The following is a 72,089-nucleotide window of genomic DNA, read 5'->3' on the forward strand; positions in this document are numbered from 1 at the left end:
GCTAGCGTTGGTCCTCTGTGAGCTGGGAACTGGAGCCAGCTCTGACAGTAAGCTCCATCTCTGTTTTGCACCAGAAACCTCGCAACGTGAGTGGACGCAGCGAGGGGCGAAGATTGGTGCTTCGCGAGCTCACAAAAGTCAGGCAAGATGACTACCGAACAGCAAATAGCAGCCCTACAAAATGCAGTGACACAACTCAACGCGGAGATACTCGCATCCAGGAAAAGGGAAGACGAAGCGGCTGCCGCCTGCAGGGATCTCCAAGCCAGGTTGGAAGTGCTTACTAAGCAGGGGCAACCGGGACCCAAATCAGAGGGGATTGGGCTGGGGAAAAGAGGAGGCAGCCTTGTATCTCATTTCGATGGGAATTTACAGCAGTACCCTAACTTCCGAGCAGACGTGCTGTTTGCGCTGCAACTGCTGGATAAAGACTTTAGAGATGAGCAAGAGAAGGTGGGGTTTATCTTATCCCATTTGCATGGAGAAGCTAAAGCGTGGCTGCGCAATCTGTGGAGAGATAAGGATCCGGCGCTCCGAAGTGCGGATGCATTCATTAAAGCGATGGATTCGTGTTTTTTATCAAATATAGACATTGATATCGCCAGAAAAGACATACATGGGCTGAAACAAGGGAGAGCCAGTGTAAGGCAGTATCATTCCCGCTTTTTTGCATTGGTCAATGCGCTGGGGTGGGAGAAAGATTCTGTTCCAGTCAGAGACCTTTTTTGGGAAGGCTTGAATGCAAATGTGAAAGACGAAATTGCAAGGGGGGAGAGACCCCAGAGCACTCAGGAAATTGTCCAGAGGGCGCTGACGATTGGGGTGCGCCTGGAAGAACGTCCATGGAGCAGAGAAGAAGGGCGTTGGGGACGCACGCCAGCGAGAGCACCTCCCCTCTTTCCCAAGGATGCAGCGCGTGCGCAATCCACGCCTCCGCAGGGAGGGGGAGAGGAACCGATGGAGATTGGAGGCGCCAGGGCTCAGTCAGCTACCAGAGCCCTAACACCGGGAGCAGTCAAAGCGAAGCCTCCTAGAGGGAACAGGAAGTGCTACATCTGCGACAGTGCTCAGCACATGGCGAAAGAGTGTCCCCAGAGGCTCCACAAGCACACTGCAGCCTCCGCAACAGTAACAGAAGCAACTCAGCAGAGAGAACCACAGCAGGGAAACGACGGAGTCTGGCTGGAGGAAGAGGCACTGGGGCCCAGCCAGACGAGTCAGTGAAGCAGTCCCCAGAAATTTTGCAGCCCACAGACCCCCTCCCGCCCAAACCAGTGGTGCAGCTCACCGCATCGCTCCAGCTACCCAATGGACTCACTATGGAAGTGCCAATTACCATTGACTCTGGCAGTAACGCAGACTTTATAGGACTGGATTTCATTCAACAACACAGCATAGCGCTACTGCCAGCCACGCTGCCCCTGAAGGTTGTCACGGTGGATGGCAGGGAATTGCTGGGGGGGCAGGTGGTGAAGCAAACGCCTCCGATGGTGATGCAAATTGGGAATCACCGAGAAGTCATCAGCTTCAATGTCACCCAACTGTCGGACACGCCTGTAGTATTAGGCATGAGTTGGCTACACAGGCACAGCCCAGCATTGGCTTGGTACCAGCGCCAACTGACTTTCGGCTCCTCTTACTGTGCGGAACATTGCATTCTGCCTAGCACGGAAGGGGAAGAGGATGACCCGCAGCTACAATTAGGCACACTGCAAGCAGTGCCCATCAAGTACGCAGCGTTTTTGGAGGTTTTCTGCGAGAAGGAAGCGGACAAGCTACCTCCCCACAGGTCCTATGACTGCAATATTGACCTCCTGCCGGGGGCGACGCTGCCGACTGGGAAACTGTATTCCATGTCTGAAGACGAACTGCAGGAACTCAGGGAGTTCATAGATCACAACTTGAAGCGCGGTTTCATTCGGGAGTCGAAGGCAGTGGGGGGCAGTCCCGTATTGGCGGCGCAAGCACTTGCAGCGGCTCGGCACTCCGAAGACCGGTATTCAGTGATTTGTGTTTTATTTTTATTTGTGAACTTATTGCTGCTATGGACTGTGAATACTCAGGCACAAGTAATTTATAGTCGTCAAGAGCTCTTAAGTATCGGCAGAGGAGAAGGTTGCAGCCAGGAGGTCTCAACCTATAACATTCCAGCTGAGCTTATCAGAGAGCCTCCATAACTTGTACATTCTTGGGATACTCCCCTTGCTCTCCTTGCCAGAAAGAAAAGAAAACGGAGAGGGCGCAAGCAGAAGAGGGGTTGCAGGGCTGGACTACGAGTGAGGCTAAGTAAAAATCCCCACAAGCCTGCATTGCCAAGTCTCCTTGTATCAAATGTGAGATCCTTACCCAACAAGGTAGAGGAGTTGGAACTTATTACCTCTCGGCAGAAAAGTATCCGGGACTGCTGTGTTATGGTCCTTCTAGAGACGTGGCTGGATCCCTCCTTTCCACAGGGACTTCTGCAGCTAGAAGGACGCTCAGTAATTAGAGCGGATAGAACCGCCGAATCCGGGAAGAGCAGAGGAGGAGGAATTTGCGTTTATATAAATAACAACTGGAGCTCGGACATTAAACAAATGGACACGCATTGCTCTCCTGACTTGGAGTACCTAGTAGTGAAGTGCCGCCCTTTTTATTTGCCACGTGAGTTTAATGTTGTTATAATAACAGCGGTGTATATACCTCCCGATGCAAATACTACTACAGCTATGGGCCACCTGCTAACTGCTATTAGCAGACAGCAGCGGGCCCACCCGGATGGAGCATTTGTGGTTGCTGGTGATTTTAACCGAGCCGATTTAAGGACTGTGCTCCCTAAGTTCCACCAGTATGTTGATTGTCCCACTAGGGGGGGAAATACCCTGGACCGAGTATATAGTAACATCATGCATGGATACAAGACCAAGCCCTTGCCCAATTTGGGGCAGTCAGACCACATATCTTTACTTATGATACCATCATATAGACCTCTCGTACGCAGAATTAGACCATCAACTAGAGAGATACGAGTGTGGCCAGTAGGTGCATCTGAGCAACTTCAAGATTGCTTTCAGAGCACCGAGTGGTCGCTTTTTGTGGAGAATAATGTGGACACATACGCTTCAACAGTACTGTTCTACGTTAAAAGCTGCATTGATGTTGTCACTACCACCAAACAAATACGGGTGTTCCCTAACAACAAGCCCTGGCTAAACAGGGATGTGTATCTTCTGTTAAAGGCAAGAAATGCTGCTTTTCACTCTGGTGATGCGCAACAGTATAGAGAAGCCAGAGCCAAATTGAAAAAGGGCATTACGAACGCCAAAGCTATGTACTGCCGGAGGATCGAAAAACATTTTGAGAGCTCCGACCCTCGTCGAGTATGGCAAGGCCTGCGACAAATTACAGGGCAAAATATTAAAAACGAACTGGCTAGCAGCAGTGCGCACCTGGCTGATCAACTGAATCAATTTTTTAGTCGCTTTGAGGAGGGAACTGGAACTACCGTCACTACAGCATTGGCTACCAGCACATCATCAGAAACTACTACTGATAGACAACCATTTTTATTACAGACCTGTGACGTACAACGTGCCTTTCGGAGCATTAACATTAGGAAGGCAGCTGGACCGGATGGAATCATGGGACGGGTTATTAGGGACTGCGCTGCAGAATTAGCTGGTGTATTTACGGACATTTTTAACCTATCCCTGTTGCAGGGTTCTGTCCCTACCTGCCTGAAGACATCGATTATAGTGCCAGTCCCCAAGCAGTCAGTGGTGGTATCTCTCAATGACTATAGACCAATAGCCCTAACATCTGTCGTTATGAAATGTTTTGAGAGATTGGTGCTAGATCATATTAAGGCTGGTCTTCCATCCACTCTGACCCGTTCCAGTTTGCATACAGAAGAAACAGATCTACTGATGATGCTATTTCCATCGCTGTCCATACTGTACTGAGTCATCTAGAACGACAGGGAACCTACGCAAGGCTGTTGTTTGTGGACTACAGTTCTGCCTTCAATACAATTCTGCCAGACAGGTTATTTCTTAAAATGACCAATTTGGGTATACATCAGAAGATCTGTCTGTGGGTAAGGAATTTCCTGACTGATAGGCCGCAGACAGTGAGAATGGGACCTTACTATTCTTCTACTCTAGTATTAAGCACAGGAGCCCCTCAGGGATGTGTGCTAAGTCCCTTTCTCTATTCCCTGTACACATTTGATTGCACCCCACTGTATAAGTCCAACACAATCATCAAATTTGCGGATGATACAACAGTGGTGGGGCTCATTAGTGAGAACGATGAGACTGCTTATAGGAAAGAAGTACAGGGGTTAATTCAATGGTGTAAAGAAAACAATCTTATGCTTAACACCAAAAAAACCAAAGAACTCATAATTGACTTTAGGAGAAAGAAAAGTGTATTTTTACCATTGCACATAAATGGCGAGGAGGTGGAGAGGGTTGGTAGTTTTAAATACCTGGGCATTTATATCTCTGAGGACCTCTCATGGACTGCAAATATTAATATGGTTGTGAGGAAGGTGCAGGGGAGGTTGTATTTCCTGAGAATGCTCAGGGGACTGAATCTATCTCAGCACCTACTTCTGTCCTATTATCACAGTACCATCGAGAGTGTCTTAACCTATAGTATATTATCGTGGTATGGGAGCAGCTCTGAAACGGATAAAAAAGCTTTACAGAGAATAATTAAAATTGCCCAGAATGTTATTGGGCTCCAACTACCAACCCTGGATGAGATCTTCACGTCTCGCACTTTGAAGAAGTCACACAATATCCTGAGAGATCCCACCCATCCTGCTCACAACTTCTTTGAACTGTTGCCTTCGGGCAGAAGATATAGGACAATGAAAACACGAACCACACGCCTTCTGAATAGTTTCTATCCAAGAGCTCTGATTGCACTAAATAATGATCTCAGGGCCAGTTGCAAGAAATAGCAAGCAGGGAGTAGGAAGGAATGAGATAGGTTTTAGGTTATGTTATGCCTTTAATAGGTTATGTTATATTCTGGATTATGTTATGTTTTTATAGATTATGTCTGAATAGGATGAGAGTGTTGGAGATACGTGCAAATGTGTATGTGAACCCGGTCTTTGGGTGGGTGTTTGATTTTCGTTGTTGTGTATACTGTGTATATACGGACAATGACAATAAATTTATCTATCTATCTATCTATCTATCTATATATTCTTTGTGAAGAAAAAGGACACGCCCCAAAAAAGGCTTGTGGTGGACTATCGAATTTTGAACTCGAAAATCAAGCCCACAGCCTTCCCCATGCCCAAGATCGACGACCTGCTCGCGACGGTGAGAAAAGGACGCGTTTTCACCAAGTTGGATCTGCGAGGAGCGTACAACCTGATTCGCATACGGGAGGGCGACGAGTGGAAGACGGCCATGTTCACGCCCCTGGGCACCTATGAATACAGAGTTATGCCCTTTGGATTACAAAATGGCTCCCACTGTTTTCAAGCCTTCATGCATCACGTGTTAGCGGGACTCCTCTACAAGAAGTGCGTCTGCTTCCTGGACGACATCCTGATATTTTCAGAATCGCAGGAGGCTCACAAGAGAGACGTCAAGGAAGTTCTGCAGAGACTGCAGGAGCACAGACTGTACGCCAAGCTGGAAAAGTGCCAGTTCGACATGACGGAGGTGGATTTCCTGGGCTACAAATTGTCGGACAAGGGGCTCGCCATGGACAGCGCCAAGGTTCGCTCAGTGTTGGACTGGAAGAGCCCGCGCAATCGGAAGGAGGTCCAGCGGTTTGTTGGCTTTGCTAACTTTTACCGCAAGTTCATCAAGGGGTTCGCTATGCAGACGGCGGCCATTACCGACACGCTCAGCTCCAAGAAGAAGAAGTTCATCTGGACGGAGCAAGCGGAGCAGTCCTTTCAGAAACTCAAGTGTCTCTTCTCATCCGAAGAGCAGCTACTGCATGTGAATCCCAGCAGACCGATGAGGGTTGAAACGGACGCCTCAGACAGGGCCGTGGGAGCAGTCCTGTTGCAGCAAGACCCGCATGGGGACTGGAGACCGTGCGCCTTCTACTCCAGGAAGCTCAGCAAGTCAGAGCAGAACTACTCCATCTGGGACAGGGAGTTGCTAGCCATTCATGCAGCATTCAAGGCATGGTGGCACTTCCTTATCGGAGCCAAACACACAGTGCAGGTCTGCACAGACCATAAGAACCTGGAGTACTGGCGCACGGCAAGGTTCCTGAACCAGAGGCACATACGATGGGCGGAGTTCTTTGCGGACATCGACTTCAGGATAGAGTACATCCCAGGCGACAACAACGTCATGGCGGATGCACTGTCCAGGAAGCCGCAATACCTCGAGGAGGCGGCACCAGCGGCGGCCAAGCACATTTTCGCACCGAAAGCGTGGGCGTGCGCTTCGGCAACCGTGGACCTGGATGCTGTACGTCGAGCGCTGCAGGAGGACCCCTTCGCACAAGCCAAGATGGAGGAGGTGCACAGGGGCACGGCGAAGGACGACGAGTTCCAGATACGCGACGGATTGCTCATCCGCAAAGGGGCCCTCTACGTACCGGGAGACGACCTCCGCGCGAAGGTACTGCAGCAGTTGCACGACGCACCCACCGCCGGGCACTTTGGCAAAGAGAAGACTGTAGAATTAGTAGCCAGAGACTTTTGGTGGCCCAAGATGCGGGGGGAAGTCGCGGATTAGGTTTCGAGGTGCGACACCTGCCAAAGGGCCAAGTCAGTGCACAAACCGCCGGCGGCACTGCTGGAACCGCTGCAGACACCGCTCGAACCATGGGAGAGGGTGGCCCTGGACTTTGTCACGGATCTGCCCAGCTCGAGGGGCAAGACAGCAGTGCTAGTGGTGGTGGACATGTTCACCAAAATGGCCCACTTCATTCCGTGCGCGAAGGTGGCCACGGCGGAACAGACCGCCAAACTGTTCATAGACCACGTGTTCAGGGTTCACGGTCTACCACGGTCTATCCTGTCCAACCGGGGGCGACAGTTCATCTCGAACTTCTGGCAGAAGCTGATGGGCTTCCTGAACGTCAAGATCAACCTAGCGTCGGCGAGACACCCGCAGACCAACGGACAGGCGGAGCGGGTCAACGCCATCATGCAGCAGTACCTGAGATGCTACGCAAATCAGCAGCCCGCAACATGGGTGGACTACCTGCCGCTCGCCGAGTTCGCCTACAACAACACGAAGCACGTGTCCACGGGGGTGACACCGTTCTTCGCCAACAACGGGAGGCATCCCAGAACCTTCCCGGGATTAGAGAAAGTGGGGGAGGGGGAGCCACAGGCAGCGGAAGCCTTAGCATCAGAGTTGCAGGAGGTCCACGAACAGCTTCGGAGGCAGTTATTGTTAGAATATTTCCGTTCCACCTTAAAAGGGAGCAGGCTGTGAGTCACAGAGTCTGCGTATTTCCTGTTCACAGGATGTTTATGTTTGCTATTGCTTTCGTTTTCTCTGTCTGTGCTTGAACGCTAAAGCAGACGGTCATGTCTTCTGTTTGCTCTGACCAACGTTGAATAAAATGTAAATATGCTCTCCTGCTGTGCAACTTCTGCTGTGTGAATTCTGCTGAAAGAGTGTGCACCAGCCTAGGAATGTGGATCCAAAGGCTTCGTGCCGCTAATTGCTGATACTGTGTGACTGCGTGACTACGGGAGGTCAATGGATGGATCGTCTGGCAGCCGGCTTGGGGGCTCAGATGGACGTTATCTCCCTGGCAGTATCCCAACAACAAGGTTTCGGGCCAAGATTCACGGCACTTACAGGAGAGTAAGACAACTGCATCAGACTGCTGAGGTATGTGTTGGAAAAGCGAAAGCAGAGGCTTTTCCGTGGGCCCCGGCAAGAGCTTTTGATGTCCGGCAAGGCTTAATTGGCCTGGGAGCCGAGCCAAGAAGGCTTCGTGATTAATGGGGGCCAGGATAAGGAGTCTTTCAAGGCATAAAGGCTCACGGCTCAAGTAAAAAGCTGGAATGGAGTTTTTCCACGCTTTTGAAGCTTCTGAAGCTGCTGAGTGCCCAAAGTTAAATCGGCACAATTATCAGACCTGGGCAAAATGGTGTGAGAGTTTGCTGCATCAGTATGGAGTCTGGCATACTGTGTCTCAAGCCCCCCCAGATCCCCTGACAGAGAAATGGGAGGCCCAGAATTCGAGGGCCATTGACGTAATAGTCTTATCCGTCTCTCTGGAGGAAATTGCTACGCTTGCTGGCAACGTGACGGCACGTGAGATGTGGAATGCTTTGAAAGCTGCCCATCTGCCAGTCATCCCAGCTCAGAGTCTGAATGCCCAGAGTGTGAATGCATCGGAGGTCCTGGCTGTTTCCCAGAATGCGAATGAATGCAGGGATGCTGAGGGCACCGGTTGCAAGCTGCAGGGGGAGCAGACTGTGATGTCATCCCAGGCAGCATTCCAGTCTCCAGGGGGAACAAGGAGTCGGCAGCTGAGAGCTCTGTTTCTCGTGGGAACCAAGGTCATCGCCTTTGCAGAGGCCGGAAGGCCAGAGGTAAACAGAGCAAGATGCCTGCAGATGGCCCGAAGCAGAAGGGGGGTGAAGAGCCCACGCCAGTGGAAAACAAGGCTTTGTTAGCTGGCATTGCTTCACCAAAGGCAAGTCTCATGGCCAGGAGCAGGGGGGCAAGCTGCAAAAGCCCACGCTGGTGGAAAACAAGGTTTTGCTTGCTGCAAAGACTGCTCCAAAGGCTAAAGCCAGGTTTATTGTGGACTCTGGTGCGAGCCGCCATTTATCAAAGGATAAGCACCTGTTTATCTCCTTCACACCTCAAGAAGGAGAGATCCACCTGGCTGATGGAAGGACATTGCAAATTGCAGGAGAAGGGACTGTGAAACTTGCAAGTTTGCATACAACCATCAGTAATGTACTGTATGTTCCAGGAGCTGCGGACAATTTGCTGAGCGTCCCACAGCTGACTGGGCGTGGTTTTGAGATATCCTTCAAGAGGAGCGTCTGTGTCATCAGAAAAGGCAAAGAGGACATTTTGCATGCAAAGTTTATAGATGGTTTATTCTGTATAACTTATGATGACAATGCTGTTGTGTCTAATGCTGATTCTTGTTGTGTTGCACAAACTAACAAGGTTCTTCATGCAGGATGCATTCACGATGCACATCGAAGATTTTGTCACATGTCTTGGCAAGCGCTGGCCAAGATGCCTGGATTGGTTGAAGGTTTGAACATCAAACCTTGTAAATTTCACATGAAATGTGTATCTTGTGCAGAGAACAAGGTGAAGGTTGCTCCAAAAGGCAAGGAGTGTAGCAGGCAGGCTTCCAAACCCTACCAGCTAGTGCACGCAGACCTGGTTGGTCCTCTTGCGCCCTCTTTGGGTGGAGCAAGGTACTTCATGGTTCTAATTGATTCTTTTTCCAGGTACATTCATGTGTTTATGCTCGAGCAGAAATCGCAAGCATTTCCTAGGTTCAAAGCATTCTGTGCTTGGCTGGAGAATGCTCACGGTAAACGTATCAGCTGTCTGTTTGCCGATCGCGGTGGAGAGTTCACTTCTCAGCAGTTTGAAGCTTTCCTGACTGAGAAGGGAATCCAGCATGACATGTCAACGCCTAGATCGCCATGGATGAATGGGCTTGCGGAGCGAGCAAATCAAACGTTGCTGCAAGGAATGAAAACCTTGTTGCATGATGCCAACCTCCCTGATAAGTTTTGGGGGGAAGCTCTGTCAACGGTAGTTTATACCGTTAATCGCAGACTGTCATCACCTATTGGTTGTACTCCGTACGAGAAGATGTTTGGAAAAAAACCGAACATCAAGCACATGAGAATCTTTGGTTCTGACATGTGGATACACACCCAACAAAGCAACAAGCTTGGGAAGCGTGGGGCACATGGTTTGTTCATGGGGTACGAAAAGGGTGCATACAGGGTATGGATGACTGACTCTAAATCCATAAAGTTCACAAGGAGTGTTGAGTACAATCCTAAGTGGGGGGGAAATGTGGGAATTTTCCAAAGTTACCCAGAGGAGGATGAAGGTGATGTGAAGAAAGCAGATCATGCTGAGAAAGCTGAGGAAACTGAGGATGAGGATGATGATGATGATGATGATGATGATCAGAGTTCGGATTCCAGTTCAGTGGGCGGCGCTGCTGCTGGTGTCAGTGACAGTGATGACACTGCAGACTACAAGAGCGCAAAGGCCTCAGTCAGACCATCTGATGCGTCTGACAATGAACTGGAAGAACCACTGTTCACCATTGGTCACTTTTCTCCTAAGAAGGAGGAGATGAGTCCAGAAGACTTGCGTCTGGTTCGCAGGTCTGAAAGGGCGACCAAAGGCAGACCAAAGGCTGCTCTGGTTTGCCACAAGTGGCTTAGTCGTGCTGGCCACATGACCCGGAAGCTGTACGCCGGCTCCCTTGGCCAGTAAAGCGAGATGAGCACCGCAACCCCGAGTCGGTCACGACTGGACCTAATGGTCAGGGGTCCCTTTACCCTTTACCTTTAAGCTTCATATGCTAGAAACCCCTCATAACTATGTACCCTTGTTTCTCTTATTGTTCATTATATTTTTGTATGTTTATATGACACTACCAATAAAAATATTGTTCAGAAATGATTTCTGTCATTCATAACCTGCCCTTTTGTATAAAGATACAAGAATCATATAACACTGGTCCTATCTCTAGTGGCTCCCAGTACATTTCTGAGCACAATTCAACATGTTGGTGCTGACCTTTAATCCTCTAAATGGCCTCAGCCTTGTATACCTAAAGGAGCATCTCCAGCCCCATAGTCCAGCCTGGAGGTCCAGCTCCAAGGGTCTTCTTCTGGCTCCCTCACTGTGAGAAGTGAGGTTGCAGCGAAACAGGCAGAGGGCCTTCTTGTGGAACACCCTTCCATCAGATGTCAAGGAGATTAAGAACTACACAACTTTTAGAAGACATCTGAAGGCAGCCCTGTATCGGGAAGTTTTTAACACCAGAAGCTGAGAGACCAGTAGATTCAGAGGCTGCTCAATTGGGGGAAGAGCTGGACATTTTTGAGATAGTAGCTAGGCAACCAGGAGGGAGGGAGCCTTTAGGAGATTCTTCAGTCGAGAGTGGTGGGGAAGTCCCTCCCTCCCCTAGAACTCGGATGACTGAAAGAGTCCAGGAACAACAGAAGGCTTGTTACTTCTTATTGGAAACTACCGGAGGGAGAGGGAAACTCCCTTGCCAGCCAGTGTACTTGACATCCCCTGAAACAGGTCTTGCATTCTCCAGTGTCCATTGTATGCTGAATCAAGTTAAATATACCACATACAAATCACCACTCAAATGAGAAAAAACACACAGAAAGCAGATGGAGAACCAAGAAAGAAAAAGAGAGAAGTAAACCAGGCTCCCTCTGGCCTGTTATTAAAAGGCACCATGACCTTGGGCAAAAGATTACAGGACCAGTTCATTCTTGCTTAAACCAGCTTAACCCAAAACAGCACCTGCTCTCAGCAGAATGGAAACTTACTTGTCAGTTAAAATGTTCCAGGTTGCACTAGCTAGAAAAGGCACCAACTTACAGCTTTTGTCACACAGAGAAAATACCAGAACCTTCTACTTGAATCAATAGGTAAGAAATGATCTCTACACTTAGATTAAGGCTTTATGTACCTCAAAAATGCAAGCTATCACACTGTGAGCTTTGAGTGATGTTTGAGTGAAGCGCATTATAGAAATTTAACAACAAGAAAACAAATAAAATGGCTACTAGGATCTAGGGGTCTAAGGAGACCACAAGCTTACCATGAGTCAAGAGTGTGATGCAGCAGGGGGACGGGGAACTAATGCTCTTCTAGGCTGCAGCAACAGAAGTCTAGTGTCCCATTCAAGGGCAGTAATAGTACCACTCTACTTTGCCTAGGTCAGACCACACCTGGAGTGCTGTGTCCCATTTTGGGCACCACGATTTAAGAAGGATGTTGACAAGCTGGAAGGCGTGCAGGAGAGGGCAACCAAGATGATCAAGGGGCTGGAAATCTGTCATGGAGGCTTGAGTTTGAGATTCCTGCATTGCACATTGCAGAGGGTTGGACTAGATGACCCTCTGAGTGCCTTCCAACTCTACAATCCTATGATTCTTTGAGTCTAACTATCAAGCAAGTGGTAAAGAAACATGACAGGATGGAATCCCAACAGAAGTTCTGAAAGCCAGCTTCAGATCTTCCTTCATGAAACACCTCCACGACCTCCTCTCTCAGAGTTAGGAACAAGGATCCATGGCATAATAATAATAATAATAAATTTTATTTGTTTCCCGCTCTCCCCAGCCAAAGCCAGGCTCAGAGCAGCTAACATCATATAAATAAGACAATATGCATAATACAATATACAATATGCAAATAAATTAACATTCAACATTCATTAAAATAATATAGAATAAAATTAAATATCAGCATTTCAAAATTAAACAGAAATCCACTTAACAGTTACAATAAGTAATTTCTAAACTCCAATCAATAAAACAACAGCAAACCACAGTGCACAACATAATACAGTACAAAATGAGAAGCAGAGACTGGAGGGTGGGGCAAGGCAGATGGAAAGAGGTCTTGCCTGATGAAGTCTCTCCCCTCACAGTTCTTCCTCCCGGCACAGCTTCCTTATGAGGAGACCCAGGGCCGGAGGGTGGGCAAGGCAGGTGGAAGGAGGCCTTGCCTGATGAAGTCTCTCCCCTCACAGTTCTTCCTCCCGGCACAGCTTCCTTATGAGGAGACCCAGGGCCGGAGGGTGGGCAAGGCAGGTGGAAAGAGGCCTTGCCTGATGAAGTCTCTCCCCTCACAGTTCTTCCTCCCGGCACAGCTTCCTTATGAGGAGACCCAGGGCCGGAGGGTGGGGCAAGGCAGGTGGAAAGAGGCCTTGCCTGATGAAGTCTCTCCCCTCACCTAAGAGGCATAAGAAACAAGTATCATACATACCACCAAGTTGATATCTTTTTGTCAATAAATGTCAAGAGTGGAGAACCCTCTCCTCTCCTGGTAGCATCAAAGACAAGAAGAACAAGCAAGTTTATATTTATGTTTTTTATTCAGTCATCTGGTTGCAAGACAAAGAATCCAGGTCTCCACAAAAAGGAGACGTTGCCTACTCTGAAGATCACCTCTTCCATCCCCAACAACATCCTGAGTACTTACAGAAAATCCCAGGAATCACACTCCTTTGCATTATTTGCACCTGAATGCAGAGTGAGTGATGAGCCCTTGGAGAAGAAGAATCTCCCAAACTTACCAGGGAGATCTCTGCAGTCTGCTCTCTCACTCCCCCCTCCTCCACCACTACCTTCAGCTATAATTCAGTTCTGCCTTCTTCTCCTCTTGAAACTGCTGGAGATAAGGGGGCGAACCTTCCCACTCTCCCTCCTTTTCTGAGAGGAGCAGAACAGACTGAGTGGACACTTCCGAGTTTTCCTGTTCAGTTCATTCCCTGACAATAAAGAATTAAAAATATCAGTTCTCCTTGGCTGGGTATACAGGACAGATTGAAGCAACTACAACCACTTCTAGCCATCAATCATGCAAGATGTGGCAGGAGAGGTCCCCGGCTAGACTCCTGGGGTGCTAGTCCTCAACACAGACCAAGCTATTATTCACACCTTGTAAAGGTCTGATTCAGGACAGCAGAGTCTAGTTGGTTACTTAACTCAGTTGACGGGCACTGTGCATTAGAACCAACTTCAAGAGGTAGAGGCCCCAATAAAATATTTTAGGGGGCCGCCATTGCCATTCAAATGATGTGTGTGCACTGTCTTGTGATCGATTATGCAGGGGGGAGCTTGCCTGCTCCACCCCCAATATTTTATTCAAGTTGCCACCCCTGCTACCATGAATGCCATGAAAGGAGCAGCACATGCTGCCAGTGCTGTGCCCACACTGGTGTGGACCCCAGTCATGCCCCCTGCCAAGTTCTGAAGAAATCAAAACAGTTCACTGTGTTTGTTGCCCAATGTTAGCTCTGTATGAGAGTAAGGGCACTGGAATTTCCCAGTGATAAACCCAAAATTGTATTTGTGATTAAGCCACTTCCACCCTGCAGAGGAGGTGGGATTGCGGGCCTGATGGCCCCACCACGTGCACAGGGCTGGAGCCCTGCACAATTGGGGGAATCCCAGGCCGCAGATAAAGGACTTGGGACAATGGAAGACCGAAGCATTTAAGGGGTATATTCGTAAGACCTTATGACTGATCACATCATACCTGACCTGGGGTTTGTTGCATTCTTCTCCTTTCAGGCATGCATTTGGATTATAGGCCACAGCATTGTCCACTGGGCTAGAAACCGTGCCATCAACTGTGGCCTGGAGAGCAGGCTGGATCTAGCCGCCAAAGTAAAATTCCCTGGATCTCACGGAGGGGGATGCGCTGGGCGGAATTTATGCGTGCTGTGAAAGCCAGAGCCACTTTGGAAGGTCCACCAGATGCCCTGGTCATTCAGCTGGGATAAAATGATTTGGCCTATTGAAAAGGCGTGGACTTGATGTGGAACATTTACAACGACTTCTATGATTTGATTGCCTCATTTCCAAATTTAACCCTAATTTGGTCATCACTGCTGGAGAGGCATGTATGAAGGGACTGTCGGTGCCCTATTGCAATAAACAAAGCTAGAAGGATTTTGGAACATTCGGTGGCGCATAGAGTGGCAGCACTGGGGGGGGGGTCGGGTCATTGACCACCCCAATATCCAGTTCAGCAAAGTGGCCCTCTACCAAGAGGATGGCGTCCATCTTTCTGACGCGGGAAATGATGTTTGGTTGGCTGATATAACTTCTGGGATTAGGGATTGGTTGCAGGTCTGAGGGTACTGGCCGCGAGCTTCTGTTCGAGTGGTGGTTAGGCATTGGTATGGGTATTGTTTTGCAGATGGAAGAGGGGAGGAAGCGCCATCACCTGCCCCACATATTGAAGGGTAGTCCAATAAAGGATTCTGGGGGGCGTGGCCTGTCCGAAGACTATGGAGGTGAGGGCCTAAGGCACGCCCCCGAGCGGTGACCCCGGGGGAGTTCCCAGTTGATGTGCATCAGCAGTACTCCCACTACCGTTGGTTAACCCTTCCCGGACTTCAAGCGGACGGGCTGAAGCAGGATATAGTCGGATAGGACCAATGCCTAAGCCAATACCATTCATCACCTGTAACCAGTGTGATGTAAAGTTGTGGCCTTATTTAGACCATGAACCTTAATAATTGTGTCATGTGTTTTTATTTCCACTGGGGGGGGCAGGAACTCGCCACGCAAGTCTGCTAGAAGGGGACATCAGGCGCTGGGTGGCCTCCATTCTCATTGCCTGGCATGCAGGGTTGTACTTATGTGCCTTGTAAGGTAGTGGCGATGGAGATCAGAAGGGGCAATGGGGCATCAAACACACAGAGTAAGGAAACAAATATTGGTATGCATTGCAAATAAATACATTAAACAGAAAACAGGCTATAACTGGACCCTTCCATTCTTTATTTTTGTAGCCATCTACATCTTAGCTTGCAGAATAAGGTCTTTTCAAGGTGTTTTTGAGGGCTGATGCCAGAGAGTCATATAATCTAGATGGCAGAGTGTGAATTGTGCATTAAAACAGCAGGGTGGGGTGATCTCTTGATTTTGTTTTTGTGTAGTGATCATGAGATCCAGTTTCGTTCATCTTCTTAGAGCCAAGCATCATCAGGCACCTTCTTACAAATGTACCCTAAGCGTTCTTCACATTTTAATGCTATCCAGCAATACATTCTGCAATCAAGGCCTATTGCAGCACAGTGGTTTCGCCGTGGCTGTTTAGGCTCACCTTTTTTCCAGTACCTGAAAAGAAAAGAGCAGCACTGATCAATCAAGATTGGATATCTACTTCCTCACGCGCTCCCTGTGCCTTCTACCATTAAAAAGATGTCCAGCTCTTTCTCTCTTAACATCCACCCACAATTGGGATGGGTTTTTCTCCCCAGATTTTAGAATTCTAACCATGTAAGGAAAACAACAACAACAACTGTGGGTCAAGACTGCCTCTTTTCTTTTCACATGAAGTGATTTCTCATAGGAAACTACAAAAAGTGAGGGTGTCACTTTGGAATGCTCAGTGGTACACACAAGAACTGTCAGTCAATTTAGTTTAGGCAGTATCCAATGCAGTACTTCTGCTATTGCCAGGATTTCCATTTCTGCAACAGAACTGTCCCTTTCTCCTTTCCATATGCACCCACATCCTCCTCAGATCTGCTCTGGACAGTTGTGGGTGTTGAGAGATCCTTATTCTCTAATAGCAGAGTTAGCACAGTAGTGATTGTTCTGAGCATATTAAAACCATGTTAGATTTGCATCCGCCTTCATCCACCTCATCTCACATCCATCACCCACCCCATGCATGAGGAGAGCAATGACACTATACAAAAACAAAAATGGCTATGTCCTCAGATGAATTACAAAATATAATCTATAACCACAAAGCCATTATAGGGTTGATTGAAATGATATCTCTCTCACATATATATCTTATCTAAATCTAACATGATGGTTCTAAATTTAGTCAATTATCCATAGTTGACAAAGGTATCACCCAAGCCTCACTCTTATTGTCACTTGCATTCTCCAGTGTCCATTGTATCCTGAATCAAGTCCCACTACACAGCACTAAAATTCTGTGATAAATGTATTCTATAACTCCCTCATTTTTAGCTCTCTATGAATCTATTAAATTGATATTACTAGTAATGGTGTAGTAGGTGGATTTTTTTACTCCCATGAGATGTTCGGGTGAGACCTGTCCTTTGATCAAGTCTAAGATCACATACAGTAGTGGCTCCCAATTGGTGGTCCACGGACCACCCACCCTGGGGCTCCATGGTGTCATTCACATAACAAAAACTGCCACGGAGATATCAAAATGTTCAAAGGTAGGGTGGCCCATGGTGTGGCTTTTGAAAAACAAGGGGTCTGCAGTACTTAGCTAACTGGGAACTGCTGGCATACAGGGTTTAATTTCCCAGCTAGTATTATACAACCCCACGGCCAGTTTGTAAAGTTTACTCAATACCTCTGCCAAAAAGGATTCGTGGTTGGTATTGGGTGCATCAATGAAGATGAATGTCATTGGATTTTGTTCCAGGAGACCTTGCAAAATTGAAAGCAGCCCTCTGTTAATGCAGCCTTGTTAATAAATGCCAGTCCAGTTCTCTGTTCTACTACCAAGCTGTGGATGAGTGAGATCTTACTCTGACCTTGTACATCCATCAACACAAGCTGAAAAGAGTTGTTAGATACTTAAAGGGAACCATGAAGTGTCTTAAACTGCCAGCTGGCAGTGTTGCTCAGCTTTAGGTTCCCGCAAGTCCTTTTGAAGCTGAACTAATCAGCACAAACCATTTAAAAGCATGCCTTCATCCTCTTCCGAATTACCACATTCATTAGGTTAGAGAAGCAGGAAGAGTAGCCTTCCTGCCTCTCCAACCTAGTGAGAAGCAGCAGCCGCTCATCTGGGCAATGATGTGGAGGAGTACATATGTAGGTCTTTGGTAGTAGAGAATAATGCATGGCAAAATATATTTGGAAAGGGAAAAAATCAATTATGTAAAGAGAATCTGCAACTTTTTGGAATGTATGCTATTAACATATGTTTCTGCAGAAACTTACGTGACTAAAGCCTCTACTCCTGACAGCCATCTCCATTTCGCTTTGTTGTCTTTAAAGACTCCAAACCAAAAAAACTTCTCACGATTTTGTACTTGCCTGTTTATAAAATGCTAGGGTAGGGGTGTTGAGAAAGAACAAATAAAATCTTTTAAGACAATGTCCCTTTCTCTGGGAGACTATAGCCCTTTACAGAAATTCAAGAGGCATAAAGCAAACACATTTTAAAAGCAGTGATCAAAACTATACATTGTATTCCCATCACCAATAATAATTTTGTACAGTGGATGTGGTATTGTCCCCCTGATCAAAATTATGATGCTGATGGTGATGATGATGATGAATGACGAAGATGATGGTGATGGAATCAAGGAAGAATCCCAAAGAGGAAATATTGTAGTGAAGGGGAACTTCACCTGCCCTCACCGAGACTGGCTACATATGCCTTCCAGTCATGACACAGAGTTATAATTTCCAGATACTGTAAATGACGGTGCCAGAGAACAGTTGGTCTTGGAACCACCTAGCAGGACAGTGACCTGTGTGTCAAATACTCCAATTTCTGCATCCATGTTTGATGGTTGGTTCCAGAGACACTGGAATCAGTCCAGTTGTGGTATGCTTGATGGCATGACGATGGGGTCTCACCCATGTCTGTGCCCTGCAGCACCCCAGTAGCCCCTGTGCCAGGGCTAAGGGGCTGGGAGAGGGATATACCTTGCAAGCTCCTCTAGAGTCATCTCCATGATACTCTCCTGCCAGAAGGTTAGCATGGTGAGGGTAGCCTTCCCCTCCCCCCCCAACAACTGAATACATCACAAAGAACAGAGGAAGAATTTACAGAGAAGCCAAGTGATAGATGCCTCTGAAGTATCTACTCCTCCTCCTCCTTGAAAATCTCTATCCTGACTGCCAGCTTCATTCTATTAGAGCTCAGCAGTTCCAAGAAACCTTATTGAGTCCCAGATGGTAGCAGCTCTCCCTGCCCCTCCCACCCCTTGGCTTGACTGATGGAGTTGCTGTCTTGGCTGCGTACAGGTACATGTAACCTTCCTAAATGGATAGTGATGATAGGAGCCCTTTGGCTCAAGAAGATCCCCTGCCTTTCCTATACTTAGCTTTGATGCTCACCTGTTCTTGAAATGTTTCCATAGAAAGGAGCTTGGCGCCTTCCCTCTCACACTTTTTTTGGGAATTCGCCCATGAATCTTGGTCACGAGACAACAAATACATTGTTCTTTGATATATAATCCAACCTTCATTCAAGTTTCCAATAAGGAGGTCTTTGAGTCAAGCCAGATATGGAGGAAGAAGAGAAAAAGAAAACAAGATAGGGAATTTAATGGGAACCACCTTATATGTCTGTGCAGATTTCAATTGTTTTTGTTAAGTTCATTTCTCTCGCCACATGATAACATATATTCATCTAGGAAGCTCAGAAATCATAAAACAAGAACAACATTAACTCTTCAACCCATGTTGATGCTGCAGTAAATACCTGGGTGGGCATAGCTGGAACAGGGAGCACAGAAGAACCTCACCTACTTGTTTCCACCTGGATACTTAGGGCAGCATCAGGGCAGACTTGAAGGTTGGGAAGGGGGAGTAGTTTATCAAAATTCTCTTTCTCTCTACAAGCTCTCTGTTCAGTTGCAGAGGGGGCAGGAATCTAGTGTGTTGCTGGCATTGGGCAACTGGGACAGATGAGGGATTCTGCTGGTTTACCACCTGGTTTGCTGCCAAGCAGTCTCCCTGCCTGAGCTGACAGGATGGATCCAGTGGGCTTCCAAATCCAGTGGGCTTCCAAATGGCTCTGGGGGATTTTCCAGCTGATCTGACAGGTGCTCCTGCTGAGCTTTGGCTGATTTCTGGACATCCGAATAATAATAATAATAATAATAATAATAATAATAATAATAATATGCTGCCCATCTGACTGGGTTTCCCCCAACCACTCTGGGCTACTTCCAAAAAATTAAAACACAATTGAACACCAACCATTTAAAACTTCCCTGACCAGGGCTGATGAGACAAGGTTCAAGAATGTGGACAAGGTCCTTGGATCGGTCAGGACAACCACTTGTACACTGGACCCTGCCCCTTGTGGCTGATACAAACTAGTAGGGAAGGGACAGCTGGCTGGACTAGAAAGGTGATTAATGCCTCTTTATAAGAGGGGCTGGTCCCAACCTGCTTGAAGGCAGGAGTGGTAAAACCACTCCTAAAGAAATCTTCCCTGTGCTCAGAAAATCTAAGTAACTGCCTGCCGGTTGCTAATCTCCCCTTCCTGTGCAAGGTTCTTGAGTGGGTGGTTATGGACCAGATCCAGGTGCTCTTGGAGAAAACTGATTTTCTAGATCCTTGTCAATCAGGATTTAGACCTGGTTTTGGAACAATGTCTTTAAAGGCAGTCATATTTCTAAAGGTCAAAGAGAAAGAGGGAAATGGCATTATACAACTCTCACAAAATGTGTGCTTTGGTGCTGAACATCTTTAGCTTGCTTTTTATGTACAATTGACGTAATATGCGTCTAAGAGGTGTGTGCTGCCAAGCCGGCATAGATAAAAACTCCAGGCTCGCTGCCAGTTACAATCTCTTTGATTTATTTACAAAGTTCAAAGGAACATCTCCAGTGCTTCAGAGCATGTCCGACCCTGTCGGCAAAGATGCCGTGTCTGGTTTCTTTTTACTTTTTCTTGCCCAACATGCAAGTCTGTGGAAACCACGCCTCTGATTTCCTCTGTTTACAGAATGACTAGTTCCGGGCTCATCCTACCCCCTCCCTGCCTCCTCTTCGCTGTCAGACGACAGACTACTAATGATCTCTTTCAGCTCTCTATAAGTGCTGGTCTCTCCCCTTAGCTCTTTCCCCGTTTGCCTCTCCCTGACATCCACCCCCTCCTCAAAGGCCCCCTCCCACTCAGGAGGCCCGACTGTACCCATATCTCTTTCCTCTGGGGTGGTAGGGGAGAAGCCAGCAATACTACCCTCTTCTTTATCCGTCTCTTCGAACACCCCCCTCCAACCCCCAATTCCTGGTGTTCCCCAGTCTACGCCTTCATCTTCTTCCTCCTCCTCGTCCGATGCTGGGAAACCTTCGAATTCCTCTTCATCGTCTGTTGTTTCGAACACCTGTTGAAAGAACCTACCCCTGGTTTTTGGTTTGTCAGGGGAAAAACTGTGGAACCCCTCCACCAGGCCCTTGTCGGTGATACTGTCTTCCGGGACCCAGGTATTCTCTGATGTCGGGGCCCCTTCCCACGCCACCAAATATTCCAAATTCCCCCCTCTCCAACGAGAGTCCAGTATTTCCGTTACCTTGTTGCACTGCTCCCTTTCCTCCATTTCGGGTGGTGGGCTTTCCCCTTCCCCACTACCCTGCCTCCTCCCCCCCTCCCTGTAGTGGAACAGCAGTGACCTGTGGAACACCGGATGGATTCTCATGCTCTCTGGCAACCTAAGCTTAAACGCCACCGGATTTATTTGTTGGATATCCTCAAAAGGCCCCACCTTCCGGGGCTTGAGCTTTTTGCAGCCCCCTCTCCAAGGCAACCCTTGCGTGGACAACCACACCTTGTCCCCAACCCTGATGACCTCCCCCGGCCGCCGATGTTTGTCGGCTTCCTTCTTGTATAACTCCTTAACCCTATCCAAATTCAACTGCAGCTGTCTGTGGATCGCCTCCATCTCCTCGACAAAGTGTTCGGCTGCGGGAACACTCCACGACTCCCCCCCCCTTCCGGGGAAAGCCCTGGGATGACGCCCGTGATTGGCAAAGAAGGGAGTCATCCCAGTGGATACATTCTCCGCGTTATTGTAAGCAAACTCTGCCAGGGCTAGTTTGTCCACCCAATCGTTCTGTTTTTGACTTACATAACACCGCTAATACTGTTGTAAAACAGCATTCGCCCTCTCCGCTTGCCCATTGGTCTCGGGGTGCCTAGCCGTAGTGAAACTCACTTCCACCTGGAGCAACCCCATGAGTTTGCACCAAAAACATGAGGTGAATTGAGCCCCCCGGTCTGAAACCACCCATGCAGGTACCCCATGTAACCTAAACGCATGCTCTACGAACAGCTTGGCTGTTTCTTCCGCCGTCACGGTGTGCGAACAGGGCACGAAATGGCACATTTTGGTCAGGAGATCCACCACCAACATGATAGTGGTCTGACCCTTACATCTGGGCAGATCAGTGATAAAATCCACCCCTACCACCTTCCATGGCTTTCCGGGTGTCGGCAACGGTTTCAGCAACCCCGCTGGTGCCGCCCTTTCCCCTTTGGCCCTCTGGCATGTGTCGCACCCTCGCACATATTCCTTTACATCCTCTCTCACCCTTGGCCACCAAAATTCCCGTGTGACCAGTAGCATGGTCTTATGCTGTCCAAAATGCCCTGTCGTGCAGCTGTCGTGCAGTTGCTTGAGAATTCTGCCCCGAAGGTTTTCTCCTGGAAAGTACAAGGCCCCCCTATGGTACAGAAGCCCCCCTTTCATTTCAAAACCCCCCTCGGCACCCCCTTTTTCTCTTAACTCCCCCATCTTTTGTCTGGCAAAGTCATAATCTCCGAGCAGTTGCATTAGTTCGTCGTCCTTGACTAACGTCCCCCCACACATCCATTTGCTCTCGAGGAACATCAGTCTTGCCACCGGAGGTCCTTCCCCCATCATATACTCGGGTTTCCGGGAGAGCGCATCCGCCCTCGCATTCTGCTCTCCCGGCACATATTGGATCTTAAAGTTGAAGTTGGCAAAGAACTCTGCCCATCTTATCTGTCTCTGGCACAATACCCGTGCCGTACGCCAGTACTCCAAATTTTTGTGGTCAGTGCACACCAAAATTTGGTGCTTTGCCCCAGTCAGGAAGTGCCTCCATTGTTTGAAAGCAGCGACGATCGAAAGCAATTCCTTATCATAGATGGTGCAGTTCTGCTCTGATTTGTTCAGTTTCTGCGAAAAAAAGCACACAGCCGCCACTCCCCCTTTCGATCTGGCTGCAGCAGCACCACCCCTATAGCCTGATCCGATGAATCTGTCTCCACCCGTAGTGGTTGAGCAGGGTCGACGTGGATCAGTTGCTCCTCTGAAGCGATAGCCCTCTTAAGCTTCTCAAACCCCTTTTGGGCCGCCTGCGTCCACTGAAACCTCTTCTTGACACTGAGACAGTCCGTTATGGGCACCGTCAGTTTTGCGAAATCTTTGATGAATTTCCTGTAGAAATTGCTGAAACCCAGGAAACGCTGAACATCTTTCCTGGTCTTGGGACTCTCCCATTCCACCACCGCCTTCACTTTCTCCGGATCCATGGCCAAACCCTGGTCCGACAGCCGGTACCCCAGGAATTTGACTTCCATTGCGTGGAACTGACATTTCTACAGCTTGACCCACAAGCGATGCTCCTTAAGTTTGCTCAGGACCTGACGTACGTCCTTCACGTGCTGTTTCTCGTCTTTGGAGTACACGAGCAAGTCGTCCAAAAAGCAAACACAGTTCTTGTACAGCAAAGGTCCTAGTACGTGGTGCATGAAGGCTTGGAAACAGTGACTTCCGCACTGCAAACCGAAGGGCATGACTAGATACTCAAACGCCCCCATCAGGGTGAACATGGTGGTCTTCCACTCATCCCCCTCTTGTACTCGGATGAGGTTGTATGCCCCCCGGAGGTCCAGTTTGGTGAAAATCTTCCCTTTCCGCACCCGGGCCAGAACATCGTCAATCCTCGGCATTGGGAAAGCCACCGGTTCCGTCAGGCTGTTCAGGATTCTAAAGTCCACTACACGCCTCCTTTCTTTAGTCGATTTCTTGTCCATGAAGAACACGGGGCTCCCTCTGCTGCCTTCGATTCCCTGATGAACCCCCTTCTTAGATTTTTCTCAATAAACTCCTTTAGGTTCTTGAGCTCTCCCTCCGACATGGAATAGGTCTTTCCCACCGGCAACGTGGCCCCCGGGACCAGGTTGATCGGACAATCATATGGTCGATGCGACGGCAACACGTCAGCCTCTTTCTCGCTGAACACCTCCTGTAGATCCCTGTAAAACGACGGGATCTCGGTCGTCCTCGCTTTGCATGCTGCTGCCCTCCTGCCCTCCCTTTGTTGAGGTTACCCTTGAGCCAGGCAGTTCTCCACGCAGTGCGTCGAACCGAACGTCAGGGACCGTTGGTGCCAGGAAACCACCGGATCGTGCAAAGCCAACCAGCTCATGCCCAATATGACAGGCAGACCCGCCAGTGTAGCCATGTGAAAGGCGATGACTTCGGAGTGGGTAGCCACCCACATTCGCATTGGAGGTGTTCGATGCGTCACTTCACCTCCCAGCAGTTCTCTTCCATCAATTGTGGTCATTTGCAGCAGAAAATCCAAAGGCCTCAGGTTTAGTTGGTGCTGCGCTGCAAATTCCTTGCTAAAAAAGGATGCTGAAGCACCAGAATCAACTAGCACCAACTCCTCCACCGCCTGGCCATTTGGGAGTTCTAGGACCACCTTCAACACTATGCTTGCTTTGGGATGCCCAAGCCGAGGACCTTCTGTGTTGCTCCCACCTGGCTGTTGCCCCGGTCCATCACCAGCCAGGCTTCTTCATTTCCCAAAGGCTGGGCTTCCTCTACCTCTGCCTGTTGGGTGGCCCCCACCATTCCCTGCCAGTTACGACACTCTGGACACACTCTGGCAAAGTGCCCAGTTTTCTGACACACAAAACATCTTTTTGCCGCTTGCCAGTCTTTTTTCTCCTTCCCGCCCGACCAGTGGGCTTTCAAACTCTCCTGCGCCCATGGGCTCCTGCTCTTGTTGACGTTCTGAGGCAGCTGCAGGCATCTCAAGAATGCGGTCACCATGGAAACTCCGCTCTCTGCCTTGCTTCCTTTCCCGCCATCTGGCTTCCTGTCTCAAACCCACCGCAAGAGCAGCCTTCGTTAATTCATCCATATTTTTGCCCCTTGCAAGCTCGTCCTTAATTTCTGGGTTAAGTCCATTTTTAAACAAAGCTTGTACAGGGTCTGCCTCTAAATCGCAACCCAGTTTCTGCACGAGCATAGCAAATTCTGACCATTAACTGTGTACCGTGGATCTGCCTTGTTTCAAAGCCAAAAGCTCCTCCTGCGTCTTGTCAATTAAACTTTGATCTGCATAGATAAAGTCCATAGCTTGCCAAAACATGGCCACATTTCTGAGAGCTTCATTATTCGAGGCTATTAACAGACGGATCCAACTTCTAGCCCCTCCAGCCAGGTGTCTAATTATGTGAGCAACTTTCTGGGCATCGTTCCCTAACTTGGCCTATTCAAGCTCTAAAAAATATCGCATCTCGGTTTTGAAATCCAAGTAACTTTCCGGGTCACCATGGAACCGTTCCACCCACACTGACTTGCCCCATCTGCCGATAGCCCACCTGTGGGTTCTCTCTGAGCAGCTCTGGCTTCTTCCAGACGGGCCTGCAAGTCGGACAATCTCTGTTCCAAAGCGACATTTCGCTTTCTCAGTTCCAAGACCTCCTTCTCCATTCTGAGGCTTATTCCTTATTCCACCAGCTTTCCAGCAGCAAATTGGGGACACGGCATGCTGTAAGAGGTGTGTGCTGCCAAGCTGGCGTAGATAAAAACTCCAGGCTCACTGCCAGTTACAATCTCTTTGATTTATTTACAAAGTTCAAAGGAACATCTCCAGTGCTTCAGAGCATGTCCGACCCTGTCGGCCAAGATGCCGCGTCTGGTTTCTTTTTACTTTTTCTTGCCCAACATGCAAGTCTGTGGAAACCACGCCTCTGATTTCCACTGTTTGCAGAATGACTAGTTCCGGGCTCATCCTCCCCCCCTCCCTGCCTCCTCTTCGCTGTCAGACGACAGACTACTAATGATCTCTTTCGGCTCTCTATAAGTGCTGGTCTTTCCCCTTAGCTCTTTCCCCATTTGCCTCTCCCTGACAATGCGTTCATTCCCATTCTTTGCTCTCGCATCTAAAGCTTTATAGACAATTTTATAATCACTTTACCTATTATGTGTTCAGTGGCCAAGGGGTCAATTCACTATGTGAGTGCGCTTGAGGGTTTCTGTCTGATGATGGGTTTGTGAAACAGGAGAGAGATTTTGCTGTTGCACCAACCACCCCACTGCCCAGCAGTCTCTCTGACCAAGTTGGCGGAAGTTGCCTTTGAAGTGCTGCTCATGAATCTCTTTCAGTTGACCTCTTTTGATTGTCTCTGCAGAGGCAGGGCTCTCATGGGTGAAAATAATAAAGGACAGGTCTTTTACCTTACCTGTTTTGATTGTCTCTGTTATAGCAAAGAATGGAAAAGTCTTTTCTTTCCTAACCATAGAGGCTAAGTCAATTCAAAGGTTCAGGAGATCTGAACTAAATATCTCTGATGTTTCTCTAGGGTGGCCCCATGCAAAGGAGCGCAGCACTCTGCTCTGGCTCTAAGAGTTTTCAGCTAGAGGAGGGGCTTTCAGCTGGCGCAGACTCAGGGCAGGTTCCCACTGCACTACAATTCTTCAGCATCGTAGGGTAGCTTACCAATTTCTTTTTGCAGTTCATCATTTTTGTTGGCAAGATACAGCAATTCGTCTGATACGTTTTGAGCTACAGCGAGTATTCCGAAGTCTAAAAGATTTGAAATAGTTTAAGGCAAAAGAGTATCTGAAATAACAATCTGTAAATATTAAGAAACCATTTTCAAACATTTTAAAACATTTTAAGACCCATGCAATCCACTATCCTATTCTCATATTAAAAGTGGCTCATGAAGTATCTCTAATGTTCCCCTCCTATGTTCTCATTTTCTGCAGGGAATCACAGGGTCAAAAACCAATTCCCCACTGAGTCACACAGTAAAGCCAAATACAGTGGTGCCTCGCAAGACAAAATTAATCCGTTCCGTGAGTCTCTTCGTCTTACGGTTTTTTCGTCTTGTGAAGCACGGCTATTAGCGGCTTAGCGGCTATTAACGGCTTAGTGGCTTAGCGGCTTTAAGAAAAATGAAACAAACTCGCAAGAACTCGCAAGACGTTTCGTCTTGTGAAGCAAGCCCATAGGGAAATTCGTCTTGCAGAACGACTCAAAAAACGGAAAAGCCTTTCGTCTAGCGAGTTTTTTGTCTTGCGAGGCATTCGTCTTGTGGGGCACCACTGTATACAAAGATTACTTTGCAGTTTTCTATTATGCTTTGTCCCCTTCATGGATCAGTGCCTTGCTGTGGCGAAGGGGCTTGAATAACTCAGAGAAGCTGTGAGCTATGCCATGCATGGCCACCCTGATGGACAGGTCATAGTGGAGTGTTTTGACAAAACACGATCCACCTGGAGCAGGAACCGGCAAGCCACTCTAGTATCCCTGCCAAGAAAACCCCATGGAAAAAGACAATAGGCATATAAAAGTTATGACGCTGGAAGATGAGCCCCTCAGGTCAGAAGGTGTCCAACATGCTACTGAGGAAGAGCGGAGGACAAGTACAAGTAGAGCGGAGGACAAGTACAAGTAGATTCAGAGCTGATGAAGTGCTGGGCCAAAGCCAAAAGGTCGCTCCGTTGTGGATATGCCTGCAAGCGAAGGGAGAGTCCAATGTTGTAAATAAAAATATTGCATAGGAACATGAAATGTAAGAACCATGAACCCTGGTAAGCTGGATGTGGTCAAAAATGGGATGGCAAGAATAAATATTGACATCCTGGCATCAGTGAACTAAAATGGATGGGAATGGGCAAATTCAGTTTTGATGACCATTATATCTACTACTATGGGCAAGAATCCCATAAAAGAAATGGAGTGGCCCTCATAGTCAACAAAAGAGTGGTGAAAGCTGTACTGGGATGCAATCTCAAAAATGATAGAATGATCTCAATACGAAGCCAAGGTAGACCTTTTAACATCACAGTAATCCAAGTTTATGCACTAACTACTGCTGCTGAAGAAACTGAAATTGATCGATTCTATGAAGACTTACAACACCTGCTAGAAATGACACCAAAGAAGGATGTTCTTCTCATTATAGGGGGTTGGAATGCTAAAGGAGGGTGTCAAGAGCTAAAAGGAAAAACTGGCAAGTTTGGCCTTGGAGTTCAAAATGAAGCAGGGCAAAGGCTAATAGAGTTCTGCCAAGAGAATAAGCTGGTCATCACAAACACTCTTTTCCAACAACACAAGAGACGACTCTACACAGGGACATCACCAGATGGGCAGCATCGAAATCAGATTGATTATATTCTCTGTAGCCAAAGATGGAGAAGCTCTATACACTCCGCAAAAACAAGACCTGGAGCTGACTGTGGCTCAGATCATCAGCTTCTTGTAGCAAAATTCAAGCTTAAACTGAAGAAAGTAGGAAAAACCATTGGGCCGGTAAGATACAATCTAAATCAAATCCCTTATGAATACATAGTGGAAGTGAGGAACAGGTTTAAGGATTGAGATTTGGTGGACAGAGTGCCTGAAGAACTATGGATGGAGGCTCATAACATTATACAGGAGGCAGCAACGAAAACCATCCCAATGAAAAGGAAATGCAAGAAAGCAAAGTGGCTGTCCAACGAGGCCTTACAAATAGCGGGGGAGAGAAGGCAAGCAAAATGCAAGGGAGATAGTGAAAGATACAGGAAATTGAATGCAGATTTCAAAAAAAATAGCAAGGAGAGAAAAGAAGGCCTTCTTAAATGACCAATGCAAAGAAATAGAGGGAAACAATAAAGGTAAAGGTAAAGGTACCCCTGCCCGTACGGGCCAGTCTTGACAGACTCTGGGGTTGTGTGCCCATCTCACTCAAGAGGCCGGGGGCCAGCGCTGTCCGGAGACACTTCCGGGTCACGTGGCCAGCGTGACAAAGCTGCATCTGGCGAGCCAGCGCAGCACACGGAACGCCGTTTACCTTCCCGCTGGTAAGCGGTCCCTATTTATCTACTTGCACCCAGGGGTGCTTTCAAACTGCTAGGTTGGCAGGCGCTGGGACCGAGCAGTGGGAGCGCACCCCGCCGCGGGGATTCAAACTGCCGACCTTTCGATCGGCAAGCCTTAGGCGCTGAGGCTTTTACCCACAGCGCCACCCGCGTCCCTCAGAGGGAAACAATAGAATGGGAAAAACCAGAGATCTGTTCAAGAAAATTGGAGATATGAAAGGAACATTTCATACAAAGATGACCATAATAAAGGACAAAAGTGGTAAGGACCTAACAGAAGCAGAAGACATCAAGAAGAGGTGGCAAGAATACACAAAGGAATTATACCAGAAAGATATGGATGTCTCGTACACCCCAGGTAGTGTGGTTGCTGACCTTGAGCCAGACATCCTGGAGAGTGAAGTCAAATGGGCCTTAGAAAGCACTGCTAATAATAAGGCCAGTGGAAGTGATGGTATTCCAGCTGAACTATTTAAAATTTTAAAAGATGATGCTGTTAAGGTGCTACACTCAATATGCCAGCAAGATTGGAAAACTCAGCAGTGGCCAGAGGATTGGAGAAGATCAGTCTACATCCCAATCCCAAAGAAGGGCAGTGCCAAAGAATGCTCCAAGTACCGCACAATTGCACTCATTTCACACGCTAGCAAGGTTATGCTTAAAATTCTACAAGGCAGGCTTAAGCTGTATGTGGACCGAGAACTCCCAGAATTGCAAGCTGGATTTCGAAGGGGCAGAGGAACCAGATACCAAATTGCACACATGTGCTGGATTATGGAGAAAGCTAGAGAGTTCCAGAAAGACATCTACTTCTGCTTCATTGACTATGCAAAAGCCTTTGACTGTGTCGACCACAGCAAACTATGGCAAGTTCTTAAAGAAATGGGAGTGCCTGATCACCTCATCTGTCTCCTGAGAAATCTCTATGTGGGACAAGAAGCTACATTTAGAACTGGATATGGAACAACTGATTGGTTCAAAATTGGGAAAGGAGTACGACAAGGCTGTATTTTGTCTCCCTGCTTATTTAATTTATATGCATCATGCGAAAGGCTGGGCTGGATGAATCCCAAACTGGAATTAAGATTGCCGGAAGAAATATCAACAACCTCAGATATGCAGATGACACAACCTTGATGGCAGAAAGTGAGGAGGAATTAAAGAACCTTTTAATGAGGGTGAAAGAGGAGAGTGCAAAATATGGTCTGAAGCTCAACATCAAAAAAACAAAGATCATGGCCACTGGGCCCATCACCTCCTGGCAAATAGAAGGGGAAGAAATGGAAGCAGTGAGAGATTTTACTTTCTTGGGCTCCATGATCACTGCAGATGGTGACAGCAGTCACGAAATTAAAAGAGGCCTGCTTCTTGGGAGAAAAGCAATGACAAACCTAGACAGCATCTTAAAAAGCAGAGACATCACCTTGCCAATAAAGGTCCGTATAGTAAAAGCTATGGTTTTCCCAGTAGTGATGTATGGAAGTGAGAGCTGGACCATAAAGAAGGCTGATCGCCGAAGACTCTTGAGAGTCCCATGGACTGCAAGAAGATCAAACCAATCCATTCTGAAGGAAATCAGCCCTGAGTGCTCACTTGAAGGACAGATCCTGAGGCTGAGACTCCAATACTTTGGCCACCTCATGAGAAGAGAAGACTCCCTGGAAAAGACCCTGATGTTGGGAAAGATGGAGGGCACAAGGAGAAGGGGACGACAGTGGACGAGATGGCTGGACAGTGTTCTTGAAGCTACAAACATGAGTTTGACCAAACTGCGGGAGGCAGTGGAAGACAGGAGTGCCTGGCGTGTTCTGGTCCATGAGGTCATGAAGATTCAGACATGACTAAATGACTAAACAACAACAACAACATTATGCTTTGTGAGATCTAAGAAAATAGAGGCGCCAGAACTCTTTTTCTGATGAATATTGTGTTGCATTCCACATAATTCTAAGGATGACATTATGTCCGTGCAGGAATTTCTCCTTGTGCAATGCAATCTTCAGCCCCTTTCCCTCCAATCTGTTCTGAAGTTTCCCCCACCCTCCAGAGCAGCTTTGGTGATGGCATGCAGGGAGAAGTGGGGGCAAAGTTCCCTTGTGCCAGTGCTAAAAGCTTGCAGTAGCACAAATCTTGCAATAGCACAAACATTGTTTGATGGGAGGAGGACAGCATTTCTAGTGGGAAAATCACAACCATCTGCTTTTCTTCCTGCTGAGCAATGAAACTGTGATAAACTCTATTGGGTGATGAGTTTCATTGAATAAATGTATTGCTTACACAATATGAATCCCAAAGTGAACTACAGGAATTGAAGCCTGTTTAAATTAAACAAGGTCTAGCAAAAGTGAGGATGTGCATAAAAAAATGCTAGTGGGGGGATGTGAGAATCACAACCATCTGCTTTTCTTCCTGCTGAGCAATGAAACAGTGATAAAAAAAGGCTTACCATCCTTGTCTTCATGGATTGTATCAAGCCCAACAACAAAGGTCCGAATGATATCCATTGCCATTTGAAACTCCATCCTTCTTTTTAGTTCCTTTTGATCTAAGGATGAAGTAGGTAGAAAAGAAATGATTAAATTGTCTGATTAACTGGGGGAGGGGATACTTGGTTTCAAACTGCTTTTAATATTGAATTTAAATTGCTGACTTGTAACGCAGATGAGATATCAAATCAACAAAACCATGGCTATGACTTTTATTAATATTTTCTGCTCTCAGCCCTTGATAGCGGTTGCCCTGCTGATCTGAAGTCCTGTTTCCATTTGGCCTGTTACTTCTGTCATTAGATGGTTTGGCCTTCCTTTGAGAGCTTTGGATTTTTGGTTGTCTATAGACCTGTCCTCTTTGTCCTACAGTCTTCATTTGCCAGGCTGCCTCATGCTCTGCCACATGCTTAAAATATGCAAATTCTTGGATCATTTGATCCCCCCCCCCCCGAGCTTTGCTTACTTTCAAGTGCCCTTTAAAAATGAATTAGGTGTTCAAATAGGTCAAGGGCTCATCTATCCAGTGCTATTTTTCTGCAAAAATAGGTGCTGGAACTCAGCATGAATGCCTCCCTTCTTCTCTTAAAATGGCCACAACGCCCACCTGAGAGGGGCCAGAACAGAGTCCAGATCAATTTCAGCTGAAAAAAGCCCTGCATATATTTCGATATTTAGGTAGGCTCTGGACCCACCCAATAGGCCATGCCCTTTTCCTTTGCAGCCTGTTTTCCCCAAGCACTTTCCTTCAAGGGACTGGAGCCCTAGCAGAGGGCAGGCTGGCGAGGATCAGGAATGGAGCCTGCGGCGACGCAATGGCACTCTTTCTCCCCCTGGCACCGCTGTGCCACCCTCAGTTTCCCTTCCCTCAGGTGAATTCCCCCAATGGAGAATGAATCACGAGCAACTGTGGCTTCGACTTTTGGGGAAACAGGTTGCAAACAAACTTTATTACAACAGATGTAAACAAGGAATTTTGGTTCTTCGTCCACAGAAATGTAACAAACAGTGAGGTTATTAACTTTGTGATGCTGATGTTTTTTTATTAAAACATATACTGTTTCAAGTTCTAGGCTGTATGCTGTGCAGGCTTAAGGTTACTTCCTTTTACACATCTTTCATAGACCAGACTTCTCCACGCTCATTTCAGGAACTTAGGATTTTAACTGGAATGTTTCCTTACAGACCCTCAAATCCTCCTTGGCCTTGGAATCACTATTGCCTTTTCCAGTCAGAGTATCCCCTCTGAGGACCCTTTTTTCCTGTAAGCAGCTTGTGGGACTGTGTCTTGTCTATTTTAACAGAGTTCTGCGATTCAGAACCTTAGCGCATATACTGAGAGTTCTCAGCTCTCTTCAGCTCTACCACCTGTCAGAACAAACTCTCCTAACAGAATCCAACTCACAGACCAAATTCCTCTCTCCCACTCCCTCACTCCACTCCAATTGCCTCCCTTGGAATGCTGGCCAATCAGGCGCTGTTGTTAGTTAAGTGTTTGCTGGCAGGGGTGGGATGGGGGGGGGACACTAGATGACTCAACCTGCTCAGAAAAGAAACGTTTCCATCACAGGGCTTTCCCACAAGCAAATGAGGATTAGTTGGGAAAGGGAATTGTCCAGGGTGTTCCAGGGACTTGTGTCAGCCTGTGCTTCTGTTTCAAGAGCTGGAAGTCACTTATTCACGGGGAACAAAACAGTGCCATTGCTCTCAGTGGGTTACAGCTGTAACTCACCCCCAGAAATCAAAGAGAGATGAAAGGGGTAAATGGAAGGTGGATCCAGCCATCTCTTTTTGGAAATGCTATTGACATTTAAGCAAAGCACATGACATTAGTTGAAAGTATGCTTAATATCTAGGGACGCGGGTGGCACTGTGGGTTAAACCACAGAGCCTAGGACTTGCTGATCAGAAAGTCGGCGGTTCGAATCCCCGCGACGGAGTGAGCTCCCGTTGCTCGGTCCCTGCTCCTGCCAACCTAGCAGTTCAAAAGCACGTCAAAGTGCAAGTAGCTAAATAGGTACCGCTCCAGCGGGAAGGTAAACAACGTTTCCGTGCGCTGCTCTGCTTTGCCAGAAGTGGCTTAGTCATGCTGGCCACTTGACTTGGAAGCTGTGCACCGGCTCCCTCGGCCAGTAAAGCGAGATGAGTGCCGCAACCCCAGAGTCGGGCACGACTGGACCTAATGGTCAGGGGTCCCCTTACCTTTACTTTATGCTTAATATCTATATGAAGCCGCTGGGAGAGATAATCAGGGGGTTTGGGCTGGGTGTTCATCAGTATGCAGATGACACCCAGCTCTACCTCTCCTTTAAATCAGAACCAGTGAAGGCGGTGAAGGTCCTGTGTGAGTGCCTGGAGGTGGTTGGAGGATGGATGGCGGCTAACAGATTGAGGTTGAATCCTGACAAGACAGAAGTACTTGGGGGACAGGGGGCGGGCGGGTGTGGGGGATTCCCTGGTCCTGAATGGGGTAACTGTGCCCCTGAAGGACCAGGTGCGCAGCCTGGGAGTCATTGTGGACTCACAGCTGTCCATGGAGGCGCAGGTTAATTCTGTGTCCAGGGCAGCTGTCTACCAGCTCCACCTAGTATGCAGGCTAAGACCCTACCTGCCCGTGGACTGCCTCTCCAGAGTGGTGAATGCTTTGGTTATCTCCCTCTTGGACTACTGCAACACGCTCTACGTGGGGCTACCTTTGAAGGTGACCCGGAAACTGCAATTAATCCAGAATGCGGCAGCTAGACTGGTGACTGGTAGTGGCCGCCGGGACCACATAACACCGGTTCTGAGAGATCTGCATTGGCTCCCAGTACGTTTCCGAGCACAATTCAAAGTGTTGGTGCTGACCTTTAAAGCCCTAAACTGCCTCGGTCCTGTATACCTGAAGGAGCGTCTCCACCCCCATCATTCAGCCCGGACACTGAGATCCAGCACCGAGGGCCTTCTGGCAGTTCTCTCATTGCGAGAAATAAGGTTACAGGGAACCAGACAGAGGGCCTTCTCAGAAGTGGCGCCCACCCTGTGGAACACCCTCCCTTCAGATGTTAAGGAAATAAGTAGCTATCCTATCTTTAAAAGACATCTGAAGGCAGCCCTGTTCACGGAAGTTTTTAATATTCAATACTGTATTGTTTTTAATACTTGATTGGGAGCCGCCCAGAGTGGCTGGGGAAACTCAGCCAGATGGGTGGGGATATAAGTAATAAATTATTATTATTATTATTATTATTATTATTATTATTATTATTTACTTACATAGAAGGAAAAGCAGCAGTGTCATGGCAGCAAGGATGAAAATCTCAAGTATTATATATCTTTCACCCGTTGGAGATTTTAAGAAGGTAACCATGTCCTGAAAAGTAGATGCTTGAAGAAAGAAAATTCTGATTTAGCCATCAGTAGCCAACAGTGTTCTTGAAGCTACCAACATGAGTTTGACCAAACTGTGGGAGGCAGTGGAAGACAGGAGTGCCTGGCGTGCTCTGGTCCATGGGGTTACAAAGAGTCAGACACGACTAAACGACTAAACAGCAACAAGCCAACATACCATTGCCACTCCAGGAAAAAGGGTTTCCATATGCTGTGGTAGCCATCAGCCAGAGACAGTCAACTGTTCAAGGGGTGGTAATCTGGGTGGTTAAGCAGGTGAAGGAAGTAAGGAGAGATACCTTGCTGCTTGAGGAAACTTTTCTGACCAATGTCTGGATCAGAAGACAGTAGCCTTTGATATTAAAGGACATTCTGCCCAATAGGCAAATGACAAGATGCTCCCTCTGTGCACATAATGCCACATACAGAAGCTGGGCTGGGCTGGCCATTGGCTCTTATTTTGATGCTGCTGATGGGGCAGCAGACTAACTGAGGAGGTGCAGTGCAGCTTGTGTGGTCTACCCATCTCTGCCCACAACAGCACCTGCTACCATTCCTGGCTGTACACAGTAGAATCATAGAATCATAGAATCATAGAGTTGGAAGAGACCACAAGGGCCATCGAGTCCAACCCCCTGCCAAGCAGGAAACACCATCAGAGCACTCCTGACATATGGTTGTCAAGCCTCTGCTTAAAGACCTCCAAAGAAGGAGACTCCACCACACTCCTTGGCAGCAAATTCCACTGTCGAACAGCTCTTACTGTCAGGAAGTTCTTCCTAATGTTTAGGTGGAATCTTCTTTCTTGTAGTTTGGATCCATTGCTCCGTGTCCGCTTCTCTGGAGCAGCAGAAAACAACCTTTCTCCCTCCTCTATATGACATCCTTTTATATATTTGGACATGGCTATCATATCACCCCGTAACCTCCTCTTCTCCAGGCTAAACATGCCCAGCTCCCTTAGCCGTTCCTCATAAGGCATCGTTTCCAGACCTTTGACCATTTTGGTTGCCCTCCTCTGGACACGTTCCAGTTTGTCAGTGTCCTTCTTGAACTGTGGTGCCCAGAACTGGACACAGTACTCCAGGTGAGGTCTGACCAGAGCAGAATACAGTGGCACTATTACTTCCCTTGATCTAGATGCTATACTCCTATTGATGCAGCCCAGAATTGCATTGGCTTTTTTAGCTGTCGCGTCACACTGTTGGCTCATGTCAAGTTTGTTCGTCAACCAAGACTCCTAGATCTTTTTCACATGTACTGCTCTCAAGCCAGGTGTCACCCATCTTGTATTTGTGCCTCTCATTTTTTTTGCCCAAGTGCAATACTTTACATTTCTCCCTGTTAAAGTTCATCTTGTTTGTTTGGGCCCAGTTCTCTAATCTGTCAAGGTCGTTTTGAAGTGTGATCCTGTCCTCTGGGGTGTTAGCCACCCCTCCCAGTTTGGTGTCATCTGCAAATTTGATCAAGATGCCCTTGAGTCCATCATCCAAGTCGTTGATAAAGATGTTGAATAAGACCGGGCCCAAGACAGAACCCTGTGGCACCCCACTAGTCACTCTTCTCCAGGATGAAGAGGAACCATTGATGAGCACCCTTTGGGTTCGGTCAGTCAGCCAGTTACAAATCCACTGAGTGGTAGCATAGTCAAGACCGCATTTTACCAGCTTCTTTACAAGAATATCATGGGGCACCTTGTCAAATGCCTTGCTGAAATCAAGGTAGGCTACATCCACTGCGTTCCCTTCATCTACCAGGCTTGTAATTCTGTCAAAAAACGAGATCAGGTTAGTCTGACATGACTTATTTTTCAGAAATCCATGCTGACTATTGGTGATCACAGCATTCCTTTCTAGGTGCTCACAGACTGTTTGCTTAATGATCTGCTCCAGAATCTTCCCTGGTATTGATGTCAGACTGACTGGGCGATAATTATTTGGGTCCTCTCTTTCCCCCTTTTTGAAAATAGGGACAACATTTGCCCTCCTCCAGTCTGCCGGGACTTCGCCTGTTCTCCAGGAATTCTCAAAGATGACTGCCAGTGGCTCTGAGATCACATCTGCCAGTTCTTTTAATACTCATGGATGCAGTTCATCTGGCCCTGGAGACTTGAATACATCTAAACTAGCCAAGTATTCTTGTACTATCTCCTTAGTTATTCTGGGCTGTGTTTCCTCTGCTGAATCATTTGCTCCAAATTCTTCAGGTCGGGCATTGTTTTCTTTATCGGAGAAGACTGAGGCAAAGAAGGCATTGTGTCCCCTGTTTGTATTTCACCATCTTCTCCTCTGAGTGACCCCACTGTTTCTTTGTTCTTCCTTTTGCTACGGACATACCCATAAAAGCCTTTTTTGTTGCTTTTAACCTCTCTAGCAAGCCTGAGTTCATTCTGTGCTTTAGCTTTTCTGACTTTGTGTCTACATGTGCTGGCTATTTGTTTGAATTCCTCTTTGGTGGTTTCCCCCCTTTTCCATTTTTTGTACACATCCTTTTTTAATCTTAACTCAGTTAGAAGTTCTTTAGATAGCCACCCTGGCTTCTTTAGGCACCTTCCATGTTTCCGTCTCATTGGTATTGCCTGAAGTTGTGCTTTTACTATCTCCCTCTTAACAAACTCCCAGCCATCATGAACTCCCTTTCCTTTTAGTATTACTGTCCATGGGATCTCACCCAGCACTTCCCTAAGTTTTATGAAGTCGGCTTTCTTAAAGTCAAGAAATTGAGTCCTAGTATGCTTGGCTGCTCCTTTCCGCTGTATAGTAAACTTCAGAAGAGCATGATCACTCGCGCCTAATGATCCTTCCACTTCTACCCCACTAACGGTTGGGAAACTAAGATGGCGACGTCTGCCTTTAGATTAAGTTTTAAGTAGTTTTAAGTAGTTTTTTTTTACCCCCCTCTGGGCTTTTATTGCTTTATTGCTTTAGACTAAGTTTCAAGTAGTTTTAAGTAGTTTTTAAAAGCCCTCTGGGCTTTTATTGCTTTATTGTTTTATCACCTGATTCGAGCTTCAGCTTTGCTGCCTTGCCGCACCCTCCGCTGTGCATTTGGTGCTGTGGAGCTGAGCAATCTTCTGAAACGAGTGAGTGGGGAAGAGAAGAGGTCTGGCCTGACTCCCTTGCCGTGAAGGGACCCCCCGTCACTGGAAAGGAAAAAACTCAAGCTCCACCAAAGAAACATATTGAGAATCAGTGCTCGCTGATGAGCTAAGCAGGAGAAAGCTGCAGATACACCCCTATTCATCCATCGGCCCTGCAAATTAGGCAGAAATACTTGGGGACAACTGGCTTTCTAATTGGAAGACAACTACCCAACATGGTCCTCACCAGAAAGATATGTAAGGAGTTGGGTATTCTGCCAGATACGCCACTTAGCCCCCCGGGACCTGGAAAGGGACAAAGTAAAATTATCAATTATTTCCCTAAGAGGGAGGAATGCATGAGTGAACAAATTGAACTAATTATTGACGAAGTCACTCCTCCCCCCCTTACTTATCTTGACCGGCCACATTACTTCAAAGAGCTTCAACAAAACTCTGGAAACACAAATTCCCCAAGAAGCTTGGCGCAAGAGCTAGTTCTAGCGGAGAAACTTGAGGGAAATATTTCTTTCACCTATAATCAGCGGCCCTTGGCAGAATTAACAACATGCCACCAAGACCAGGCGCCCACTTCTAAATATACTCAAACTGAACCGAGTGATGGCCATTTTCAGGCCCACCTCCAAGATATAAATACAGACCTTTCCAACATAAAAAATTACTTGACAATAACAAATGGGTTATTGCTGACCCTTGTGGAAAATTTTATTCCCCAACCAAAAGAGACAACAGCAACTGATGCACCCCACGTGCATAAACCAGATGAACTTGTGCATAACCCAGATGAACCTGTGAAGATGAGACAGGCAGTAACAACCAAGAAATTGCAAAAAAATAGACCAAAAGCCAGGGAAAAGAAAACTAAGAACATTAAAACAACAAGGAAAATAAAGATAAGCCGACATAAACAATGGCAGAAATTATTTAATCTACTCCCGTCGGACTCAAATAAATCTGCTGCACGAGATAAAAAAGAGAAAGAGAAAGGCAGAAAGGGGGAAAAGAAGTCATCGCCACAGCTAATGGCTAAGGTGGCATCTCCGAACCAGAGTTTAGAACTAAATGGGAGGATGGAAGCAACGTCCCAGAGCTCTGGTAACAGTTCACTCAGTGAGCCAGATTCTGGGGGAGAAGTGGTCCCTAACAATGAAGGCAGCAAACCGCTTAGCAAATCGGGAAATGGGGACGATGCAATGCCCAATCGCGTCATAACCAGGTCACCAACATTGGTTAGGACCAGATCTAAAATGGCTGTTCCTCTTGTTGCTTCTCCCACTTTCTGGACAATGAAGTTGTCTGCAAGGCCAGTGAGGAATCTGTTTGACCTTATGCTCTTGGCTGAGTTTGACATCCAACAAATATCCGGGTAACTGAAGTCCCCCATTACTACTGTCTCCCTTCCTTTTGCATGCTTGGCCAACTGTTCCAGGAAGGCATCATCTATGTCCTCCGTTTGGCTTGGGGATCTATAGTAAACTGCCACAATGAGGTCTCTGTTATTCTTCTCTCCCTTAATTTTGACCCAAATGCTCTCACTTTGGCTTTGAGGTTCTAAATCTTGGATCTCTTCACAGGTATACACATCCCTGACATATAACGCCACTCCTCCTCCTTTCTTGTCTGGTCTGTTTCTCTGGAATAGATTGTATCCCTCCATTATTACATTCCAATCGTGGGACTTATCCCACCAGGTTTCAGTGATGCCTATTATGTCATATTTAGTTTGCTGTACCAAGAGCTCAAGCTCATCTAGTTTATTTCCCATGCTTTGCCCATTAGTGTACAGACATTGAAGTCCATTAATCATTCCCCCATGTCTCTTATTTAAGGATTTTTTCCTCCCACCACTAGGTCTGCGTACTCTTTGCTCCATTTGGTCTATGACATTTAGATGATCATCTTCATCAATTGATAGACTCCTACCTTCAGGAGCACTGTCTCCCTCCCCCACATTAGTTAGTTTAAAGCCCTCCTGATGAGGTTTCTGAGATTTTTGGCAAAAACATTCCTCCCAACCATTGTGAGGTGCAGCCCATCACTTGCCAAAAGTCCATCTTCAAGAAACTGCAGTCCGTGATCTAAGAATCCAAACCGTTCCTGTTTACACCATTTGTGAAGCCAGCTGTTCACTTCCACTATTTTTCCCTCTCCCTGGGCCACGTCGTTCAACTGGGAGGACAGATGAGATGACAATTTGTGCATTTAATTGCTTCAATTTCCTGCCCAGAGCCTCGTAGTCTCTTTTGATCTTCTGGAGGCTATTGCTTGCAGTGTCATTGGTTCCCACATGAACCAAGAGGAAGGGGTATTTGTCAGTGGGTTTTATGATTCCTTGCAGTCGTTCAGTTACATCTTGGATCTTAGCCCCGGGGAGACAGCACACCTCCCGAGACATCTTGTCAGGCCCACAGATCACTGCTTCTGTTCCCCTCAGTAGGGAATCCCCTATCACCACTACACGCCTCCTCTTAGGTTTGGTTGGGGTTCTTCCGTGAGCTGTCCGTTCCAAGGTCGCCTGCACATTCCCTGAGGACTGACTTTGCTGCTCGTCTTCATATACCTGATCAACTGTAATGAGGGAGAGATCCTCAAATGGAGTCTGTTCTTCGTCTTCCATGCTAGGGGAGAGGACTTCAAAGCGATTGTGTATTTCTAAACAATCAGAGCGAACCCTGGGCCTCCTACTTCTTTGAGTCACGTTTCTCCATATATCTGGCACCTGTGTTGGTGAACTAGCCTCCTTCTCAGGGGTGTCCCCTGTCTCCTCCTTGGTGGAGACGGTGTTCTCTGTTGCTTCCAAGAAGAGCTCCAGCTCTCTAATTCTTTGGAGCGTAGCTACACGTTCCTCCAGTTGCTGGACTTTGTCTTCTAAGAGGGCAATCAACATGCAATTGCTGCAGGTAAAGCTGCCTGCAATCTTTGGCAAGATGGCAAACATTGCGCAGGAACCGCAGGTGACTGCAGCTGTTCCCTCACCCTCCATCTTGAAAACGTGTCGTTGGGGGTGGCTACAGTGGTCCTCCATCTTAAAAAGCGTGAAGACAGGACAAATAACCCCCCCCAAAAAAAACCTAGGTCTCCCCCAACAAACGTTTGAGACTAGCTCCCCTAAATCTAAAAGATGGATCAAAGTGCCCTGCAAGCTCTGATAAGCTCCTCCCACAGCTAATCACCTGACTCAACAGGTGAAGACAGGACAAATAACCCCCCCAAAAAAACCTAGGTCTCCCCCAACAAACGTTTGAGACTAGCTCCCCTAAATCTAAAAGATGGATCAAAGTGCCCTGCAAGCTCTGATAAGCTCCTCCCACAGCTAATCACCTGACTCAACAGAAACCCTGCCCCCTCTGACCTTTGCACAGGGAGAGAAGCTAATCAGCCACAGAGAAACACACACACAAGAAAACTCTTTTGCTCCTTCTTCAGCTGCTGCCCTGCAAGCTCTGATAAGCTCCTCCCACAGCTAATCACCTGACTCAACAGAAACCCTGCCCCCTCTGACGTTTGCACAGGGAGGGCAGCTAATCAGCCACAAAGAAACACACACACAAGAAAACCCTTTTGCTCCTTCTTCAGCTGCTGCCCTGCAAGCTGTGGGTAAAGGAACACTACAGCCAGCAGCAAAGAGCGGGCTGAATCCTGGGGTTTCTATGGGGCTTCATGGATCTCTGGCACCCAAAGAGCTGTGTGTGCTTTTCTCTGCACTCCTCCCTAGCACAACCTGACTGGTTCCACTCCCTGCCTGTCTCTCCATCAACTTCCCTTTCCCATGCATTCCTCTACTTTATGAGAAACCTCATCCCATATGACTGTGCTGTATACAGACCAATAGTTCCAGTTCTTGTTGGCGGTGTTGCTGCTGCTGCTGAATCCTTTCTGGATGCTTCATCAATTCCGGACTTTTCCATCCTCTCAGTTGCATCTGTGAAACAATAAGCTATTATAACGACCTATGAACACATTGGTTGGATGGTGGGTGTTTTCCCTTCCATGCTCAGAGTATTAGTCTCTTGTCAAGCATGAAAGCTCACAAAATTTGCTTTTATTCTCCTGCACTTAATCTCCCTATTACAGGAACATATTTTTTAAAATAGATGCACATCTACAAATGTCAAGGCTTTCATCGGTACAAAGTTGAAATGGACAACAACATCAGGCCAAAAATATGTCTCAATGAGGCATTTCCAACATTAAACTTTGGCATCTATCAGTATTAGACAACCATTTCCTGTAAAGACATTGTTGAGTCCAATATAACTGAAATGTCTTTCTTTTTCATTTGCTGGATCAGTCTCCATCTTATACCAAAAAGATGTTCCATATGGATTCAAAGGAATTGAAAAAATGTTTTAGATAATATAGCATTCTCATTTGCATTATATTCTTCTCTAAGCTCCTGGATGTCTAGTTTATGGGACTTCAGCAAGCATTTGCAAAGAACAGTTATGGGTTTGATTCATATGTTCTCTCTATATTTATTTTATGGGGTAAACCAAATTTGGGGCAAGAAATGGGTTGATTGTGATATCTGTACATTAGATCAGCTGATAAGATCAGATGGAGAATTTTTGGTTCTGTTTATATTGCAGCTGAAATCTCAGTTACTTGGTGTGTGCTGAAAAGAAATATCTTGCTTCATAACATTTATTGGTGTTTGTTTATAGACTATCTCCTTTGAGGGCTTTGGTATCTATTGAATATCTGGAGGAAATAATACAATTTCCCCATAGATATCTGGTTGGCCATGGAGTGGTCAGGATACAGTACTGGATGGACTTTTCACATGATCTAGCACTCAGACTCTTCTTATGATTCCAAAAATCACTTGAAAGCAGGGGCCTTCCAGGTCTCTCCATTTGCCCCGCCTCTCTGTCAATCAATGTCATATGATGTCACTATTACTTACTGTGCCAAATTACCATGCCTAAAGTTCCAAATGCCTTTCATTTTTGTGTTTGTCCATTTTCCAGCAGCAACCAGAGCTGTTTTCATTAAGATACCAGCCCTCAGGCTGAAAGTGGCTTCCTCACAATACATTACCAGATGTTCACCATTTAATAGATTCTAAGGAGGGGAGACTACCCGTAACTTTCTTTAAAATGGTGGAGCACTTTAACTTGCTTGATATATGGAGATTTAAACACCCACTGGATAGAGAAATTACTTTTTTTCAGAACCAAAGCAATCTGCTGGACAAACCAACTTGATATGGATATCTAATGAACTAGCATTGAGAAGAAAAAAAGAGAGATACATTCAAGGACACGTTCGGATCACAAACCAGTATTAGAGGAATTGAAAGGTGAAAAAAAACCACACATTTAGGTGGAAATTAAATGATGGACTTCTTGATAGCCAAACAATTTTACACAAAGCTGAAAAAGCTTTGAAAGACTATTTTGAGTTAAACTTAAATCAAGGAGTGGATCTGAAGGTTGTCTGGGATTCAAGTAAAGCGGTAATGTGGGGGGTTTTGATCCAACAAAATGCTTTCCAAAAAAAGATGAGAGAACAAAAACAAACAAACAAATGAGAACTGCTGGAAGAATTGATTAAAAATAAAAAAGAATTGATCAAAAAACCCGGAAAAGATTCAGTAAAGCAAACCATAAAAATGTTATAAACACAATATTTGATGTTGGTAAATCAAGAAATTGAATGGAAGATTAAAATGCTATGGCGGAATTTTTTTTATTTTGCCAGCCAGCCACACAACCTGCAGGCATGGCAGCTAAAGAAAAAATAAGACATGAACTTAATTGAAATATAGAAGGGAAAGTTTTAGATAATACGAAACACATAAGAAAGCAATTTGTAAGGTATAATTCAGAACTGTACTGAGCCAGCATAAATAATATTGAAGAATATTTAACTTACCAAAAATTCCAAAAGAGAAACCTAATTCATTTAATGCACCTATAACTATGATGGAGTTACAACAGGCAGTTCATCAAGCCAAAATGGGCAAAACACAGAGGCCAGATGGGTTACCAGCAAAGTACTATAAGAAACTACAAGATTATCTAGCACAACCACTAAAAGATGTAACTAATGAGATATTGAATAGAGGGGAAAGTGCCAGGTTCTTGGAAAGATGCTGTCAGGGGCTCAGGGGCAGAGCCACAGGGGAAAGAGGAATTGGAGAGCGAAGGGGAAGGATCTGAGGGGAGCTTAGGAGGGTATGACAGTGACCCGGGAGATTCCATGAGTCTCTCCAGCAAATCAGAAGATTCCCAGAAAGAGGCGCCCAGGGTCAGGGCAAGGGGGACCAGCGGTGAGTCCCCAAGCGGCAGCTGGAGATCAGGGCCAGCTTCCCCGCCAGAGCGTAGTGGGGGGGAAGAAGCCCACAGATCAGAACCAGCGTCTTCTCCAGCAGGGAGAGAGAGTGAGTCAGAACTGACCATGCCTCCGTCGGAGAGTGGAGGGGCAGAGCGGAGGTCAGTTCCAGCCAGCCCCCCCGAAGGGGGAAGCAGTGACAGGAGCAGTGTAGCCGTTAGGAGGAAAGTGGCCGGCTGGGTGCGTGCGCCAAGTTCAAATGTGCAGGCGCGCGGGTCAGCAGAAAATCCGGATTGGGAGCCAGGTCCCAAAGCCCGCCGGAGACAGGGGGAGGAGTCAGAGGAATCCGCCTCCGAGGAGTCCAGGAAGGGTGGGACCCCAGAGGGCAGGAGGACCCAGAGGAGAAAAGAGCAGAGGGAGAAGAGGAAGAGGTGGAGCAAAGCTCGGGTGTTAAACTGGTGTAGGGGAGGGGAAGAGTCAGACGGAGCTTTGACGGTCTAGAGTTACAGACGTAGGGTTGCACGCCACGGATGTAAAACCAACAATGAACTTCAATAAAGACTTTTGTATATAAAGAGACACTGGCGTTGGTCCTTTGTGAGCTGGGACCTGAGGCACCCCTGACAGATGCTTACATTACACTGATTCCGAAACAAGACACAGATTTATTATGTGTCAAAAATTATAGGCTGGTCTTGGAAATGGCAGCGTGGATTCGATCGCTCTGAAAGGGACTACCGGTCTGAGGCTGGCAGGGGTAAGAGGGGAGAGTGCCAGGGCTAGGCACCCCCCCCCCCCCGAAAGCCTCACTCTGGCAGAAGCACCAATCTCCCACTGCCCTCCTGGAAACCTTGCCGAAAGGCAGGTGGGGGGGAGTGCAGTTGAGAGCGCTCGCAGCTTTAACGTGACCCTGCGAGGTATGTTTGGCATGCATATCTGTGGTATGAGAAGGTTAAAGTACATAGAGCTTTCTTAAATCATGTTGTAAGAAAATCGGTTTATGAGGTATGGGGAAAATATAAAAATCTACCAGAACAAAAAACACCATGGTGGATCCCACCACTAGAAGCGATACCCTTAAAAAAATTGAATATGAGAAATGACTGGGGAACGTATAAAGAGCAGTTAATGGTAGTAGAATTCCAATCGAAACTGAAGATGTTTGGGGACATAAGAGAATTACTAACTGACTGATTTCAACACCATCAACTAAATTATATATTCAAGATGGACAAAAAGAATGGCTTTTCTAATGGAACCTCTAAATTTGAAAAAGAGCTGTTGGAGAACAAAACACATTTACTCTCAAGAACGTATAAATTAATACTAGAATGGTATACAAAAGATGATCAGGTTAAATCAGCAATGATACACTGGGTGAAATATTTTGGGTATAATATACAACTTGCAGCATGGGAGAACTTAGGGAATTGGAATTTAAAATTCACAGCATGTTGCACGCTGAAAGGAAATTATACAAAAATGATATATCGTTGGTATTTAACTCCGTCAATTAGCAAAAATGTATAAATCAGGGTCAAATATATGTTGGAAATGTAAGGAAAAAGAAGCACCTTTTATCAGATGTGGTGGACATGTAAGGTAGTAAAAGAATTTTGGGAAATTATATTTAATGAATTGGGGGGGGGGAGTTTAATTTCCCCCCATAAAAAAACCAAAAAGCCTTTCTTTTAGGAACTCTAGGTGCCAAAATCCCAAAGGAGCAGAAAAGACTATGTACATGACCACGGCTGCACGGATGTTATTGGCCCAGAGATGGAAAGAAGATGAAATCCCTACCAGAGAAGAATGGCAGATAAATTTGGTGGATTATGCCGAAATGGCAAAAAAGAAGAAAAGAATCAGAAATCAGGAAAATTTTAAGGAATGGGGAAAGTTTATAATCTATCTTTAAAACCATTGTAAACACCTAAAATTCTTAATGTGGTTTGAATACCACTTGTAGTTTAATGGGGAAATTTGGACATAATAGAAATGTAAAAGATTTGGATTATTATAAAAGATGCAGGAGGAAATGACTAACAATCGGACCCACAAAGGGGAGGAGGGAAGTCCAGGCGATTCTTTGGAATCTTGTTTTTATATTGTATGTTGATATGTGATTGTAAAATTTTACTTTGAAAAACCAAATAAATAAATTTACAAAAGAAACAGAAAAAAGACTTTGAGACCACAAGTTGGACCTGGAAAAGAAGCAGACCTGTGCATTTCCCATGCATTCCTCTACTTTATGAGAAACCTCATCCCATATGACTGTGCAGTATACAGACCGTCAGTTATAGTTGCTGGTGGTGCTGCTGCCGATAGTGCTGTAGGCTCTGCGGGCGCTGGCTGTGCGGGCGCTGGCTCTGCGGGCGCTGGCTCCTCCATCCTCTCAGCTAGAATAAGACAACAACAAATGGAGAACAAGATTATTGTAAAGTGGCATCAGTATTAGACCATCCTTTCCCATAAAGACGTTGTTGAGTCCAATATAACTTAAACGTCTTTCTTTCTCTTTTGCTGGATCAATCTCAGTTTAAACCAAAAGAGATGTTCCACATGGATTCCAAGGCATTTTTAAAGAAATTTGGTAATATAGCACATTCTCATTTTGCATCCTATTCCTCTCTAAACTCCTGGACATCTAGTTTACAGGACTCCGGTAAGATGTTCACCATTTAATAAATAATGTGGGACCTATGAGGTCTTCAGATGTTCCTGGGTGCCAACTTCCTCCATCACTGGCCTCATGGTCAATGGCTGGGGGTCACAGGAATTGCAGACCAATAACATCTGGAGGGCCATTTGTTCCCCACCCTTGATGGAAGGTATATACATTTAGTTATATCTCTAGCTCCTGATCATCATTAAAGAAGAGGCGGCGGAGGAGTTTGGACTTGATATCCCGCTTTATCACTACCCTAAGGAGTCTCAAAGTGGCTAACAATGTCCTTTCCCTTCCTCCCCCACAACAAACATGCTCATGTGAGATGAGTGAGGCTGAGAGACTTCAGAGAAGTGTGACTAGCCAAGGTCACCCAGCAGCTTCAAGTGGAGGAGCGGGGACGTGAACCCGGTTCACCAGATTACGAGTCCACCGCTCTTAACCATTACACCACTGCTGGCTAGTACTCAATCTTTAATTCAATTAAAGATTGAGTACTAGATCTGGTCTTTGTTGGACGCATATAAATCCAATTGAATCTAGCAAGACTTTGGACAACATGAGTTGGACCTGGAAAAGAAGTAGAGGGGAAGCTGTTACCCAGGCTCTCCAAGTGTGCCATTTTGTTTTCTTTTTGCAAAGACTCAGCTTGACATCTGACGCTGTGGCTTAAAGAAAGAAGAGGACTGTTGTCTAAGCCCATTTCAAAGCCATCTGATCTAGGTTTCCCAAAGACTTATATTTTCTGGATCATGATCTAGATCTGGATTTAAAAACTGGGCCCATGAATCAGAGCAGGGCACCTGTATTGCCAGGGAATAAAACAGAATGTGATGCTCCTGGTTTGCAATGTAGCTGGAGCTTTAATATAAGGGACATGGCTGTTTGAGAAGAAGTGAAAGCAACTTCATGGCTTGGCTAGCTATGGGAATGGAATTACATCATGAATTACATCTGTTGCCAGCTTGGCATGAGACCTTCACTATGGACTATATAAGGGCCAGCAGCTGAAGGAGACAGGGAGATCTTGATACATTGTTCTATGCTCCATTCCAGAATGTAAAGAGAACGACCACCTGCCAGTCTGAAGTGTCCCAGATAAGCCTTCCAGATCCCGATCGGCTGGAGAGACATGAAGAACTAAACCTATTCTATCTGTATTGTTGTTGTTGTTGCCTAAGATATTTTGCTTATTGGTTATATTGCTAGCTTTGTAGTTTAGTCCTGTTGCTGTTGGCTTTATATAAGACTGCATTCTAGGTTGCTGATCAATTTCTTTGCTAATGTTTACCAATTAATAAAAGTTTGTCTCTACCTAAGAGTCTGTCAATTCTCTGTCCAGTGGAATCCAAAGAACCTGTTGCTTGCCTTGTGGTTGCTATTGGCCAAACAGCCAGCAGGGGACGCTGTCAAGACAGCACCTGTGCAGATCCATATAATGTTCCACCACTCAGTTTCATTGGATGATCCTGAGTTCTAGTATTTAAAAGAGAAAAGCCATCTGTAGTTTATAAATACTCCCTATCATTTTCCCTCTTGGTGACCTTTCAGTCCTGGAATGAGACCCTGCAAATATCATAGCTTGTAAGGAAAGTGTTCCACCCATCAGACCTCTTTCTGTTTGGATACCTTGGTGTTGTCATGAAACAACCTTTTCTCTAATTTCTTCTTAAGGCTGTTTCATCTTCCCACTGGCTAAGAACCATCTCCCTTGTGATGTCAGGCATTCCAGAACTCCTCCCATTTAGGCTATACCAATTCCTGATTGGCTGCTCATCATATCCAATCAGCATTCCACATAAAGCATAAACCTAGGGAAATGTTGGTTTCAGATTTATTATACTACTTATTTTTTTCAAAAGTTATTAGTTTTATTTTTTATTTAGGCCGGGTACATACTTTACCTTCAAAGCATATCCCCCAGAAGAATCCTTACTCCTCATAAACTCTGCTAGTAATATTGGAAAGCTTGCTATCTCAACACTTGTACCAGGAAAGATGGCAAAGTGCATTAGTGTAAATCTTCATTTGCAAAGTTAAAGCACAAAGAAAAGGAACAGAAGCAATTGAATTTGGTCTACATTTATTGAATGTATCATCATCAAAACATACATGCCACCAGTGCTATTTTTCCACACTGAAAAGGGACTGGAACCTACCACAAACACCTCCCTTGCTCTCTCACAATGGTGTCCACCTGAGAGGTGTCAGAACTGAGTTCAAGTGAGTTCCAGATGCAAACAAGCCCTGCATGCTGCTGACCTTCAACCAATGGCAACTCATAGAGAACTGTACTTGGAAAGAAAGATAGATCTGCACAAACTCTGAATTGGACTCTGATAAGCTTCACGTGCTAGAAACCCCTCATAACTATGTACCCTTATTCCTGTTATTGCTCATTATGTTTTTGTATGTTTATATGTCACTACCAATAAAAATATTGTTCAAAAATGTTTTCTGTCATTTAAATCCTGTCCTTCTGTATAAAGATGCAAGAATCATATAATACTGGTCATAAAGTTTCTCCAGTGGCTCTCAGTACATTTCCGAGCACAATTCAAAGTGTTGGTGCTGACCTTTAATGCCCTAAACAGCCTCGGTTCTATATACCTGAAGGAGCGTCTCTACCCCCATAGTCCGGCCCAGACACTGAGGTCCAGCTCCGAGGGTCTTCTGGCAGCTCCCTCACTGTAAGGTTGCAGTGAACCAGGCAGAGGGCCTCCTTGACGGTAGCACCTTCCCTATGGAACACCCTTCCATCAGATGTCAAGGAGATTATGAACTACATAACTGTATCGGGAAGTTTTTAACACTTGACCTTTATTATGTTTTTATATTTTGCTGGAAGCTGTTCAGGGTGGCTGGGGAAACCTCGCCAGATGGGTGGGGTACAATAGTAATAGTGGTATAATAATAATAATAATAATAACCATTAAACACTTAACTAGAAGTAAATGTGTTTGTTCTATCAATTTATTTTAGACCTAAGTTTATACATTCAGTGTTCAAACATATTACTTTATGTAACCTCTTCACTGAGAAAATTGAGTGGCTGCTATAACCAGGGCCATGTTTAGCATATGCACCGCCGGGTGCGCAAAGATCCGCCCAGCACCACCAAATTTAGTTTAGCTCCCAAATTAAACATTATTAACCGGCAGTTTCCCGGCTCGATCTACTTCTGGGGAAGTCACAAGATGAGAGAAAGTGACGGGAGAACACAAAGGGCGCGCATGCACACACAGGGAGGAGATTGTGAGGGTGTCCTCTCTCACCTGCCACACCCCACAGGTTCTCCCCATGGGAGGGCCTTGGCTGCTGCTACTGCAGGGGCAGCTGGTGGTGCCCCTCTGTGCCACAGGCAGCCACCCCCTCAGCCATGAAAACGACTCACCCACCGGAGCGCCCCTTGCAATCATTCATGCCTCCATTGCCGCCTATTGTCTGCCTGATCATCATAACCAGCCGCCTGTCACTCACAATTGACGCAGCGGCAGCCAATACACAGCGGACAATCGCTGCTGACACTATCCTGCTCGCTGTAACACCTGTCCCAATGAGGCACAACCCATGTATAAGACGACCCCCTCCCCATTTAGACTTAATTTTGGGGTAAAAAAAGGTTGGATGTGAGGGCGATCTGGCTGCAACATCTGGCACCCCATTTATCACCAGGGTTGATTTGGCTGATCTGGTTGGCTAGGCAGGTGTCCCCTTCCTCCCTCACCGCTCCATGTGCGTCCCTCCCGAAGCTGCGCGCTCAGTGGAAGAGGACGACCATCCCAGATAGAAGGAGTGTACCGTTCTAGGGACGCAGGTGGCGCTGTGGGTTAAACCACAGAGCCTAGGACTTGCCGATTAGAAGGTCAGCAGTTCGAATCCCTGTGACGGGAGCACGTCAAAGTGCAAGTAAATAAATAGGAACCGCTCCAGTGGGAAGGTAAACGGCGTTTCCGTGCGCTGCTCTGGTTCGCCAGAAGCAGCTTAGTCATGCTGGCCACATAACCCGGAAGCTGTATGCCGGCTCCCTCAGCCAATAAAGCAAGATGAGCGCCGCAACCCCAGAGTCAGCCACGACTGGACCTAATGGTCAGGGGTCCCTTTACCTTAGGGACGCAGGTGGCGCTGTGGGTTAAACCACAGAGCCTAGGACTTGCCAATCACAAGGTCGGCGGTTCGAATCCCTGCGATGGGGTGAGCTCCCATTGCTCGGTCTCTGTTCCTCGAAAGCACGTCAAAGTCCAAGTAGAGAAATAGGTACTGCTCCGGCAGGAAGGTAAACGGTGTTTCCGTGTGATGCTCTGGTTCGCCAGAAGTGGCTTAGTCATGCTGGCTACATGACCCGGAAGCTGTCTGAGGACAAACACCAGCTCCCTCGGCCCATAGAGCGAGTTGAGCCCCGCAACACCAGAGTTGGCCACGACTGGACCTAATGGTCAGGGGTCCCTTTACCATTATAAGGGACGCAGGTGGTGCTGTGGGTTAAACCACAGAGCCTAGGACTTGCCGATCATAAGGTCGGCGGTTCGAATCCCTGTGACGGGGTGAGCTCCCGTTGCTCGGTCCCAGCTCCTGCCAACCTAGCAGTTTGAAAGCACGTCAAAGTGCAAGTAGATAAATAGGAACCACTCTGGTGGGAAGGTAAACAGCGTTTCCGTGCGCTGCTCTGGTTCGCCAGAAGCGGCTTAGTCATGCTGGCCACATGACCCGGAAGTTGTCTGCGGACAAACGCCAGCTCCCTCGGCCCATAGAGCGAGATGAGCGCCGCAACCCCAGAGTCGGTCACGACTTGACCTAATGGTCAGGGGTCCCTTTACCCTTTACCATAAAAAAGGTTGTCTAAATAATACATGGAAAAATATGGTATTTATTATTCCATAACAGATAGATAGTTAAAAGCTAAGGTGGTTTCAGTGGCGGGTGCCTGGCGCCCCCCAGAATTCTGCGCCCGGGTGCACTGCACACCTTTCACACCCAAGTAAAGATGGCTCTGGCTATAACAGGGTCTTGATTTTGGACATTAAAGTAGTTAAAGAAAGGTTTCTATATTTCTTGGAAGGTGTCTCTTTGTGTTATGCCTTTAATTGCCCTCCTGTGTTTCATGTGACACTCATTTGCTCTATCCGAGAGAGAGAGAGAGAGAGAGAGAGAGAGAGAGAGAGAGAGATGGGTGTTGTGAAGGAGCACTTGTGGTGAGAGAAAGCTCGAGTGGGGTGGCTAGTGAGTCGGCAAAGGAGGCAGGATGCTGAGCGCAGTGGGACTGCTCCACCTGCCATCCTCCTGGCCAGCCCTGCCCTGCCCAGCCTGCCAGTGGGGGCATCGGCATGGTTGGCGCTTTCTTCGAAAGCACAACGGCTGCTGCTGCTTTCCTCCTCCTTTCCCCAGTGTACTTGATGCCTCCTCTTCCTGGAGCCTCTCTGTGTGTACTTGGGCACACTGCTGCAGCAATGGTGTAGCTAGCGGTTTTGCACAGCAGCAGGCTCCACTGGGGGTGAATCAAGTACCCCTTCCCCAAACAAACACTGCAAGTTAATGCGTGGTGGGCGAGACTCCCCTGAAGCAGCCTTCGCTATTCTGCCTTCGCTATTGGGCACTGGTTGAAGCATCCGGTGTGGAAAAAGAGCTCCCTTAACTTCTTCACTTGCAGCTGCTGAGAAACGTAGGAGGGTGGAAACATGAAACAAAAGATTGCAACCGGCTGTGCTTCAGCCCTTGCTCAGTTCCCATGTCAGGTCCAAGGGAGCCAGTAGAGAGAGAGATGGTTCTGGTAGGGTTGTGGGATGAACTAAGCAGTCTCCTGGAAATTTCCTTGCTCCTGCAGATGCTGATTTAGTGCTGTGTGCCCACTCAATTTGTTTCTCCATCTCATCTTCCTTGATTTCCAGAAATTTCTCCAATTCTTTAATCAGCAGTTGTTAAAAACCTTTCATCTCTTTATTCCGGAATCGATCAATATCTCAAATACATTTCCTTGTGCTGCATCACTAGGAGAGTGACCGGTTCATCCAGTATTTCTGTGTTCTGCTGCATTCCAGTCATCTGTTCTTGGGTTTATGTGATTTGTTCCTGCATCTCTTTCACTTGATTTCATGTCTCTGATTTCATTGACCAGTAGTGTGTTGTTGTTGTTTTCAGTTTCTTCCAGAGAGCTAGGTCTTTAAGACAGATCACTTATTTCTTTGGAGCAATCCCTTAAATCCCTTGCAACTTCTGCAAGTGTTGCTGGCTTAGTGATACTCTCATTACTGTCAAAATATCATTTAAATCTCCTTCTTGTTGTACAGTGGTGCCTCGCAAGACGAAATTAATTCGTTCCGCGAGTTTTGTCTTCTTGCGATTTTTTTCGTCTTGTGAAGCACGGTTTCGGAAAAGTTTTGGAAAAGCTTCAAAAATCACCAAAGTCTTCAAAAACCTCAAAAAAGGCTACCACACCGCGTGCTATGAGTTGCTCCTCGAAGTCAAGTCGCAACTGTATTAACGGTGTTAAGAAAAAGGAAACAAACTTGCAAGACGTTTCCGTCTTGCGAAGCAAGCCCATAGGGAAAATCGTCTTGCGAAGCAACTCAAAAAACCAAAAACCCTTTCGTCTTGCGAGTTTTTTGTCTTGCGAGGCATTCGTCTTGCGAGGTACCACTGTAGTTGGTTTTTTATATCCTGTTACTGCCATTTTGTACATTTACCCCTGTGTGTCAGTGTTTGTTGAGTGTCATTCTGTTTCTGTGAGCTCTGGGCTTATTGGGGACAGCTGGTCATGACTACAAAAGGAGGAAAAGTTACAGTTTGAACTTTGCCTGCAGGGAAAAACACCCACAAGCTTTGTTGTTTTGTAATAAAACCTTATACAGCAGTCTCATGGTGTCGTAGTTTCTGTCATCTGCCACCAGAAGGAAAAACCCCTCTAACAGTGTTGTATTATTTATACTTCAATTTATCTCTCAGTTTCCAAGCGCTTGTTGCTAGTTTCCCACCATTTGATGCCGCTGTTGTATTATTTATAGCTCACTCACTGGATCATCCCCTTGTTGTGGTGAGTGGGCTTGCAATTCCTATGACCCTTGTGAGTGAAGCTGTTGGGAGTCTCATACTCCCAGCAGGGTCACCAAGGCGGTAAGGTCAAAGGAGAGGAGCTAGACGAAGAATGATCCAAGAAGTTCTCAATGGCAGGACAAGTGGAAGATAACAAGTGGTATGTTACAATGGCTGTGAAGGGTAGGTTTGAACAATTTGGGGCAATTAAAATGTTAAAAGTTATATAAACCTTGTGGATGGAGGAGTGTTAATGTATATAAAATTGTACATATGGTTGATTTGAATATGTTATTATTGATTATATAAACCCAATGTATCAGCCACCTGGGGGGTTTCCCTGTGTTTTGGTTGTTGGTAAAAAAAAAAAAAACATTAAAAAAATACAATGGCTGTGACGGCAGATGAAGGCTGGAGCAGATAAGAGTCTACTGTTGGAAAAACACTTGTGAAGGCCACCACCTTCCCAAGACACCGGGGCATTTCTCTGTGGTCACTCTCTGGCTATAAATCTTCCTCAGTCCAGAGAGACCGGTGATAAGCGACCCCTCCCTCCTGAGAGGAGCACGCTCCTCTTCTGGCATCTCATAGCAGAAGAAAGAGTCAATCGTAGTTCTAAACCTACTTTATTTCCAGTCTTATATACAGAGAATCCATCAGCATGTCTGTGCTCTCTCAGCACCAGTACAGAACAGCATAACATACAGAAGTGAAACTAACTTCTCAACAATACTCCAATAGAATCATAGAATCATAGAATCATAGAGTTGGAATAGACCACAAGGGCCATCGAGTCCAACCCCCTCCCAAGCAGGAAACACCATCAGAGCACTCCTGACATATGGTTGTCAAGCCTCTGCTTAAAGACCTCCAAAGAAGGAGACTCCACCACACTCCTTGGCAGCAAATTCCACTGTCGAACAGCTCTTACTGTCAGGAAGTTCTTCCTAATGTTTAGGTGGAATCTTCTTTCTTGTAGTTTGGATCCATTGCTCCGTGTCCGCTTCTCTGGAGCAGCAGAAAACAACCTTTCTCCCTCCTCTATATGACATCCTTTTATATATTTGAACATGGCTATCATATCACCCCTTAACCTCCTCTTCTCCAGGCTAAACATGCCCAGCTCCCTTAGCCGTTCCTCATAAGGCATCGTTTCCAGGCCTTTGACCATTTTGGTTGCCCTCCTCTGGACACGTTCCAGTTTGTCAGTGTCCTTCTTGAACTGTGGTGCCCAGAACTGGACACAGTACTCCAGGTGAGGTCTGACCAGAGCAGAATACAGTGGCACTATTACTTAGTACTGAGACTTCCTGTCTCATACTCTCAGACACTCACATGACATAAACAACCATAGTGCTACTACTGAGCAGCTTGGGTGGATAAAAATCCTAACATCACCCCCCCCCCCATTTTTAGGTAACCCTGGCCGCGAAAGCTAGTGCAGCATCAAGAGACATAAACAAACAGTTGTCATACAAATAGTATACCCCTGCTGTACTGGTTCCACATTTGGAACTACCTGCAACTGGATTGACCAGTTCAAACCTCTGATTACCTGTCTTCTATGGGACTAGAGCTTTTGATCTACCTTGTGCATCTGAAGCCTGGTTTGAGCTGCTAGCTACAGCTATGCATGTCACAGCTGTGTTAGCAAACTCCCGGGAGTACCTCTTGGGTGGCAGTCCCTTTGTGACTCTCTCAGATCTACATATCAGGTGCAGATCCTCCTTGCTGGCTGGTTCTTCCTTAGGACTTTTGGGAGAACCACGACCAACAGTAAACAGTGGCTCTGGCAATTCCAGTTCAGCCTCAGATGATGGCCTGGACATTGCTTGTGTACCTCTCTCAATGACTGTCATCTGTACTAGAACTCTCGGTGGTGCTTTCAGTGTCACTCTCAATGTCAGAATCTACATCTGTGTTGGCATTGATGGGGAAACTGTGGTGAACCTCTCTCTCCTGTCGTGCACTGCATTCTACATTCCTAGTAAAATCAATGTGTCAGAATCAGGCAATGAAACTCTGTATTGACCTTTCTCATAACCCATGAAAATGCCCCATGCACTTTTTGCACCTTGTGGTGTTTCTATCCACATGTGAGACCCGAAAACCTGTAAGTGCTTGACAGAAGGTTTTCTCTGGAACAGTTTCTCAAAAGGAGAACTTTCCATACCAGCTGAAACCTTTCTTACCCACGTGTAAGAAATAGCATTCAGCAACTCAGCCCAAAACTTCTGGGGCAAACATGCACTTAGCAGTTGTGCTTTCAGGCCTTGTTACAACTCTGTGTTCACCTTGACACATACACTCTTGTTCCATGCAGCTTCTGAGACCGCAACCTTGTGCTCAATCTCCTGTTCACCTAGGAAATCATGAAATTCCTTTGAAACAAAAACCTGCTTTTCATCAGTAAAAAGACTTTCAGCATTAGCATCATGAACAAGCTTCACCTTATCACAAAATTCTCTGAACTTTGTTAAGGTTTGTTGCGGTTTCTGCAACATGTACACCCAGACATATTGAGAAAAACAATCATCCATTATCAGGTAGTACTTAGCTTTGCCTCTAGAAAGTGGTAGAGGTCCAATCACATCGGCATACACTCGCTGGGAAACTCTGGTGACTTTATTGGGCTTCTTGCTTTTGGGACCTGTAACACAAGACACAGCAACACCATGACAACAATCAGTACTATCAAAGGTAAGCAAATAAAGCCCATCTCCTTGTAGGCATAAAGAAGTGGTGTCCCATCTCTGGAGATTACACATCTCTTCTTGTTGCAGGATATCTCAAAACCCTGCTCAGTCAGCTGTGACACACTCAACAGGTTGTACTTTAAACCTGGAATAAAATAAACACTGTTAATGGTGATTTGGGGACTCTAAAGAAACACAGTTCCAAACCCAGTGGCTTCCATCTCATGACCGTCCACTTGCTTGATGGTGTAATGCCGATCCTCAAAAGTGGTAAAGACTTTCGGCAGGACAGTCCCTCCCCTAACCTGGCCAATCCCCTGGCAATGCCTCTCCAGGCGGGATTGGGCGATTGGCAGAGGTAGGCGGAGACCTCCTGGTATCCAGCCTGGGGAGGATGAAGCCAGCCCGAACTACCAGGGGCTGCACTGGGATCTGGGGGGCTGCACGCGGCCACACAAAAGGCGCCCCCTTTTGATGTAGGAGCGGTCATTCTTGGGATCTTCAACTGTAATCACAAGGTCATCAGCATATGTTTTCAGTTTATATGTTGTTTTTCCTACCGTGATTCCTCTAATGTTTTTGTCCGGGCATTTTGGGATATTACATGGATTTCAATGGCAGAAGTATTGTCCAGGGGGGAAAGCAGTGTTTTGCCCTGTATTTTTATGGTCCCCCCCCCCACACACACACAAAAAGCCCGACAACCTGGGTTACCTCACACACAAAAAAACACCTCCCTATTCTCTATTATCTGTGAACTGAATTGAATACTGCTAAAAGGACAAGAAGTTAAACAACTTGGGTTATCTCAAAGCTTTGACATATTTCTACTTGAAATATGGCAACCTTACGTTAAATATACCACATACAAATCACCACTCAAATGAGAAAAAAACACACAGAAACAAAGTAGAAAGAGAACCTAGAAAGAAAAAGAGAGAATTAAACCAGGCTCCCTCTGGCCTGTTATTAAAAGACACCATGACCTTGGGAGAAATATTACAGGACCAGTTCATTCTTCTTAAACCAGCTTAACCCAAAACAACACCTGCTCTTAGCAGAATGGAAACTTACTTGTCAGCTAAAATGTTCAAGGTTGCACCTGCTAGAGAAGGCACCAATTTCTAGCTTGTGTTACACAGAGAAAATACCAGAACCTTCTACTTGAATGAATAGGTAAGAAATGATCTCTGCACTTAGATTAATGCTTTCTGTACCTCAAAAATGCAAGCTATCACACTGTGATATTTGAGAGATCTTTGAGTGAAGCGTGTTATAGAAATTTAATAATAAGACTGTAATGATACATTGGGCAAAAGACTTTGGATATAATATACAGCTTAAAGAATGGGAAAGGTTGTGGAATGAAAGGATAAAATTTACAGTCTGTAATGCTTTGAAAGAGAATATGATGAAAATGATGCATAGATGGTATATTACACCAGTGAAATGAGCTAAAATTCTTAGGTGATTTATTGCTCAGATAGATAAGTCTGGCGTCCAGCCCGCTTCCATCACTGTGCCAGGCCTCGCATTCCAAAGCTCTGAGCAAAAGCAGAGTCTAGCAGCGGTCAGAAAAATCAGCCTCTGTGTGCATAAACAGAGTCTCACACAGAGTTACTAAAAGCTAAAGTACTTTATTTACAGCAGAAACTATCCATTATCTAGCAGAGTATGGAACATCATACAAGCATGTCTGTTCCGTACGAAAACCGAAAGCAGAATAGAACAAAGGACTGAGACTCTCGGAAGTAACGCAGAGTCTCTCCGCCCCACAGTAGGCAGGACGTACACTCTGAGCTGTTTAACCCTGTAAGCTCAGGTTCTCCTCACACCCCCTCTTCCCCTGCACTACTGTGGGGCAAGCAAGTATAACCACTTACCCCAACTCCAAACCACCACAGAACTCCCCATGACGCTGGAAGCTCAATGGTTTGGTAAAAACATCAGCCAAGTTATCGTGACTGGCACAATATTTCAGCTGTATCAAACCTGACTGAACACTTTGACACACATTCTGGAAAAGTATGTCTAGATGCTTGGTTCTGGCCTTAAATTGCCCAGATTCTGCTAGCTTCAGACAGGGTTGATTGTCTTCCCAAACAGTGATGGGCAAGCTACAATCCCCACAGATCTCTTGCACCAAGCATCTATAGAACTCCAGTTCCCGGCACAAATCTGACAGTGCGCTGAACTCAGCCTCAGTAGAGGACAGCGCAATGAGACTTTGCTTCCGGGACTTCCACCCAACAAGAGATTGCCTAAACTTTATCATCAACCCAGATACGGACTTCCTGTCCTTCAGATTCGCCCAGTTGCTGTCTGCAAAGCATGTAAGCTTCATCTCACCTGCAGCCGACAGTTTGAGACTGAAGTCTTTTGTATCCTGCAGGTAAAACAGTACCCGCTTGATACCATGCCAGGCACTTACACTGGGCTTTGAAGCTTCCCTACTGAGCAGATTGGTAGCAAAAGCAATGTCTGGTCTGCTCCATTGGGACAGATACAACAGACTACCCAGAGCTGACTGAAAGAGCTCAGCATTCTCGAACTCAGCACGTTCTGCTTGCTGACTGTCTTTCATGTAGCTCATCTCCATGGGTGTCCTAACCCCTGCACAATCAGACATTCTGAACTTCTCAAGCAACTGCTCAATCTTGCCCTTCTGACTGAGCAAGAAGCTAACATCCTCAGTTCTAGCTATCTCCACGCCCAGGTAGATCTTTACTGCACCCACGTTCTTGAGCTGAAACCGCTTCCCAAGCTCTTTGGCAAACTTCTGTACCTGTTTGCCCTTGCAGTGTAAATGATGTCATCAACGAAGATTAACACCATTTCCTGTGACTCTCCTGATCCTTTAAGGTACAGGCAACTGTCAGCAAGACTCTTCCTGAAACCTAGCTTCTCTAAAGCTTCATTCAGGCACAAGTTCCAATTCCTGGCCGATTGTTTCAAATCATAAATTGACTTGTGAAGTCTCCATACAGTACCTTGCTCATTGCCCTCAAACCCTGAAGGAGGAAGCATGTACAGATCCTCCTGGAGGTCTGACTTCAAGTAGGCTACATCCATATCAAAGTGATGCACCAGCAAACCTCTTTGTGCAGCAATGGCTAAGAGGATGCACAGAGTTTCACTTCTGGAAGTAGGAGCATAAACTTCCGTATAATGCAGCCCCTTCTGCTGCGTGAACCCTCTGGCTACCAGCCTAGCCTTGTACTGTGGTTGTCCAGTTGCTGTGGGTTTAAGACGGTAAACCCAGTGGCTACTCACGGCCTGTTTGCCCACTGGCAACTTTGTGAGGGAGAACACACCTATAGACTCCATTGAGCTCATCTCCTTCTGCATCGCCTCATGCCATTTCCTGGTTTCTTCCTGAGGCAGTTTCTGAACATCCTCAAAACTCTCGGGTTCACACTGTGCCATACCAACCCACACACTAGTGACTGCAAACCTGTCAGGAGGTTTCCCTTTCATTGTCCGAGTTGAACGGCGCAACACAACTTCAGGTGCCCCCTCTGACCCACTAGGGCCAGCCAGAACATCCTTGGCATCAGAGTGCTCCACCTCTGACTTACTGCACCTTCTGGACTTCTCAGCTGAACCTGTGGGAGAAGAAGGAGCACTGCTGTGCTCAAGCTTCACAGATTTAGGAGTTCTCCCCTCTGTTCCTCAGCAGCAGATTCAACCTCTTCCTCTTCTTCATCAGCAGAGTCAAGCAGACTCTCTGAAAGAATATCAGGGTTCCCATGTATCCGTGTCCACCCACTCTGCTCACAGAATTCAGCACTGTTGCTGAGCAGAATTCTGGACTGATTCCCTGATGGGTAAGCGAACCTCCACCCCTTGGTCCCTGGCTCGTACCCACAGAAAATCATCTTTTGGGATCTGGGGCCACCCTTTTTGCATTTGGCCTTTGGTATGAGGACCCAAGCGTCACAGCCAAAAACACAGAAGAAATGCACCTTGGGCTTCTTGCCGTGCAGCAGAAAATAGGGTGTCCCCCCACCACTGAATTGAATGACCTGTTTGAAGCTATTAATCTGTCGTCCAGTCGTGCTCCCCTGTGCAACATCTGCTGGGGCTGACCTGGACAGAAAATGCAGAGTTGCAGCGGTCCTGCCGTCCATGTGAGAAAGAGGGATAAATCAAGTCCAGAGACAGTTCCTTTCTATCTCTAAAGTGTTTATTTTACAAGCAGTAAATCATTCCACACCGTCCGAGCTTTCTGGCATCTTTCCCGTGCTAGAAACACACACAGTCTAAATCGAAAGCAGCTCTCACAGACAAAGACGGAGAAAGCCTGTGACGCACGGCCTTACGTAAAGGCCCCTCCCCCCGATACAGGACACCAAGGAGTTTTAACTCTATAACCACCAAACTCCACACTGTTCAAGGTAAAATTGGCCATCCGCCAAGACCTCCAAAAGTGCTGTGGGAGCCCGGCGTCAAACAGCAATGCTGCGGACATCTCCTGCAGCATTCTGTTCCGATGTTCTGCAACGCCATTCTGCTGGGGACTGTGTGGAGCTGTCAACCTGTGTTGAATCCCCTTCTTGCGGAAGAAACTTTGCAGGGCAGACCCAGTGAACTCCCCGCCATGGTCGCTCTGAAAGTTTCGCACACATGTGGAAAACTGCAGTTCCACTGCCACAATCCACTCTTTGATTAGCGGCGCAGCCTCACTCTTGTGTTTAAGTATGAACAGCCAGCCTTTTTTCGAAAAATCATCAATCAGCACCAACACATATTTAGCCCCGCCCATACTGGTTACTGACATGGGGCCACACAAATCTGCATGCACTAGCTCAGGGGTCTGCAACCTTTAAGACAAAAAGAGCCACTTGGACCCATTTCCGAAGGGAAAAAAACTGGGAGCCGCAAAACTGGGAAGGTGACATCGGGACGGTGTGTGACTAACGCACGCACTGCCCCCATGCGACGTCACAGCCAGTACAGCGCCCGCCACAGTGGGGAGTGTCGGGGGTGCACAATGCGCCTCCTCCCCTCACTAGTATCCGCCCCGGAGCTGCAGCAAAGGTGTAAAAGAGCCACATGCAGCTCTGGAGCTGCGGGTTGCAGACCCCTGCACTAGCTGAAAAGTCCTAGTGGTCACCCTTTCAGACCTTGGGTATAGGCATGTTTTCACCTTTGCGTGCTTAAACCCTCTGCACTCAAGAAACTTAGCACAAGATTTCATTTTGCACCCCTCAGTACATTCTGGGATCTTCTTCACGGAACCCCACGACATGTGAGCCAGACATCTGTGCCAGAGATGAGGACACGCATCATGGACTGGAACATTGGCACACTGTGCTCGAGCTGCCTCCATGTCATCTGGAACTGCAAAAGAAGTTTCTAGAACAAACAGCCTATCTTTATATTCCACACTGACTAGTTGCTGCCCATCCCTGGAAATAGAACACATGTTATCCTCAAAACAGACTCTATAACTATCAGCAACGAGAGCGGTGATTGATAGCAACGTGCAGGACATTCCAGGAACAACAAACGCCTGTATTGAATCCTGTAAGAAAGAACAAAACAGTGAGCCAGTCTGCGTCAGAGCACACTTAGTCCCACCTGCCAAACAGATTTTCCAGAGACTACAGAGGTGCAGTTCCTCAGAAAACCACCAGAGAAGGGGGGACTTCCAGGGAGGCGCCTCCGGTAATGGCGGAATTCCTCTGACCGGGAGGAATTTGCCCCATGGGAATTGGGTCTGGCCACCACAGCGAAGGCAGAGACCTGCAAAAAATCACAGGCGGGAGAACCTTGTGAGCGTGGGATTCGGCGGGCACCATTTGCGCCTCCCCTACTCGCAGGGAAACCCAGTTTCGGGGGTCCGGAGCAACGTGGGGTGAGCGGCGCAGTGCTTCAAATCGTCTGCTTCTTCCACAGAGTGAAGCCGCATATGTGTTGCCGGAGAGCGCTGACCTTTTCCTGTGGACAATTTGACTTTAAAGTAATTACCCGTGAGTAGAGCTGAAGCGGGAGAATTGGATTTCTAAACGTTTAATTTGGTATCGTAACGGGGAGGTTCAACACAGGAAGTCCGCCTTCCCCTTTTGTAAATAGACTGAGGCAATGAGGTTGCAAGCTGGAGTCCCGGAAAGCCTTCTGTAAAAGACTAAATTTCCATCGGCAAAGAACATTAAACCCCCCCTTGGAGGCAGGAGAAGATGCGGACTGAGTATGCCTGTGGGAGAGAGCGAAGAGAGCTAAAATACCGCCACTCTGACCCTGGAAACGGGCTGCTAGCAGGACTGACATTTTGGAATGTTCATTGACAGCGTTTAGAACGTTCATTGACAGCTAGCAAAATAAGAGAAATACATTGTTTCTACTGCCTCCGGCTGCCTTTAAAAAGGAGTAAAAGTAACTGAAAATTGAAACTAACTTTGGATTGTTTGAATTGTGTTTAAAAGAGGACATTATTGACTATTACAAATAGAAATTGTTTTCCCCTAGTGGAAGCCTTTGAAACTGGTTGCTTTACAAGAGCTGGGCTAGGGGAATTTCCAGCTGCAAGATAAAAAAACCTGTGAGACTCTGGGACTGACCTTGAATCTTTTAAGTGCTATGGCAAATGGAAGGGGAAAAACAGACCAGTCAACTGCTGACAAAACATTAAGGTCTGGGAGGACTTGGCAACAACCCAGGAGAGGTTCATCATCAGCCCCCCTGCTTCTTCTGCTGCTGCCTTTGTACCAGTACATTCAAAACCAAGAGGAATGTCGACAGAAGAGGCCTTAGTGGCTGCATTATACAAGATAAATGATTCACTGGAACAGCTTAACAAGAAAATAGATGTGATAAATGCGAAAATGGATGTTTCAACTACTAAAATCAACTTAAATACAGAAAGTATAAATAATACTAATACAGAAACCACCCAGAAATTGATGCAGGAATCTACTTTGATACGGCAAACTGCGGAGGAAGCCAGGCAGAAAGCCGTTGCTGCTGAATGTAAAGTAACACAACTGGAGAGAAAGGGAGTCCCAGCCCTACAGAGGCAATTTGATGAACATAAGTTGACGCTTGCTATGATTGAACTTAAAGAAAAACAGACGAATCTGAGGATTAGAGTTCACCTTTGGTGGACATCCCAAGTATCAAGGCACTCTGGGAGATGATTTATAACGAAATGAAAAAGGTATTTAAATATACCCTTTTGAAGAAACCAGAGGCCTTTCTCCTGGGCATGGTCGGCCAATTGGTGTTAAAGAAGGATAGAACTTTTTTTATGTATGCAACAATAGCAGCAAGAATACTCTTCATGAAGAATACTCATGAAGAATACTCGTGAAGTATTGGAAGACACAAGATTTACTCACCCGGGAAGAATGGCAGATGAAGTTGATGGACTATATGGAACTGGCGGAAATGACTGGCAGAAATCCGAGACCAGGGAGAAGAGTCGGTGGAAGAAGACTGGAAAAAGTTTAAAGACTATTTATAGAAATACTGTAAAATTAATGAATGTTAGAAGAATGTTGGAATGAAGTTATATGGCTTTAGTATAAATGTTATAAGGAATTAAGTATAAATAGAATATTAAAGGAAAAAATATGGTTAGAATGTGTTAAGATAATTATAGGATAGAAAACAGAGGAAGATGGAAAGGAATTGCTGAAACAACTAACAGAAGTGGAATACAAAAAGGGAGGTGTGAGGAGGTCATTTAAATAAGTGAATGAAAGATAAGATATTGAAATTGTTTGACGTGTTCTAAAATTGTTTTTGTTTTGTTTTGTCAGTTTAATGTGTGAGTGTTGTGTAGTGTTTGTGTATTGTACTGTATTGTTCTTTTTATTGTTTTTTTCTTTTTGTGTAGTGTTTAAATTGTTGAAAAAGCTCATAAATATTTTTTTTTTTAAAAGAAAACCACCAGAGGGCACGAGATGATGCGACGCTCCTGAATCTGTCACAAAAGACAGTACAGTGTCCTCATACAGCTCTGGAATGTTGCCATAGAAGCTGCTAAATGTTTATGTTCAGGGCCGTCTCTGCCAGCTGCCTTCGGCTTTGGTTTCCCACATTTCGGAGAGCTCTTTATCTGGTTGCTCTGGGAAATGACCTTGGGCTGTTCCTGCGCCTCCACTGCACAGTCTCTCACGAGATGGGAGGGGGAGCCACAGCGATAACAACGACGTGAAGCGAAGGCTCTCACAGTCTCCCCTCCAGCTCTTCCTGCATTCCCTGCACCCCCACCTTTGGGAGCACAGCCTGGGCCTGCAGCTCGCACCCTAGCTCTCTGTCTGCAAGCCTCCTCATCACAAAGACGCCCCGCAACATAATCCAGACTTAGTTGGTCGGCTGGCATAGCCTCCAAGGTCAAACACAACGTCTCATAGCTCCTGTCCAATGAGCTCAGGAGAATTCACACTTTGAGCTCCTCAGAGAGAGGGACTTGCAGCTGTCGAAGCTTATTAAACGTGGCCAGCATCTGGGTTATATGCTCTCTCATCGAACCACCCGGCATAAGCTTCATCTCAAAAAGACTCCTAGTAGTATGGATCTTGGCCCCAGCAGTTGTTCTCTGATGGACACGCTCCAAAGCGTCCCAGACGGCTTTCACAGTCTTTAAACTGTCAACATGAGGGAGTTGGGAGGAATCCAAGGCAAGGATTAAAAGCCCCAACATTCTCTGGTCCCTTCTCATTGTGGTAGCTGCCTGCACCCTGGCTGCTTCAACAGCACCAGCAGCTGCGGGGTAGGTTCGCACTGAACACAGTTAAACAGGCCTTTCCCTGTGAGCCACGCCCATGTTCTCCTCGACCAGTCCTCCCAGTTCTGCCCATTTAGCCATTCAAACAGCACATTAAAAGACTCCTGGAGCTCAGCCATCTCCTCCCCCGGTCCTCCCTTGGGGCTCAGAAGTACTCACGCGTACAAGCCGGCTTCCGAGGAGAGGCCTCCAGCGACTCTTGCAGCACACAGCTTGCAGCCAGCGAGACCCCCTGCTTTCCTCTAGGCAGGGCCTCAGAGCTGGGCTTCCTTCTTCAGCAGCCAAAAGCTTTCCAGCACGCAGCACATAAAAGTAGGCTTTCTCTGACGGCGCCTTGCTGTGTCCATAACCTCTTAGGTCATTTATTGCTCAGATAGATAAGTCTGGCATCCAGCCCGCTTCCATCGCTGTGCCAGGCCTCGCATTCCAAAGCTCTGAGCAAAAGCAGAGTTTAGCAGTGGTCAGAAAAATCAGCCTCTGTCTCCTGTGCGTCAGTGTGCATAAACAGAGCCTCACACAGAGTTACTAAAAGCTAAAGCACTTTATTTACAGCAGAAACTATCCATTATCTAGCAGAGTACGGAACATCATACAAGCATGTCTGTTCCGTACGAAAACTGAAAGCAGAATAGAACAAAGGACTGAGACTCTCGGAAGTGACGCAGAGTCTCTCCGCCCCACAGTAGGCAGGACGCACACTCTGAGCTGTTTAACCCTGTAAGCTCAGGTTCTCCTCACAAAAATGTATAAGACAAATAACAAATGTTGGAAATGTAAAGAAAAAGAAGGAACATTTTATCATATGTGGTAGGAATGTAAAAAAGTAAAGAACTTCTGGGAAATGATATATAATGAGATGAAAAAGATGTTGAAATATACATTTTAATAGGCAAGATGTTAAATTGTTTTTATATGCAACAACTGCAGCAAGAGTATTGTTAGCCTAGAAATGGAAGCAAGAAGAAATTCCGATGAAAGAAGAATGGCAGACGACATTAATGGACTATGCAGAATTGGACAAAATGACAGGAAAGATTTGAAATCTGCGGGACCAGAGATTGACAGAAGATTGGAAGAAGTATATGAATTATTTGAAGAGCAACTGTAATCAACAAATTACGCTAGTAGGACTACAAGATGTTTTGTAAGGAGAAATATACGTAGTTTTCAGAGCTGGCTCCGGGTCCCAGCTCACAGAGGACCAACGCTAGCCGGTAGTAATATACAAAAGTCTTTATTGAAGTACAGTTTCCATTTCCAAACCGGAGCGCCCCAGCTCTACGTCTTAGAGGCTAGACCGGCGAAGCTCCATCTGAGTCTCCACCCCCTGTACACCAACTTAAGGCTCTAATCTTACTCCACCTCTTCCGTCTCTCCTTTCTCCTCTGGGTCCTTCTGCCCCCCGGGGTCTCCTCCTTTCTGGACTCTTCTGACGCTGACGCTGACCCCCCTGACTCCTCCCCCTCTTTTCGGCGGGCTTTGGGACCTGGCTCCCTATCCGGGCTGCCAACTGCGCCGCCCTCCTGTACATTTGAACTTGGCGCGCGCGCCCAGCTTTCGACCTTCCTCTTGACCGTTTCCTCGCTCCCCGATGGAGGCGTGGCCAATCCTGACTCATGTCCCCCCGCTGGCGGTGAGCCGCCTGCTCCCGATACCTGGGACTCCTCCCCCCTACTGCGCTCTGGTGGGGAAGCTGGTCCTGATTTCCAACTGCTGCTCTCCGAGTCCCCTCTGGCCCCTTTTTCCTGGGGTGTCCCCCTCGGCACCCCCCTTGCTCTGACCATGGGAGCCCCTTTCTGTGAATCCTCCGATTCGCTGGAAAGACTCAGAGACCTCGGACCTCTGTCATCGCTAACATTTCCTTCGGATTCCTCCCCCTCGCTCTCTATCTCTTCCCTTTCCTGTGCCTCTGCTCCTGAGCCCCTGACATCCATCCCCCCTCGAAGCCCCCCCTTCCACCCTCCCCTCCTTCAGGTGTGGGTACTGGGTGCTCCGTCGTTGTGGGGGTGAGTGCCGGATACAGTTCGTCCCCCATGGCGTGCATCCAGCCGGATAAGTCTGGCTCGTCCTCCGTGCTCTCGCTGACGTCGATCTCCTCTGCTTCCATCTCTTTGCCTCCGTGCTCGAACCCCAGGTCCTCCCCCAACACATCCATGTCCGTCTCTCCCCCGGTCTCCTCTGGGGACGTTGCCTGCCAAGGACCCCCCAGCCACTTCTTGCGCCACTGCTCCTCTGGTCGATCGTCCCACCAATAAGAGCGGTCTGATGCAGACCCCGAGGGTGATCCCTCCGGGGAACGTGTGTCTAGTGCCTGCTCCTCGTCCGAGGTGAACCCCTGGAATGTGCTGGCTGAAAGTGTGGGTGTGAAAAGCCAGTCGTCGAAATACTCGGCTGGCATGGGCCTGTGTGGGAAAAGGGCATGAAACTCGTCCTTGAGCAGCGGCTCGTCCAAAGCATAGTCTGGCACCCAACTGTTGGCGCTGGCCGGGGTACCTTCTCTGGCGAGAAGATATTCTACTCCTTCTTCCCCCCATCTCGAGTCTAAAATCTCTGTGACCTCGTTGATGGGTTCCCCCCTTGGCGACCCCCCCCTTGTGGGCGTTTCCCTGAGCGGGTCTGGTGCCGTGCCTGGCTCCTGAAATCTGTGAGGTGCTTTGTAGGGCGTGAGCACTGATCTATGGAAAACTGGGTGCATTCTGGATCCCTCCGGAAGTGTCAACCGGAAAGCCACTGGATTAACCTGTGCCTCGACTTGGTAAGGCCCTAGCTGCTTATGTCCGAGCTTCTTCTTCGCTAACAATCTGGCCGGCACTGCCTGGGCTGCTAACCAAACCCAGTCTCCCACCTGTATGTTTTCCCCAACCCTTCTGTGTTTGTCAGCCTGCAGTTTGTATGCGTGCTTTGCTAGTTCTAACTGCCTCCGAAGCTGTTCGTGGACCTCCTGCAACTCTGATGCTAAGGCTTCCGCTGCCTGTGGCTCCCCCTCCCCCACTCTCTCTCTTCCCAGGAAGGTTCTGGGATGCCTCCCGTTGTTGGCGAAGAACGGTGTCACCCCCGTGGACACGTGCTTCGTGTTGTTGTAGGCGAACTCGGCGAGCGGCAGGTAGTCCACCCATGTTGCAGGCTGCTGATTTGCATAGCATCTCAGGTACTGCTGCATGACGGCGTTGACCCGCTCCGCTTGTCCGTTGGTTTGCGGGTGTCTCGCCGACGCTAGGTTGATCTTGACGTTCAGGATGCCCATCAGCTTCTGCCAGAAGTTCGAGATGAACTGTCGCCCCCGGTCGGACAGGATAGACCGTGGTAGACCGTGAACCCTGAACACGTGGTCTATGAACAGTTTGGCGGTCTGTTCCGCCGTGGCCACCTTCGCGCACGGAATGAAGTGGGCCATTTTGGTGAACATGTCCACCACCACTAGCACTGCTGTCTTGCCCCTCGAGCTGGGCAGATCCGTGACAAAGTCCAGGGCCACCCTCTCCCACGGTTCGAGCGGTGTCTGCAGCGGTTCCAGCAGTCCCGCCGGCGGTTTGTGCACTGACTTGGCCCTTTGGCAGGTGTCGCACCTCGAGACGTAATCCGCGACTTCCCCCCGCATCTTGGGCCACCAAAAATCTCTGGCTACTAACTCTACAGTCCTCTCTTTGCCAAAGTGCCCGGCGGTGGGTGCGTCATGCAACTGCTGCAGTACCTTCGCGCGGAGGTCGTCTCCCGGTACGTAGAGGGCCCCTTTGCGGATGAGCAATCCGTCGCGTATCTGGAACTCGTCGTCCTTCGCCGTGCCCCTGTGCACCTCCTCCATCTTGGCTTGTGCGAAGGGGTCCTCCTGCAGCGCGCGACGTACAGCATCCAGGTCCACGGTTGCCAAAGCGCACGCCCACGCTTTCGGTGCGAAAATGTGCTTGGCTACCGCTGGTGCCGCCTCCTCGAGGTATTGCGGCTTCCTGGACAGTGCATCCGCCATGACGTTGTTGTCGCCTGGGATGTACTCTATCCTGAAGTCGAAATCCGCAAAGAACTCCGCCCATCGTATGTGCCTCTGGTTCAGGAACCGTGCCGTGCGCCAGTACTCCAGGTTCTTATGGTCTGTGCGGACCTGCACTGTGTGTTTGGCTCCGATAAGGAAGTGCCGCCACGCCTTGAATGCTGCATGAATGGCTAGCAACTCCCTGTCCCAGATGGTGTAGTTCTGCTCTGACTTGCTGAGCTTCCTGGAGTAGAAGGCGCACGGTCTCCAGTCCCCATGCGGGTCTTGCTGCAACAGTACTGCTCCCACGGCCCTGTCTGAGGCGTCCGTTTCAACCCTCATCGGTCTGCTGGGATTCACGTGCAGTAGCTGCTCTTCTGACGAGAAGAGACGCTTGAGTTTCTGAAAGGACTGCTCCGCTTGCTCCATCCAGATGAACTTCTTCTTCTTGGAGCTGAGCGTGTCGGTAATGGCCGCAGTCTGCATCGCGAACCCCTTGATGAACTTGCGGTAAAAGTTAGCAAAGCCAACAAACCTCTGGACCTCCTTCCGATTGCGCGGGCTCTTCCAGTCCAACACTGAGCGAACCTTGGCGCTGTCCATGGCGAGCCCCTTGTCCGACAATTTGTAGCCCAGGAAATCCACCTCCGTCATGTCGAACTGGCACTTCTCCAGCTTGACGTACAGTCTGTGCTCCTGCAGTCTCTGCAGAACTTCCTTGACGTCTCTCTCGTGAGCCTCCTGCGATTCTGAAAATATCAGGATGTCGTCCAGGAAGCAGACGCACTTCTTGTAGAGGAGTCCCGCTAACATGTGATGCATGAAGGCTTGAAAACAGTGGGAGCCATTTTGTAATCCAAAGGGCATAACCCTGTATTCATAGGTGCCCAAGGGCGTGAACATGGCCGTCTTCCACTCGTCGCCTTCCCGTATGCGAATCAGGTTGTACGCCCCTCGCAGATCCAACTTGGTGAAAACGCGTCCTTTTCTCACTGTCGTGAGCAGGTCGTCGATCTTGGGCATGGGGAAGGCTGTGGGCTTTGTTTTCGAGTTCAAAATTCTATAGTCCACTACAAGCCTTTTTGGGGGCGTGTCCTTTTTCTTCACAGAGAATACTGGACTGCCCCCCACTGCCTTGGACTCCCGGATGAAGCCGCGCTTCAAGTTGTGATCTATGAACTCCCTGAGTTCCTGCAGTTCGTCTTCAGACATGGAATACAGTTTCCCTGTCGGCAGCGTCGCCCCCGGCAGGAGGTCAATCTTGCAGTCATAAGGTCTGTGGGGAGGTAGCTTGTCCGCTTCCTTCTCGCAGAAAACCTCCAAAAACGCTGCGTACTTGATGGGCACTGCTTGCAGCGTGCCTAATTGTAGCTGCGGGTCATCCTCTTCCCCTTCCGTGCTAGGCAGAATGCAATGTTCCGCACAGTAGGAGGAGCCAAAAGTCAGTTGGCGCTGGTACCAAGCCAATGCAGGGCTGTGCCTGTGCAGCCAACACATGCCTAATACTACAGGCGTGTCCGACAGTTGGGTGACATTGAAGCTGATGACTTCTCGGTGATTCCCAATTTGCATCACCATCAGAGGCATTTGCTTCACCACCTGCCCCCCCAGCAATTCCCTGCCATCCACCGTGACAACCTTCAGGGGCAGCGTGGCTGGCAGTAGCGCTATGCTGTGTTGTTGAATGAAATCCAGTCCTATAAAGTCTGCGTTACTGCCAGAGTCAATGGTAATGGGTACTTCCATAGTGAGTCCATTGGGTAGCTGGAGCGATGCGGTGAGCTGCACCACTGGTTTGGGCGGGAGGGGGTCTGTGGGCTGCAAAATTTCTGGGGACTGCTTCACTGACTCGTCTGGCTGGGCCCCAGTGCCTCTTCCTCCAGCCAGACTCCGTCGTTTCCCTGCTGTGGTTCTCTCTGCTGAGTTGCTTCTGTTACTGTTGCGGAGGCTGCAGTGTGCTTGTGGAGCCTCTGGGGACACTCTTTCGCCATGTGCTGAACACTGTCGCAGATGTAGCACTTCCTGTTCCCTCTAGGAGGCTTCGCTTTGACTGCTCCCGGTGTTAGGGCTCTGGTAGCTGACTGAGCCCTGGCGCCTCCAATCTCCATCGGTTCCTCTCCCCCTCCCTGCGGAGGCGTGGATTGCGCACACGCTGCATCCTTGGGAAAGAGGGGAGGTGCTCTCGCTGGCGTGCGTCCCCAACGCCCTTCTTCTCTGCTCCATGGACGTTCTTCCAGGTGCACCCCAATCAACAGCGCCCTCTGTACCACCTCCTGAGTGGTCTGTGGTCTCTCCCCCCTTGCCATTTCGTCTTTCACATTTGCATTCAAGCCTTCCCAAAAAAGGTCTCTGACTGGAACGGAATCTTTCTCCCATCCCAGCGCATGGACTAATGCAAAAAAGTGGGAATGATACTGCCTTACACTGGCTCTCCCTTGTTTAAGCCCATGTATGTCTTTTCTGGCGATATCCATTGCTTTAATGAATGCATCCGCACTTCGGAGCGCCGGATCCTTATCTCTCCACAGATTGCGCAGCCACGCTTTAGCTTCTCCATGCAAATGGGATAGGATAAACCCCACCTTCTCTTGCTCATCTCTAAAGTCTTTATCCAGCAGTTGCAGCGCAAACAGCACGTCTGCTCGGAAGTTAGGGTACTGCTGTAAATTCCCATCGAAATGAGATACAAGGCTGCCTCCTCTTTTCCCCAGCCCAATCCCCTCTGATTTGGGTCCCGGTTGCCCCTGCTTAGTAAGCACTTCCAACCTGGCTTGGAGATCCTTGCAGGCTGCAGCCGCTTCATCTTCCCTCTTCCTGGATGCGAGTATCTCCGCGTTGAGTTGTGTCACTGCATTATGCAGGGCTGCTATTTGCTGTTCTGTAGTCATCTTGCCTGACTTTTGTGAGCTCGCAAAGCACCAATCTTCGCCCCTCGCTGCGTCCACTCACGCTGCGAGGTTTTTGGTGCAAAACATGAGATGGAACTTACTGTCAGAGCTGGCTCCGGGTCCCAGCTCACAGAGGACCAACGCTAGCCGGTAGTAATATACAAAAGTCTTTATTGAAGTACAGTTTCCATTTCCAAACCGGAGCGCCCCAGCTCTACGTCTTAGAGGCTAGACCGGCGAAGCTCCATCTGAGTCTCCACCCCCTGTACACCAACTTAAGGCTCTAATCTTACTCCACCTCTTCCGTCTCTCCTTTCTCCTCTGGGTCCTTCTGCCCCCCGGGGTCTCCTCCTTTCTGG

At 47.4% G+C, this 72,089-nt stretch overlaps 1 long non-coding RNA gene across 1 annotated transcript; it reads right to left on the reverse strand.

Annotated features, from left to right (window-relative positions):
* Window positions 1-15,481: 15,481 nt before the first annotated feature.
* Window positions 15,482-31,068, reverse strand: LOC114603768 (uncharacterized). Its single transcript, XR_013394114.1, has 5 exons — window positions 30,967-31,068; window positions 26,149-26,235; window positions 18,770-18,921; window positions 17,642-17,751; window positions 15,482-15,817 (listed from the first exon to the last, which is right to left on the reverse strand). It is a non-coding gene; the product is annotated as an uncharacterized LOC114603768 (long non-coding RNA).
* Window positions 31,069-72,089: the final 41,021 nt, after the last annotated feature.

Source organism: Podarcis muralis, chromosome 9 (assembly GCF_964188315.1).
Source record: "Podarcis muralis chromosome 9, rPodMur119.hap1.1, whole genome shotgun sequence".
NCBI classification, from domain to species: domain Eukaryota; kingdom Metazoa; phylum Chordata; class Lepidosauria; order Squamata; family Lacertidae; genus Podarcis; species Podarcis muralis.